The sequence below is a fragment of the Oncorhynchus clarkii genome, chromosome 4 (assembly GCF_045791955.1).
Source record: "Oncorhynchus clarkii lewisi isolate Uvic-CL-2024 chromosome 4, UVic_Ocla_1.0, whole genome shotgun sequence".
NCBI lineage: Eukaryota > Metazoa > Chordata > Actinopteri > Salmoniformes > Salmonidae > Oncorhynchus > Oncorhynchus clarkii.
In genome coordinates this window covers 28,408,155-28,480,243 of record NC_092150.1, presented here as the reverse complement: position 1 = coordinate 28,480,243, position 72,089 = coordinate 28,408,155, and the positions used below count along the sequence as shown (strand labels likewise).

At 41.2% G+C, this 72,089-nt stretch overlaps 3 protein-coding genes and 2 pseudogenes across 6 annotated transcripts; 2 read left to right on the top strand and 3 right to left on the bottom strand.

The window, feature by feature from the left end:
* Positions 1 to 7,788, bottom strand: part of LOC139407966 (serine/threonine-protein kinase Nek1-like) — a 14,563-nt pseudogene extending 6,775 nt beyond the window's left edge.
* Positions 7,789 to 17,544: 9,756 nt separating this feature from the next.
* LOC139406682 (E3 ubiquitin/ISG15 ligase TRIM25-like) lies at positions 17,545 to 20,553 on the top strand. Of its 4 annotated transcripts, none has more exons than XM_071149559.1 (7): positions 17,545 to 18,226; positions 18,480 to 18,575; positions 18,730 to 18,963; positions 19,121 to 19,280; positions 19,494 to 19,530; positions 19,649 to 19,717; positions 19,806 to 20,553. In XM_071149559.1, exons 1-6 carry the CDS (start codon positions 17,639 to 17,641, stop codon positions 19,683 to 19,685), a joined length of 1,152 nt encoding a protein of 383 aa, XP_071005660.1. In that variant the 5' UTR covers positions 17,545 to 17,638; the 3' UTR covers positions 19,686 to 19,717; positions 19,806 to 20,553. The 4 variants fall into 4 exon arrangements, 3 of the variants coding, with proteins under 3 accessions (XP_071005660.1, XP_071005659.1, XP_071005658.1); XM_071149558.1 differs by having other exon boundaries at positions 17,576 to 18,226; positions 19,489 to 19,530; XM_071149557.1 differs by having other exon boundaries at positions 17,600 to 18,226; positions 19,465 to 19,530; positions 19,806 to 20,536.
* Positions 20,554 to 22,770: 2,217 nt separating this feature from the next.
* LOC139406681 (F-box/LRR-repeat protein 5-like) lies at positions 22,771 to 38,692 on the top strand. Its single transcript, XM_071149556.1, has 11 exons — positions 22,771 to 22,950; positions 24,160 to 24,375; positions 26,156 to 26,251; positions 27,119 to 27,311; positions 27,760 to 27,942; positions 28,106 to 28,231; positions 30,619 to 30,767; positions 32,636 to 32,718; positions 32,835 to 33,524; positions 33,682 to 33,830; positions 36,956 to 38,692. Exons 1-11 carry the CDS (start codon positions 22,867 to 22,869, stop codon positions 37,030 to 37,032), a joined length of 2,046 nt encoding a protein of 681 aa, XP_071005657.1. The 5' UTR covers positions 22,771 to 22,866; the 3' UTR covers positions 37,033 to 38,692.
* Positions 38,693 to 41,801: 3,109 nt separating this feature from the next.
* LOC139407965 (protein BTG3-like) lies at positions 41,802 to 42,706 on the bottom strand (annotated as a pseudogene).
* A 2,752-nt stretch (positions 42,707 to 45,458) lies between these two features.
* Positions 45,459 to 54,403, bottom strand: LOC139407651 (complement C1q tumor necrosis factor-related protein 7-like). Its single transcript, XM_071151491.1, has 2 exons — positions 54,172 to 54,403; positions 45,459 to 46,087 (listed from the first exon to the last, which is right to left on the bottom strand). The coding sequence occupies exons 1-2, from the start codon at positions 54,401 to 54,403 to the stop codon at positions 45,459 to 45,461; spliced, it is 861 nt and encodes a 286-aa protein (XP_071007592.1).
* Positions 54,404 to 72,089: the final 17,686 nt, after the last annotated feature.

Sequence of the window (72,089 nt, the reverse complement as noted above, 5' to 3'; positions counted from 1 at the left end):
ATTATGAGCAATAAAATCTGCTCTTTTAGTCTACAAACAGTGTCAGTGGAGGAAGTGTTAAACCTATTGAAGTCATTACCTGATGGTAAATCTACAGGTTAAGGTCTTATGGAAAAAAATTTGCTTCACTGTGCTGCTCCCCAGATTGCAGTTCCACTGAGAAACATATTTAACTGGTCACTGGAAAAGGGAATGTTCGCAAATGTATGGAAGCATGCGAAACTGTGTCCTATTCCGAAAGACTGCAAATGACCCATTACTCCTGCCAATAGTCGACCAATTAGTCTACTCCCTACACTCAGTAAAATATTGGAGGGTATTGTGAGTAGACAAATGTGGGAGTACATGGAAAAGAATGATCTGATTACAGCCAATCAGCATGCTTATCGCAAAAACCATTCCACTCCCACTGCATTGGTTGACATGACTGACCAGTGGCTCAATGCTATGAATAATGGCAGGTTTGTAGGTGTACTATTTTTAGATTTCAGTGCAGCATTTGATTTATTAGATCATGAAATAATTTTGACAAAATGAATGCATTATGGTTTTAAGGAGGTAGCATTTAATTGGGTACAGTCATATCTAACTGACAGAAAACAGTCCACCTATATCAATGGTTCATTTTCTTCCCCTAATGTGTTAAACTGTGGAATACCGCAGGGCAGCTGCCTTGCGCCACTTCTTTACTTAATATATACCAACAACCTTCCCTATGCCTTGGTTGAAACTCAAGCTACTATATTTGCAGATGATACTACAATTTATTCAGCAAGACAATCGGTTCAACAGGTACAGCAGGCTTTACAAGGAGATTTGGACAATATCAGGAAGTGGGTTTGCCAAAACAAACTTGTTTTAAACACCAAGAAAACCAAAGTTTTGTTGGTCTGTTCAACTAGGAAAAGGCCAAAACAGCATGGGATACAATTAAGTATGGGAGGAGTACAAATTGAAGAAGTGGCAGAAACCAAACTATTGGAAGTGCAGCTAGACAACTGCTTATCATGGTCGTCTCAAACAACTAATCTATGTAAAAGAAAATATTAAAACAGCATGCATAATCAGAAGGATAGCTAAATATTTACCAGGGAAAATCCTTCAGCAAATAACACAGGCATTGGTTGAGAGTCAGGTGAACTACTGTTCGGTGGTCTGGGGAAATGCATCATCAAGTGAAGTTAGGAGGCTGCAGAATGCACAGAATAAAGCAGCAAGGATTGTTTTAAGGTGGAGATATGGTTCTTCTGTTGCAGTCATGCGCAGTGTTGTTGGTTGGTCATCAAACAACAAGATAATTGAAAAAAACATGCTTATTTTATTATATACATCGTTTAAAACGGCCAAGTTCACAACGGTATTCAGTTGGTAAGAGACAGACATTCCGTAAATACTAGGAATAGATTGTCCACCATCTATGCGTTATCCAGACAGAAAGGAGAAATAGGCTAAATAACATTTCGATTTAAAGCAATAAAGAAATGGAATAAATTAACTGAGCAAACTAGAAACCTTTCAATATATACATTTAAACATTATTTTAAAACCAAACCTCTACGGTCTGCTGAGCTATGGAGAGAATGGGTGGAGGTCCAGCCTCCCATTTCTTCCTGTCCCCACCAGAGGACAATCTCTCTTCTGGAGACCGAGCCTGGGGAAAGGGGAGAGGAAGAGAGATGGAGCTTCAAGGGATAGCGTCAAAGAGTTGAGAATACAGTGCACAGAGTAAGGATCCACTGCTGTCATTAATCTACCAACTCCAATAGGTGTTAGACTTTTCTGTAGCGGATGAGGGTATATTTAAGAGTCAGAGGCAGATGGTGTAACTCACCAGTCGTTCTGATACAGGTCTATTCTGGTGTCTGCTGGGCTGCAGAGAGAATCGACGTAGCTCCAGCCTCCCACTTCTTCCTGTTCCCACCAAAGGACGGTCTCTCCTCTGTGATAGGCTGGCTCTGCTGGGGGGCGGGGCACTGTCCTTCTGGGGCTGTGGCTGACACCTCCTCCTCAGGGCTCTGGGCCTTCAGGTTCTCATTCAGTCTACAGGAAATCTCCTTCTCACTCTGAAATCACCATTAAAACCAAACAACCAAACTGTTTTAGGCGAGTCCTCTTTCAACGGAAAGCTCTGCCAGGTTCTGGCAGGGAGACAAATGGGAGAAGAAAAACAACTTTGTGTAAGATTTTTTTTTTTTGCATAATGAAGGTATTCTCTCAATAATAGCTGGGAAAAGCTTAGGGTGACCGTACCCATGTCCTTCAGAGCAGTAGTCATGGAGATGGCAGGGGTGGAGGTTGTGGATGCAGTCTGGGCTTTAGCTGCCGGGTCCTGTACAGGGAGGGAGGGGCCAGGCTGAAGGGGAGGCTCTAGAGGAGGAGCTACTGCTATTGCTACACCTCCTGCTACCATGGCAACCTTCACGCCTCGAGCTGCAAGCTGACAAAAACACACAAAAATGAAGCTAAGTGATTTTGGTCCTACATATGGGTTAGCTTAGGAGTAGGTAAGTGTGAGAAAACAGATGGCGACCCACATGATCCTCCCAGGCTCTCTTTTCTCTCTCATACGCCTATTTTCGCTTATTCGCTGGCTGCTCCACGGGCCTGTGCTTGGGCCTGGCAGAACAAACAAATTCCTCAGTCACATGTTGGTCAACACTTATGTACAGTGCCTTGCGAAAGTATTCGGCCCCCTTGAACTTTGCGACCTTTTGCCACATTTCAGGCTTCAAACATAAAGATATAAAACTGTATTTTTTTTGTGAAGAATCAACAACAAGTGGGACACAATCATGAAGTGGAAAGACATTTATTGGATATTTCAAACTTTTTTAACAAATCAAAAACTGAAAAATTGGGCGTGCAAAATTATTCAGCCCCCTTAAGTTAATACTTTGTAGCGCCACCTTTTGCTGCGATTACAGCTGTAAGTCGCTTAGGGTATGTCTCTATCAGTTTTGCACATCGAGAGACTGAACATTTTTCCCATTCCTCCTTGCAAAACAGCTCGAGCTCAGTGAGGTTGGATGGAGAGCATTTGTGAACAGCAGTTTTCAGTTCTTTCCACAAATTCTCGATTGGATTCAGGTCTGGACTTTGACTTGGCCATTCTAACACCTGGATATGTTTATTTTTGAACCATTCCATTGTAGATTTTGCTTTATGTTTTGGATCATTGTCTTGTTGGAAGACAAATCTCCGTCCCAGTCTCAGGTCTTTTGCAGACTCCATCAGGTTTTCTTCCAGAATGGTCCTGTATTTGGCTCCATCCATCTTCCCATCAATTTTAACCATCTTCCCTGTCCCTGCTGAAGAAAAGCAGGCCCAAACCATGAGGCTGCCACCACCATGTTTGACAGTGGGGATGTTGTGTTCAGGGTGATGAGCTGTGTTGCTTTTACGCCAAACATAACGTTTTGCATTGTTGCCAAAAAGTTCAATTTTGGTTTCATCTGACCAGAGCACCTTCTTCCAAATGTTTGGTGTGTCTCCCAGGTGGCTTGTGGCAAACTTTAAACGACACTTTTTATGGATATCTTTAAGAAATGGCTTTCTTCTTGCCACTCTTCCATAAAGGCCAGATTTGTGCAATATACGACTGATTGTTGTCCTATGGACAGAGTCTCCCACCTCAGCTGTAGATCTCTGCAGTTCATCCAGAGTGATCATGGGCCTCTTGGCTGCATCTCTGATCAGTCTTCTCCTTGTATGAGCTGAAAGTTTAGAGGGACGGCCAGGTCTTGGTAGATTTGCAGTGGTCTGATACTCCTTCCATTTCAATATTATCGCTTGCACAGTGCTCCTTGGGATGTTTAAAGCTTGGGAAATATTTTTGTATCCAAATCCGGCTTTAAACTTCTTCACAACAGTATCTCGGACCTGCCTGGTGTGTTCCTTGTTCTTCATGATGCTCTCTGCGCTTTTAACGGACCTCTGAGACTATCACAGTGCAGGTGCATTTATACGGAGACTTGATTACACACAGGTGGATTGTATTTATCATCATTAGTCATTTAGGTCAACATTGGATCATTCAGAGATCCTCACTGAACTTCTGGAGAGAGTTTGCTGCACTGAAAGTAAAGGGGCTGAATAATTTTGCACGCCCAATTTTTCAGTTTTTGATTTGTTAAAAAAGTTTGAAATATCCAATAAATGTAGTTCCACTTCATGATTGTGTCCCACTTGTTGTTGATTCTTCACAAAAAAATACAGTTTTATATCTTTATGTTTGAAGCCTGAAATGTGGCAAAAGGTCGCAAAGTTCAAGGGGGCCGAATACTTTCGCAAGGCACTGTATTTCCTGGTTACTAGCTGTGACTTGAGGAGACTGACCGATGGAGCGGCACTCACCTTCAAGGCCTCAATCTTCTTTCTCCTAGGCTCCGCCTCATCACAGGACACCTGGCTGTCTGAGCCATCACTGTCGTACTGGAAGGGACACCAGAACGACCCAGAGAGGATGTCATAAACCTCTCATACAAATTATCCAACAAATACAGCGTCATAATCTGATCTCTGGTGGAGGAGGGATACCTTCTCTCCTATGAGGCGTGCTTTGATCTGCTGGCGCTCGTTGAAGTTCTGTAGCCTGAACTGGCTCAGCCGGGATAGGTACTCCTGAGAACAGACACACAGACGTTACACACACACACAGAGGTAACTAAGAAGTTACACAGTGCTCATGGAGACTACAGCGCAGATCACCTTAGCAGGTAACACATATCACAGACACACACACACACACACACACACACTCACATTTTCACCTAATACAACATACACACACACCAACTGAGGTTTTAAAAACACAAAATAATTCACTAACATCATAACCATTTCCACAAGGAGAACATTGACTGAATTAGCCATCAACACATTTGACACGACAAAAAAAAGACAATACATTCACTTCAGTACATTCAGTTACACGTAAACACCTAAAAATGACACACTGGTGTTATTTGAGATGAGTTTCTTTTAGTCAAAAACAAAACAAAAACCCATGACAAAATATAATGTGCACAAAATTGTGTGGAAAGGGTAAAAAAAAAAGAAGCTGTTACTGGTGCACCAAATGAATGAACGGCAGCTCTGACACAGACTTGTGCATTGACATAACGTTACACACACCTGTCCACACAGAAACATGCAGTACAGGGAGTGAGACATTGGGAGGTGCTGCTGGGTCACTTTTTGACTGCAGCGTTAAGGGGATGTGTCTGAGGGTAGCACCATGCAGACACAACAGAAGACTGGGAAGCCAAACCCAGCATGTCATTATGCGTGAGGGATCGGATGGAGTGAGGCTGCCTGGACATCCAGAGCTGAAAGCTGGGCTCCTACCTCCTTCTCTTTGTTGGGTTTGACTCTCCTGTAGCTGGACTGACCATAGAGGGCTGCCAGGTTTTGCCGGGCACCCTGTTCACTGTTCAATTCAACCACATTTCAGATGTATAAAATGTGCTGCATTTAGTCCAAAACACCAGTAAGCATTAAATTCAACCTTGATTCCAGATCGACACTATGGATATTAACCATGAACATAGGGGGGAACGACCACGTCCCAACTGTTCCTCAGCGCGCACCTTGTTCAGCATGGCGTCTCTTTTACGCTGCAGAAACTCCTGAACCTGATTGACCCGTTCAGCTGCCGCATGACCCCGTTGCCTGGAAACAGTTTAATTGACTTAGTACTGAAATAACATTGTACATCATGACTAAGAACTATTACCATAAAATCCAGCAAAGCTTTACTGCCAGTTAGAGACAGAACAGTGTGTTCTAGAATAGTTTGTGACCAGCCACGGACCTGCTAACATGGGCTTGCTCTAGCCTCCGTAGCTCTCTCTTCACCGCATCAGGGTCTGGGAGACACGCATGTACATGAAGCATATTTAAATAGGTTAAAATCATTACAGGCTTCCTTCTCTGGACGTGCACCAGCCAGTAAGTCGACTCACTAAAGGCTATACACATACACCACATATACATTTCTTCATCGTGGTGCCTCAATGCACCTCAATGACCTTGCATTATCCTGTGTGTGTGACAAATTTACTCAGAATTTGTACAATCATGGTGATTCAACTCTACACCTCATTAATGAGTGTTTACAAACTGACATTCACACAAAGACTAAATCCTCAAAGTAAGTTCACGGCCCAATGTGAGGCAATGACCCCTCAGCCAGGCAGACATGGTTACCTTTTGTTGTTGTACGTTTTGTTTTCACAAATCTCAGGTGACAGGTAGTACGGCATCCCGATACATGTCCTGGCCAGCTCCACAGCACTGAGAAAGAAGATTGTGGAGTTACTGAAATGGAGATTACCTTTGCAAAGAAGTTGCCCCCTTTTTCACTAAAACACAGGTTAGCTTCTTTAGTATGTTCTCTTGCTCACCTATTCAGAGCCCTGGCAATCCCAAAGTCTCCTAGCATTATGGTACCATCTTCGATCAGAAATATGTTCTAAAAGTTCAAAACCATATTAGTGCGATGGATAACGTATACTACTACATGCTCAATATTCAGGGGAAAGTTGGGTCTCTTCGCACTTCCTGTTTACTTGCAATTTGATGTCTCTGTGGAGGATCTTACGGCCACGTACATGCTTCAGGGCGAGGCAATATCTGCACTAACCAATCCTGGATCTATCAAGACACAGAGTCAAACAAAGAGCATGTTCATACTCCTGCCCTCCTTCCATGACAAAAATCAGTCTGTAGCTACGCAAACGTAAGTCTTTTTTTGAGCTTTATTCATCTGAACCATGGCTCTCAGGTGAGTTTCACCTGCTTAATCTGCTCCTCAGAGAACTGCACTCCTTTCTGAGAGTTGATCGTCTTGAATAGGTTTCCCCCCTCACAGTAATCCATCACGATGTACAGACATCCACACTCTAGAAAACACAAAGACACACACACAGATTGGTTTAACCCCTGTCTGTGTATTACACTGCTACAGGACACACAAGCACCGTTATTCGATCTCCTTGGCCAGACAGATGTTAAACAGACTGCAGGATTGAATCAGGAGGGAGAGGACAGTGTGAGGTCATCCATCCTCCATCTACTGTAATTAATGAGCCAGATGGATTCTCTACTTCCCCTCTGGAGGCTTCTGCCAAGTCTCACACACCCACTGAGATTGGTTCATCAGCACTCACACCACAGGTGACGGGCCCTGTAGCTCAGTTGGTAGAGCATGCTGCTTGTAACGCCAGGGTAGAGGGTTTGCTTCCTGGGACCACCAATATGTAAAATGTATGTGCACAGGACTAAGTTGCTTAGGATAAAAGTGTATGCTAAATGACATGATTTATTTCACAACCCTAAAGTTTCAAGGAAATGGATATAGGCCCAGACGTATTCTGGCCATCACGGCTGACTGTTGACCTCTGAACTGGGGACCCTGGACTGAGTAGTGCGCAGGTTGTTGTTTACCTTCAAAGGACTCTTTGTACTGGAGGATGTTGGGGTGGCTCATGTTGGCCAGAACAGCCACGTCTTTCCGGGACTCCTGTCTCTCTTTACTGGACATCTGCCATCGAAAGTGAGAGAGGGGGAGGGAAAAGACAAAGAGATAGCTAGAGAAATATAGAATATTTTGGGTGGAATAAGACTTCCAAAACATGTCAAGTGTGACATGTCATGTGTGTTCTCTCTTACCCGGGAGATGCCGATCTCCTTGATGACATACTGTTTTCCATCGTCCCTGGATTTGACGAGGATTGCTTTCCCGAAAGAGCCTTCCCCTATCTTCCTCACCTTTTCATAGTTATCCATGTCTCTGAAACAGATGACTCCTCATGTTGGGGCTGTTCAAAGACAAACACAAATAATTGTAATTCAGTTTAGGCTAAGACTTATGTGTGCCTAGGGTTGCAAAGGGAGGGTATATTACTGGAAACTTCAGAAGTTTACTAGAATTTTGGTAGCTTTCAAGTTATTTTATAAGACGACATCTAGCCGCCTTTTTAGGTTCTTCAGATTATCACAGGTAGCTAATTCTCTGCCCCTCTGTGTGGCCTTATCGCATGTAAAATATATAAAATAATCAAATCAGATGATTTAAAAACACGGAGAGGAAACTTCTCAGGGATTTAACCATGAGGCCAATGGTCAATTTAAAACAGTTAAAGAGTTTAATGGAGAGAAGTGAGGATGGATTAACAACATTGTGGTTACTCTACAATACTAACCTAAATTGTCACGTTCTGACCTCTATTTCCGTTGTTTTGTATTTATTTAGTATGGTCAGGGCGTGAGTTGGGTGGGCAGTCTATGTTTGTTTTTCTATGTTTTGGGGCATTTCTATGTTTTCGGCCTAGTATGGTTCTCAATCAGAGGCAGGTGTCATTAGTTGTCTCTGATTGAGAATCATACTTAGGTAGCCTGGGTTTCACTGTGTGTTTGTGGGTGATTGTTCCTGTCACTGTGTTTGTTGTCACAGGATAGGCTGTATAGGTTTTCACGTTCCGTTTGTTGTTTTGTAGATTTGAGTTATTTCATGTATTGTTCAGTTTTCCATTAAAGAACATGAATAACCACCACGCTGCTTTTTGGTCCGCATCTCCTCCTACAGACGAACGTCGTTACATAAATGACAGAGTGAAAAGAAGGAAGCCTGTACAGAATAAAAAATATTCCAAAACAATGCAACAAGGCACTAAAGTAATACTGCAAAAACATTTGGCAAAGCAATACTTTTTTTTGTCCTGAATATAAGGCGTTATGTTCGAGGCAAATCCAATACGACACATTACTGAGTACCACTCTCCATATTTTCAAGCATAGTGGTCAACCTGGTCTCAGAGCATTTCATATTATTCTGTAAGTAAATCCGAGACACTCCATTTAATATGTTATGTTACGTTACGTATCGTATGTATTAATTTGTGGATGTCCATCCCCCATGTTATATGTTACGAGTTACAATTCTTATTAAAATGTTAAAAATTTCCAAAATGGAAAATATATGTTAATTTGCTAAATGTACAAAATGTTAAACATTTTCTGAACATATGATAAGTTACGATTTTTCTAAATGTATGATATGCCACGAATTCTAGCTAGCTCACTAACGTTAGCTGGAGTTGCTTACCAAGAAGACAGTGAATGTTCCTGAGTGGCCGAGTTACAGTTTTGACTTAAATCTGCTTGAAAATCTATGACAAGACCTGAAAATGGTTGTCTAGCAATGATCAACAACCAATTTGACAGACACTGAAGAACTTTAAAAATAAATAAATGGGCAAATGTTGCACAAGCGAGGTGTGGAAAGCTCTTAAGACACTTATTACCCAGAAAGACTCACAGCAGTAATTGCTGCCAAAGGTGCATCTAAAAAGTATTGAGATGTTACTGTATTCCATTTTCTATCAATGCGTAACAATGTGTAACAACCTGTTTGTAAAAACATTTTGAATTCAGTAGGGCTGACCCCAATTAGTCGACTAGTTGATTGTTTGGTTCTACATTGTAGAATAACAGTGAAAACATCAAAACTTTTATGAAATAACACATATGGAATCATGTAGTGACCAAAAAAAGTGTTAAACAAACCAAAATATATTTTCTGTTTGAGATTCATCAAAGTATTCACCATCAAAAAAAGGAGATGGGATGAGTTGGACCGCAGAGTGAAGGAAAAGCAGCCAACAAATGCTCAGCATATGTGGGAATTCCTTCAAGAATGTTGGAAAATAATTCCAGGTGACTACCTCTTGAAGCTGGTTGAGAGAATGCCAAGAGTGTGAAAAACTGTCATCAAGGCAAAGGGTGGCTACTTTGAAGAATCTCAGATATAAACTCTATTGACTACTAAATTATTCCCTGTGTGTTATTTCATAGTTTTGATGTCTTCATAAATTATTGTACAATGTAGAGTAAGATTTTTTCAAATAAGAAAAACCCTGGAATGAGTAAGTGTGTCCAAACTTTTGACTGGTACTGTATATACGTTAGAGCCTTATTCTAAAATGGATTAACCCCCCCCCCCTCATTAATCTACACACAAGACCCCATTAAGACCAAGCAAAAACAGGTTTTTAGAAATGTTTGCAAATGTATAAAAAAATAAAACTGGAAATATCACATTTACATAAGTACTCAAACCCTCCACTTAGTACTTTGTTGAAGCACCTTTTGCAGAGTCTTCTTGGGTATGACACTACAAGCTTGGCACACTTGTATTTGGGGAGTTTCTCCCATTCTTCTCTGCAGATCCTCTCAAGCTCCGTCAGATTGGATGGGGAGCGTTGCTGCACAGCTATTTTCAGGTCTCTTTAAAGATGTTTGCGTCGGGTTCAAGTCCGGGCTTTGGCTGGGCCACTCAAGGCCATTCAGAGACTTGTCCTAAAGCCACTCCTGTGTTGTCTTGGCTGTGTGCTAAGGGTTGTTGTTGGAAGGTGAACCTTCACCCCAGTCTGAGGTCCTGAGTGCTCTGGAGCAGGTTTTCATCAAGGATCTCTCTGTACTTTGTTCTGTTCATCTTTCCCTCGATCCTGACTAGTCTCCCAGTCCCTGCCGCTGAAAAACATCCCCACAGCATGATGCTGCCACCACCATGCTTCACTGTAGTGATGATGCCAGGTTTTTTCCAGACGTGATGCTTGGCATTCAGGCCAAAGAGTTCTCAATCTTGGTTTCATCAGACCAGAGAATCTTGTTTCTCATGGTCGGAGAGTCTTTGCTTTTTGGCAAACTCCAAGTAGGCTGTCATGTTCCTTTTACTGAAGAGTGGTTCTCCCATCTCCACAGAGGAACTCTAGAGCTCTTTCAGAGTCACCATGGGGTTCTTGGTCACCTCCATGACCAAGGCCCTTCTCCCCCGATTGCTCAGTTTGGACGGGCGGCCAGCTCTAGGAAGAGTCTTGGTGGTTCCGAACTTCTTCCATTTAAGAATGATGAAGGCCACTGTGTTCTTGGGGGACCTTCAGTGTTGCATAAATATTTTCGTAGACTTCCCCTGATCTGTGCCTCGACACAATCCTGTCTCAGAGCTCTACGGGCAATTCCTTCAACCTTGTGGCTTGGTTTTTGCTCTGACAATCACTCTCAACTGTGGGACCTTATATAGACAGGTGTGTGCCATTCCAAATCATGTCCAATCAATTGAATTTACCACATGTGAACTCCAATCAAGTTGTACAAACATCTCAAGGATGATCAATGGAAACAGGATGCACCTGAGCTCAACTTCGAGTCTCATAGCAAAGGGTCTGAATACTTATGTAAGGTATTTTTGTTTTCTTATTTTTAATACATTTGCAAAAATGTCTAACAACCTGATTTCGATTTGTCATTACGCGGTATTGTGTGTAGATTTATGAGGATTTATTTGTATTTAATCACTTTTAGAATAAGGCTGTAATGTAACAAAATGTGGAAAAAGTTAAGGGGTCTGAATACTTTCCGAAGGCACTTTATATCCATGGATTTGTCATTAAATCCTCCACCCACCATGCAGTCTTTAAATAGCCTACTCCGTATCAGTGAAGGGCTGTTTAGTTAAAACCAAAACTCCAATTGAGGGGGTATCCCATAGGCCTACCTTTTATTAAAGAAAATGTCGAAAAGCACAGGCCTACCCATTGTTAATTCAGAAATTTTAATTCCAAACTACAACATTTTCAGACAAGATAGAACTGCCAAAGGGGGCGGTGTTGCAATCTACTGCAAAGATAGCCTGCAGAGTTCTGTCCTACTATCCAGGTCTGTACCCAAGCAATTTGAACTTCTACTTTTAAAAATCCACCTCTCTAAAAACAAGTCTCTCACCGTTGCCGCCTGCTATAGACCACCCTCTGCCCCCAGCTGTGCCCTGGACACCATATGTGAATTGATTGCCCCCCATCTATCTTCAGAGCTCGTGCTGCTAGGCGACCTAAACTGGAACATGCTTAACACCCCAGCCATCCTACAATCTAAACTTGATGCCCTCAATCTCACACAAATTATCAATGAACCTACCAGGTACCTCCCCAAAGCCTTAAACACGGGCACCCTCATAGATATCATCCTAACCAACTTCCCCTCTAAATACACCTCTGCTGTCTTCAACCAAGATCTCAGCGATCACTGCCTCATTGCCTGCATCCGTAATGGGTCAACGGTCAAACGACCTCCACTCATCACTGTAAAACGCTCCCTGAAACACTTCAGCGAGCAGGCCTTTCTAATCGACCTGGCCGGGGTATCCTGGAAGGATATTGATCTCATCCCGTCAGTAGAGGATGCCTGGATATTTTTTTAAAATGCCTTCCTAACCATCTTAAATAAACATGCCCCATTCAAGAAATTTAGAACCAGGAACAGATATAGCCCTTGGTTCTCCCCAGACCTGACTGCCCTTAACCAACACAAAAACATCCTATGGCGTTCTGCACTAGCATCGAACAGCCCCCGTGATATGCAGCTGTTCAGGGAAGCTAGAAACCATTATACACAGGCAGTTAGAAAAGCCAAGGCTAGCTTTTTCAAGCAGAAATTTGCTTCCTGTAACACTAACTCAAAAAAGTTCTGGGACACTGTAAAGTCCAGAGAGAATAAGAACACCTCCTCCCAGCTGCCCACTGCACTGAAGATAGGAAACACTGTCACCACTGATAAATCCACCATAATTGAGAATTTCAATAAGCATTTTTCTACGGCTGGCCATGCTTTCCACCTGGCTACTCCTACCCCGGTCAACAGCACTGCACCCCCAACAGCAACTCACCCAAGCCTTCCCCATTTCTCCTTCTCCCAAATCCATTCAGCTGATGTTCTGAAAGAGCTGCAAAATCTTGACCCCTACAAATCAGCCGGGCTAGACAATCTGGACCCTTTCTTTCTAAAATGATCTGCCGAAATTGTTGCCACCCCTATTACTAGCCTGTTCAACCTCTCTTTCGTGTCGTCTGAGATTCCCAAAGATTGGAAAGCAGCTGCGGTCATCCCCCTCTTCAAAGGGGGGGACACTCTTGACCCAAACTGCTACAGACCTATATCTATCCTACCATGCCTTTCTAAGGTCTTCGAAAGCCAAGTCAACAAACAGATTACCGACCATTTCGAATCTCACCATACCTTCTCTGCTATGCAATCTGGTTTCAGAGCTGGTCATGGGTGCACCTCAGCCACGCTCAAGGTCCTAAACGATATCTTAACCGCCATCGATAAGAAACATTACTGTGCAGCCGTATTCATTGATCTGGCCAAGGCTTTCGACTCTGTCAATCACCACATCCTCATCGGCAGACTCGACCGCCTTGGTTTCTCAAATGATTGCCTCGCCTGGTTCACCAACTACTTCTCTGATAGAGTTCAGTGTGTCAAATCGGAGGGTCTGCTGTCCGGACCTCTGGCAGTCTCTATGGGGGTGCCACAGGGTTCAATTCTTGGACCGACTCTCTTCTCTGTATACATCAATGAGGTCGCTCTTGCTGCTGGTGAGTCTCTGATCCACCTCTACGCAGACGACACCATTCTGTATACTTCCGGCCCTTCTTTGGACACTGTGTTAACAACCCTCCAGGCAAGCTTCAATGTCATACAACTCTCCTTCCGTGGCCTCCAATTGCTCTTAAATACAAGTAAAACTAAATGCATGCTCTTCAACCGATCGCTACCTGCACCTACCCGCCTGTCCAACATCACTACTCTGGACGGCTCTGACTTACGTGAATACGTGGACAACTACAAATACTTAGGTGTCTGGTTAGACTGTAAACTCTCCTTCCAGACCCATATCAAACATCTCCAATCCAAAGTTAAATCTAGAATTGGCTTCCTATTTCGCAACAAAGCATCCTTCACTCATGCTGCCAAACATACCCTTGTAAAACTGACCATCCTACCAATCCTCGACTTTGGCGATGTCATTTACAAAATAGCCTCCAATACCCTACTCAACAAATTGGATGTAGTCTATCACAGTGCAATCCGTTTTGTCACCAAAGCCCCATATACTACCCACCATTGCGACCTGTACGCTCTCGTTGGCTGGCCCTCGCTTCATACTCGTCGCTAAACCCACTGGCTCCATGTCATCTACAAGACCCTGCTAGGTAAAGTCCCCCCTTATCTCAGCTCGCTGGTCACCATAGCATCTCCCACCTGTAGCACACGCTCCAGCAGGTATATCTCTCTAGTCACCCCCAAAATCAATTATTTATTTGGCCGCCTCTCCTTCCAGTTCTCTGCTGCCAATGACTGGAACGAACTACAAAAATCTCAGAAACTGGAAACACTTATCTCCCTCACTAGCTTTAAGCACCAACTGTCAGAGCAGCTCACAGATTACTGCACCTGTACATAGCCCACCTATAATTTAGCCCAAACAACTACCTCTTTCCCAACTGTATTTAATTTATTTAATTTATTTTGTTCCTTTGCACCCCATTATTTTTATTTCTACTATTTTTATTTCTACTTTGCACATTCTTCCATTGCAAAACTACCATTCCAGTGTTTTACTTGCTATATTGTATTTACTTTGCCACCATGGCCTTTTTTGCCTTTACCTCCCTTCTCACCTCATTTGCTCACATTGTATATAGACTTGTTTATACTGTATTATTGACTGTATGTTTGTTTTACTCCATGTGTAACTCTGTGTCGTTGTATCTGTCGAACTGCTTTGCTTTATCTTGGCCAGGTTGCAATTGTAAATGAGAACTTGTTCTCAACTTGCCTACCTGATTAAATAAAGGTAAAATAAATAAATAAAAAATAAGATTTTGAAGAAAATAAAACTGATCTGATTTACGCTAGAAACAAGCTGTAAAATACCTGGGAAAGACACGACTCCGATGTATATGGGGATATCATTGTTTCGTTTCTTTGACATTCAGAGGCTGACGGCTTGAGAAGTAATCTAATTCTGCCTATTCACTTTCTGTACAATAGAAGATGTTTAAACCCAGAAGCTTTTAGGGAAACACTTGACCTTCTCTCGTTGGGTTAAGCCATGGAAGAAGAGTGGCCAGCAATTTAAGCTTACATTTTTCTGCGTCTGTAGGCATTATCTGTCTGGAGTGGAAAGGTGGGCTTAACTTTTAAATGTACCATGCTCAGATACCTAATGACGTCTCAGATTTCATTATTCTCAAACAGGGACAGTTTCGTTGCAAACAAGACATGGATTTGGCATTGGAGAAATATGATAAGGTGAACACATAGACATACAGTGCCTTGCGAAAGTATTCGGCCCCCTTGAACTTTGCGACCTTTTGCCACATTTCAGGCTTCAAACATAAAGATATAAAACTGTATTTTTTTGTGAAGAATCAACAACAAGTGGGACACAATCATGAAGTGGAACAACATTTATTGGATATTTCAAACTTTTTTAACAAATCAAAAACTGAAAAATTGGGCGTGCAAAATTATTCAGCCCCCTTAAGTTAATACTTTGTAGCGCCACCTTTTGCTGCGATTACAGCTGTAAGTCGCTTGGGGTATGTCTCTATCAGTTTTGCACATCGAGAGACTGAAATTTTTTCCCATTCCTCCTTGCAAAACAGCTCGAGCTCAGTGAGGTTGGATGGAGAGCATTTGTGAACAGCAGTTTTCAGTTCTTTCCACAGATTCTCGATTGGATTCAGGTCTGGACATTGACTTGGCCATTCTAACACCTGGATATGTTTATTATTGAACCATTCCATTGTAGATTTTGCTTTATGTTTTGGATCATTGTCTTGTTGGAAGACAAATCTCCGTCCCAGTCTCAGGTCTTTTGCAGACTCCATCAGGTTTTCTTCCAGAATGGTCCTGTATTTGGCTCCATCCATCTTCCCATCAATTTTAACCATCTTCCCTGTCCCTGCTGAAGAAAAGCAGGCCCAAACCATGATGCTGCCACCACCATGTTTGACAGTGGGGATGGTGTGTTCAGCTGTGTTGCTTTTACGCCAAACATAACGTTTTGCATTGTTGCCAAAAAGTTCAATTTTGGTTTCATCTGACCAGAGCACCTTCTTCCACATGTTTGGTGTGTCTCCCAGGTGGCTTGTGGCAAACTTTAAACGACACTTTTTATGGATATCTTTAAGAAATGGCTTTCTTCTTGCCACTCTTCCATAAAGGCCAGATTTGTGCAATATACTACTGATTGTTGTCCTATGGACAGAGTCTCCCACCTCAGCTGTAGATCTCTGCAGTTCATCCAGAGTGATCATGGGCCTCTTGGCTGCATCTCTGATCAGTCTTCTCCTTGTATGAGCTGAAAGTTTAGAGGGACGGCCAGGTCTTGGTAGATTTGCAGTGGTCTGATACTCCTCCCATTTCAATATTATCGCTTGCACAGTGCTCCTTGGGATGTTTAAAGCTTGGGAAATATTTTTGTATCCAAATCCGGCTTTAAACTTCTTCACAACAGTATCTCGGACCTGCCTGGTGTGTTCCTTGTTCTTCATGATGCTCTCTGCGCTTTTAACGGACCTCTGAGACTATCACAGTGCAGGTGCATTTATACGGAGACTTGATTACACACAGGTGGATTGTATTTATCATCATTAGTCATTTAGGTCAACATTGGATCATTCAGAGATCCTCACTGAACTTCTGGAGAGAGTTTGCTGCACTGAAAGTAAAGGGGCTGAATAATTTTTCACGCCCAATTTTTCAGTTTTTGATTTGTTAAAAAAGTTTGAAATATCCAATAAATGTCGTTCCACTTCATGATTGTGTCCCACTTGTTGTTGATTCTTCACAAAAAAATACAGTTTTACATATTTATGTTTGAAGTCTGAAATGTGGCAAAAGGTCGCAAAGTTCAAGGGGGCTGAATACTTTCGCAAGGCACTGTATCTCTCTTTATAAAAGGCAAATTCGATGATAGATTCATGCAATGCTTTTACTACATAGGATATCTTTCCACCCCTATTCTTGGAACTTGGAAGTTGACCCTATTATTAAACAAACCAATTCAGAACAGCATTCTTGGTAGCTGTGAGCAGTCAGAGAGCAGTATATTTATTTTGTTGAATTATAGAGCTAAGAGAAAAACTATAACTTATCGTTGAGCATAGCCGACTAGTACACATTCAAGCCCCAGATGGAGAACTTGATAAAAATCGCTTCTTCTTTTATGGTATTAGTCCGCAAACAAAAGTACTCGATTGTAATACTTGAGTAAAATTCCTATTAAGCAAACCAGATGGTATGATTTTCTTTTTTTTCTGTAAAGACAGGGGCATGCTCCAACACTCAGACTTTAGTGAGTCTGCCAGATCAGAGGCAGTAGCGATGACAACGTGTTATATTAATAGGTGCATGAATTTAACCATATTTCTGTCCTGCCTGAGGATTCAAAATGCAACTAGTTCTTTTAGGTGTCAGGGAAAATGTAGAGGAGTAAAAGTACATATTTTCTTTAGGAATGTGGTGGAGTAAAAGTTGTCAAAAATATAAATAGTAAGGTACAGATACACCAAAAAACGACTTACTCGTACTTTAAAGTATTTTTACTTAAGTGCTTTACACCACTGGCTGCCACCTACTGTACTGGAGTGTGTACCACACCGCCCAGCTGTGCAAGCAAAACAGGAAATGTCATTTTTCAGAACGAATAGAAATTCAGATTGTTGCACTATACCGGAACCAGCCCTGACACACAAGATAAACATTCGTCTCGGCCACAATCTCTAAAATGGCTTGTTCATTATTTGGTGAAGAACAATTCACTTGTTCAATTTGTCTGGATCTACTGAAGGAGCCTGTGACCATTCCTTGTGGACACAGTTACTGCATGGGCTGTATAAAGGACTACTGGAGTCTAAATGACCAGACAGGTGTCTACAGCTGTCCTCAGTGTAGACAGATATTCACCACAAGGCCTGCTCTGAACAAAAATACCATGTTTACAGAGGTAGTGGAAAGACTGAAGAAGACTGAAGAACTCCAAGCTGACCCTTCTATTCCTAGTTATGCTGAACCAGGGGATATTGTGTGTGATGTCTGTACTGGGAGAAAGCAGAAAGCCATCAAGTCTTGTCTTCTGTGCCTGGCCTCGTACTGTGAAACACACCTCAAGCTTCATGACAAGCTAAACCCAGGAAAACGACACAGGCTTGAGGAAGCCTCCATACAGCTACAGGAGAAGATCTGCTCCCAACATGACAAACTGCTGGAGGTTTACTGCCGCACCGATCAACGTTGTATCTGCTATGAGTGTTTGATGGGTGTACACAAAGGCCATGAAACCGTTTCAGCTGTAGCTGAAAGCACAGAAAAACAGGTACGCTCTCTGAGACTGCTTCTACATGTTTTGTATGACTTAAAATAAAATACAAAAAAGTGCTGAATTAAACACTTGAAACTGTAGCCTATGCTTCAGTATCCACACTGGTAAAAGAGATAAGACTTAGTCTGAAGTCCACATAGCAATTAAACAATAGCTAGAGAGTAAACAAAACACTGCCCTAAGGTTTACAGCACCATTCCAATGAAATCCCATATAATTTTCACTCATAAGAGTTTTGGATCTACAGAAAGAACTGAAGGAGGCACACAAGAAATCCAAGCAAGTAATCAAGAGGAAAGAGAAGGAGCTATTGCGGTTGAAGCAGGCCATGGAGTCTCTCACAGTGAGTATTGATGAGAGAACTTCAACTTCTGACAACTGAAGCTCTTCTCCAACCAATCATCTGATAAGTTCAGTGTTCAGAGCTGTATGAGAGGTCTGTATGAGAAGACTGCTGCTCTCTCTCCCGCTCTCTTTTTGTGTGTGCCTCCCTACAGTACTCAGCACAGGTAGCTGTGGAAGACAGTCACAAGGTCTTTGATGAAATGATCCGCTCTGTTGAGAAGTGGCACTCTGATGTGAAAAGACTGATCAGATCACAGGAGAATGCTGCTGTGGGCCAGGCTGAAGAGCAGGTTGACCAGTTGCAAAAGGAGATTGCAGAGTTGAGGAGGAGAGATGCTGAGCTTGGGCAGTTGTCAAAAACAAAAGATTCTATTATTTTCCTCCAGGTAATATTGGCACTATCAAGACTCCTGGATAAAATGACTCTTCATTAAAATATATATTTTTTTGCCAAATTCACACACAATTCCTCTGGTACTTTGTTTCACTTTGAATTTGTCAGGATCCAACTTGTATATTAAGATTGCCTGTCTGTGTCTATAGAGCTGTCAATCAATCCTAGCCCTCCCTGGATGTGGAGACTCATGCAGCATCAATGTCAGCCAACAAGTGTCTTTTGAAGGCGTGAAGAAATCTGTGGCTGAACTGAAACAGCGATTGGAGGACATCTGCAAAGGGACCTTCGTAAAAATCTCTAAAAAAGGTGTGCAACAAACAAACCAAACTTGTCAAATCCCTTGTTACACTCAAACCATCTCCACTGACCAATCAATAGCTTTCCTTCATTTAATTGAGTAAACCTAATTAAAAAACAACAAATTAACAGACTTCTGTATACATACCTGAATCTGTATAGAATGGCTAAATTACATTGTTATACTCACTAGGACTATATATCCCCGTTTCCACAGTACAGGATGTTCATATTCTGCAGGCATCAAATCCCAGTCCACGTGAGCCAATTTTCACCACACATTTGCACTAAAATTACATCAGCACAATCACAGTTTATCTTGAGACTAATGCAACATAATTTACTGTCTTTAGTTCATTATTTCTGTATTCCTCTAGCTCTACCCCAAGTAAAAGAAAAGTTTGTGGAGAGTAAAGTACCAACAACAAGGGAGGAGTTTTTGAAATGTAAGTATGGAAGACAAACAACAGACAGACAGGCAGACAGATCAATACTTGTTGTATGGGTTCATCATATCTGATTTCTTACCATCAGATGCCTGTCAGCTCACATTGGACCTAAACACCGCACATAAAAACCTCCTTCTCTCCAAAGACAACAAAGAGGCTGTATGGAAGGATGTGGCACTGCCTTATCCTGACCACCCAGAGAGATTTGTAAACAATGCTGTAGTAGTGTGTAGAGAGGCTCTGTCAGGCCGCTGTTACTGGGAAGTTGAATGGAGTGGAGTACAGGTTGTTATGGGTGTTGCATATAAGGGGATAAACAGAAAGAAGTGTCCTAGTCATGATCATTTTGATTGGATTTTAAACTTCCATGAACAGACCTGGAGTTTGGATGTGTTTGGTCGCTGTGTTTGGGAGAATACTAAACAGACTAAACAACTACCTTTTTGGCCTTCTAAGAAAATAGGGCTCTACTTGGATCACAAGGCTGGATCGCTAACGTTCTATAACATTACTGACACAATGACCCTCCTCTATAGAGTACAAACTACATTCACTCAACCACTCTATCCTGTTTTCTGGATAAAAGTACAGTCCGGGATGAAATTGTGCCGCATGAAATAAATGAAAATGATTATTATAAAAATATGATGCTTTTTGAAATCCTCTTTTTACAATTGAAAAAAAGTATGGGGGTTTGTCTGTTTGGGATTATAAATGGCACCCACTTCTAGCGGCAATCATTTACACCAAATTATACAAATTATATGCTGTATGAGTAAGAAGGAAGTATACCAATTGCATACAAGAATGAATAAAAAATAAATGAATGGTAATATCTGTGTCAATGTTCTTTAATGCTCAAAAAGAAAAGCTTATATTTGAGAATTTAGGCCTCAGGCTATACAACATTGGTTCTAAATCTTCTTACTTATTTATTTTGTATTTATTTATTATAAAACAGATATACTGTACCTTCCAATGTGATACAGAGTTGCTGAGAATTAATAACTTAAGATGCCTCATCAAACTAGACTAGTAGTACATGATGATACAGTAAAATGAAAATGCCCATCACCTCACCTGCACAAATAGCTGGGGAGGTCCGTCACCTACTGGCCAACATTAGAAACTACATGTTTTTATTTTAACCTTAATTTAACTAGGCAAGTCAGTTAAGAACAATTTATTTTTTACAGTGAAGGCCTAGGAACAGTGGGTTAACTGCTTTGTTCTGGGGCAGAACAACAGATTTTTACCTTGTCAGCTCAGGGATTCAATCTAGCAAGCTTTCGGTTACTGGCCCAACGCTAGGCTACCTGCCGCACCAAATGTAAGTCAGTCCAGCACACTCTTTGCCAATAAAAAGCACAAACTTAGAAACTAAGATTATTGAAATAAATGCCAATGTCCGATGCGGTGTAGTTCATTTCTAAAATCCATAAGATCTGAGGAATTATCTACAACAGAAAAATATTTACATCAAAGTAACACAAGAGTTTTCAGAAACGCCATAGAGATCCTATTAAATTATTAGCTACACGGAACAATAATATAAATGCAACATGCAACATTTTCAAAGATTTTAGTGAGTTGGAGTTCATATATGGAAATCAGTAAATTGAAATACATTTATTATGTCCTAATCTATGGATTTCACATGACTGGGAATACAGATATGCATCTGCTAATCACAGATACTTAAAAAAAAGGTAGGGGCTTGGATCAGAAAACCAGTCAGTATCTGGTGTGACCACCATTTGCCTCATGCAGCGCGACACATCTCCTTTGCATAGAATTGATCAGGCTGTTGATTGTGGCCTGTGGAATGTGGTCCCATTCATCTTCAATGGCTGTGCAAAGTTGCTGGATATTGGCGGGAACTCGAACACGCTGTCGTACAAGTCGATCCAGAGCATCCTAAACGTGCTCAATTGATGACATGTCGGGTGAGTATGCAGACCATGGAAGAACTGGGACATTTTCAGCTTCCAGGAACTGTGTACAGATCCTTACGACATGGGGCTGTGCATTATCATGGACTATCATGAAAGATGAGGTGATGGTGGCGGATGAATGGCATGACAATGGGCCTCAGGATCTCGTCACAGTAGCTCTGTGCATTCAAATTGCAATCGATAAAATGCAATTGTGTTTGTTGTCAATAGCTTGTGCCTGCACATACCATAACCCATCACCACCATGGGGCACTCTGTTTACAACGTTGACATCAGCAAACCACTCGCCCACAAGATGCCATCTGTCCGGTACAGTTCAAATCGGGATTCATCAATGAAGAGCACACTTCTCCAACATGCCATTGAAGGTGAGCATTTACCCACTGAAGTTGGTTATGACGCTGAACTGCAGTCAGGTCAAGACCCTGGTAAGAGCAATGAGCATGCAGATGAGCTTTCCTTAGATGGTTTCTGACAGTGGGTACAGAACTTCTTTGGTTGTGCAAATTCAGTTTAATCTGCTGTCAGGGTGACTTGTCTCAGATTATCCCGCCGGTGAAGAAGCCAGATGTGGAAGTCTTGGTCTGGCGTGGTTACACATGGTCTGTGGTTGTGAGGCCTGTTAGATGTACTGTGAAATTCTCTAAAACAACGTTGGAGGCGGCTTATGGTGGAGAAATTAACATTCTGTTATCTTGCAACAGCTCTGGTTAACATTCCTGCAGTCAGCATGCCAATTGCATGCTCTCTCAAAACTTGAGACATCTGTGGCATTGTGTTGTGTGACAAAACTGCACATTTTAGAGTGGCCTTTTCCTGTCTACAGCACATTGTGCACCTGTGCAATGATCATGCTGTGTAATACATTTCTTGAAATGCCACACATGTCAAGTGGATGGATTATTTTGGCAAAGGAGAAATGCTCAATGACAAATGTGCACAACATTTGATATAACATTTATGTGCGTATGGAACATTTCTGGGATCTTTTATTTCAGCTCATGAAACATGGAACAAACACCTTTACATGTTGCGTTTAGATTTTTGTTCAGTGTAGTATTCTAATTCCTAATTCCACCGAATATGTCACATGACAGTGGAGTGCGCATGCCCATTCTGACTTCACCAATGCTAAGCTAACCAGTTAGCTAGCGTGCAACGTCAGTGCTGACTAGTTTTTATGGAGTGAAGATGGCACCTTTTCCCGACGAGGTGGATGTTTTTACTGGTCCACATTGGCGAATGAAACAGTTGGTAGGACTTTACTGCGAGAAGGTGTGTATGGAGGAATATGAATTGAGAATTTGCTCAAAAAGCTAGCTATTGTCTGCTGCTAACGCAGTGGTTTAGCTAGCCAACGTTAGCTGGTCAGAGAAATGGGTGTGTTTTTGGCATAGTAGTTAGCTACAGTATGTCAGTCGCTGGCTAGTTGGGAAAGGTCTCAACCAGTTTCTTAGCAAGCTGACCTAGCTAGGTAATGACAGGATAGCTAGTGTAGCTAACTTGGCTATTTAGTAGGTAACAAACAATTTAGTTCTAGCTAGTTACGTGGCTGCCGAAGACGAGTCTGAAGTTTGCTAACCCTTTTGTTATGCAACACGATATCTTAGTTAGCTAGCTAAATCATTACAGTGCGGCTAGTTAGTTAATATTGTTTTCCCGTTACCTAACGTCATAACATGGCATGAGCAAAACACAATACAATTCATGCATGACTTAGGTAGCAAGCTACTTTGTGTCTGTCCAAGCAATGAACAGCGGAATGAACGGTTCTGCGGGTATTAATCAATCAAATGTATTTATAAAGCCCTTTACACCATCAGATCTCACAAAGTGCTTATACAGAAACCCAGCCTAAACCCCCAAAGAGTAAGCAAGCAAGCAATGCAAATGTAGAAGCACGCTGGCTTGGGAAAAACTCCCTAGAAAGGCAGGAACCTAGGAAGAGAACTAGAGGAACTAGAGGAACCAGGATCTAAGGGGTGACCAGTCCTCTTCTGGCTGTGCTGTGTGGAGGTTATAAGTGTACAGATCCAGATCGTTCTTTAAGACGTCAAATAATAATCAGTGGTTATAGAGGGTGCAACATGTCAGCAAATCAGGAGTAAATGTCAGTTGGCTTTTCATAGCCAAGCATTTAGAGGTCGAGACCGCAAATGCGGTGGAGAGGGAAAGAGCAGCAAGTCCGGTACAAGTTAGCACATCCAGTGAACATGTTAGGGTTCCATTGCCGCAGGCAGAACAGCAGAAACTGGATCAGAGTATGACCATGCGGACTGGGGACAGCCAGGAGACACGTGGTCCTAGGGCTCAGGTCCGCCGAGAGAAATGGAAGAATTAGAGGGAGCATACCTAAGGTCACGTTAATGAGGCTTAGTTCCACTCATACAGGCATGTCCACAGTTCTGTTGCTATGGTTGTGTGCAGGTCTGCTATTACTATCTGAGAAACTTTGACATGTTCTTTATTTCCTTTATACCACAGCTGTCACAGACCAACTTCTCCAACAACAATGACTTCCGCTCATTTCTTCAGTCACTGTGTGCCACCTTCAAGGAGTTCAAGATGCACGAACAGATTGAAAACGAGTATATCATCGGCCTGTTGCAACAGCGCAGCTGCACTGTGTATAATGTGCACTCCGATAACAAGCTCTCAGAGATGTTGTCCCTGTTTGAGAAAGGCCTGAAAAGCGTTAAGGTGACTCCACTAATGATATCAGCAAAAGTACTGCCAACAACATTTATGAAAAGACTCACAAATAATCCCTCTTGCTCCTTGGGCTTTGTGTTGTGTATCACTGAGTCATGTCTGCACTGAAATGATAGCCTATCCCTGTAGTGATTCAGCCTTCAGACATGTCATTTTAACAACACGTTGTTAGATAAGGAAGGTCTTGGTTTCCTGTAACTGAGAAACGCTCAACACTGTTCTTTTATATCGGGGCAGAGTTTTTAATTTTGATAACTGGTTGCGGGATTTACTAGCAACAATATTGAGTCTTGTAAAAATGTCAATTCTGAAAACACTTACCTGTACCTTTGTTTGTCCTGTACAGCTACAGTCCTTCCGTTTAGCGAATACAACCACGACCTTTTCCTTGTTGCTTGCACGACGTAAGCTGAGATGCAATTTGGTCCTTACTAGCCGGGATCCTTGGAATGTCCCAACCCTAAACTCTAACTTTAACCCCTAACCTTAACCATTTAAAACTTAAATGGGGTAGGGATGTCCCAAGGATTCCGGATAGCACAGACCCAATTGCATCTCAGCTTACGTAGTACGAGCAACAAGGAAATAGTCGGTGGTTGTAGTCGCTAAAGTTGAATTAAATGTATGAATTTCAGCACCCCGCGGAAGGACTGCAGTTGTACTGGACAAACATAGGTACAGGTAAGTGTTTTCAGAATTTACATTTTTACAAGAATCGACTGATGGTGGCTCAAATATGTTGCTAGCAAATCCCGTGAACAGTTATCCAAACTCATCTCCTCCTCGATATAAGACAACGGAGTTGAGCGTTCCTCAGCTAGATTTCGTGTTACCTTTTTTTAGTGAAACCGGTGTTTTTAAACACAACACATTATTGAACAATAATAATTATGCCTCAATTCCTTAAAAGGGAATCTGTTAAATTCTTGGCATTATGTTAGAAATGCCTATATGGACTTTCCTGACCTGCAAAATGACAGTTTTAGATTTTGGTTAGTCGTTTTACTGGTCAGGAATGACCTTCTAGCCTCTCCTCGTTATGCTTATTGTATACAGTAGCCTATATTGGTGTTAGGAGGAGCTGTATTTTGTAACTTGTAGGGAAGCACCAAGCAGGACACGAATTACATGGGCCTGTGAACATTACAGGGACACTCCGTTTATAGACCCCACAAGCTGTTTTGAGAGAGCGAGACTGCTGGCCTATTTTGGTTCCAGGCAGAATTGTTTCTGTGACCTGTTTCCGGAGCTTTTGCAGACAAATGTTGTAGCCATATACAAACAAGAAATGACCTGTCCTGAATGGCGCAATGGTGTACATTTTAACATCTGTTCTGAGTCTGTCCCAATCATAATCTGCTCTTACTAAACGGTGGAATTTCCTTTGTAAGAGCAGAATTTGGTAATCTGTACTTGGTCTTCAACCAGGACAGGAAATGTTTTAATTTCAGCTCAGATAAACAAGACTTTGTTTAATTGTTTGTAAATGCAATTCTAAGCATTTTTGGTTAAGTCCTTGCAGATTCATCAATGGAATATTGGATGAAAAAAGTTACGGATGGTATTTTTCAGTTTCGCCTGTTAATAATTTTCTTATCCTACAAGTGGAAGTATTTGTTAGAGTATTTTATTGGTCTGTTCACTCTTGAGTGTTTGACTGTTACGATTGTGTGGTTGGATCTGACCGAAGCTGAGGATTGATGGCATTTATTTAAATGGGGTGAATGACAGTGTCGTGTATGATGTCATGATTACGATATAATTGCAGAGCGAGTATGAGCAGCTGAACTATGCCCGGCAACTGAAAGAGCGACTGGAGGCATTCACACTGGACTTCTTACCCCACATGAAGGAGGAGGAAGAGGTATGATTAAATAATGTAATTTGTAATAATTAAGTTGAGGTATTCGGATGTAGGACTCACTGTGTAAATGATTAGGTCACACTTTATTTGGATAGTCCATTTGTTGATCCTCTACATATGGTCATACTATCAAAAAATGATCTGTTGATAAGCAACTGCTTGCTAAGGTTAGGGTTAGAATAAGGACTAAGTTTAAGATAAAGGTTAAGGTTACTAGATGGACTATCCAAATAAAGTGTTACCAATTATTAATACATGTTTGTTATATAGTGTTCTGTCCATGAATGGGTACTGTCACAAAACGCATAACTAGCCTATGGATATTGTTGCACTCACTTTTAGTGGTCCTAGGCCTAGTTACATGGTCTGTAACCTGAATTAATGTGTGCATTTGTGAGAAACAAGAGTATGTGCCCAGCTCTGTCTTGACTCCTTTGGGTCGGCGAGCACAAGCGGTGTATTAGTTGTTCAGATAGTAACGGAAATAACGTACAAAACAGAAACCTACAAACAGGCATGCCCAAACTAGACTCAAAATCAAATGAAAAGCCTCATGGCTGCCAAACAAATCCAGCAGCCTCAAGGCTTGTAAACTGGGACAATGACTGGCGATCACCCTAATTGTCAGCACATGATGTGCAAATCAACCAGACTCAGCATCTGGACAAGGTTGCTGCTGCCTCCTGGGGGAATGGAGTGTGTGGAAGTATAATCTGGATAGACAAAACGCATGTGTCCTAACAGTAACCTTCCCTCCATATCATAACAGTACCAGCAAAAAATATATTCTGTTCAACTCTTGGTCTTTCTGTCTAGCTCATAATAATTGATTGCTTTATATGTGTTATGTAATGGGGTCTATTCCAGGTGTTCCAGCCCATGCTGATGCAGTACTTCACCTATGAGGAGCTGAAAGACCTCAAGAAGCAGGTGATGGCACAGCACTGTAGCCAGCAGCGATGGGACTGTGCAGCAGAAGTGCTGAAGGGGCTCAGTCTGTGGAGCCAGGCAGAGGAGCTGCACAAGGCCTTCAAGTATGCTGACCACGAGAAGACTGACGGTGAGTAACAGACCCCTTTATTGCCTTCTCTAGAGAGCACACCTACATCTTGGTGACGGCTATGATTCACCTTTATTCTCCCCAGCATACACAGCCTCCTCCATATGACATCTATCACCATGCAATCCCTTTACCTAATATCTCCTTCAGCAACACACTTCTCAACTTGAACGTAGTCATGTGAGGATGTGGTCAGTACATTAGGAAATTAGTTGGCCAAATTTCCCAGAACCAAATGTTTGTCGAGGTGTGGCTTTAATGCTTACCAATAACATTACTACAGACGGCTGAATCACACTTCTGTTGCTGTGTTATTGCTGTGGTCTAGCAATTATTCTTAGGTCTTTTTACCCCGAACTGTAGAGAAGCATTACTTAAGTAACCTTTCATTAGCACTTGAGTTCAGCATGTGTTGTACACTACACTGACTATGGTTATCAATCCTCAGAACTAGAGAAAGAGCTGTGCTCCACCCACATCTCCCAGCTACCTACAGAGATCCTGCTGCATCTGTTCCGCTACCTGGGTCCTGAGGACCTGTGTCACTGTGGCCAGGTGTCCTCAGCCTGGTCCGACCTGGCCAAGACCGGCTCTCTGTGGAGGCACCTCTACCCTGTACGCTGGGCCAGAGGTACGGAGATATCAGTGTTGACCTTTTATACTTTTTTCCTCGCTGATGGTGAAGCAGGTAACACTGTAAAAGCTGGCAATAAAATATTTTGACACTTGTTTTTCCCCTTAAAGAAATAAGACACTGATAAGAAATAAGACAGTGCCATCTGTCTGTTTCCCAGGGGATCACTATCGTGGCCCCCCAGCTGATCTGAATCAGGAACCGGATGAGGAGTGGGTGAAGAGTCTGCAGGATGAGGGCAAGGCCTACCAGGAGTGGGATGAGGATGCAGATGTGGATGAGTCTGGTGAGCTCTTTCAGCCTCGTAACTAGAGGTCGACCGAATAATCGGAATGGCCGATTAATTAGGGCCGATTTCATAACAATCGGTATTTTTGGACACAGTGTGGCCGATTAAAAAAATAAAAAAAAATAATAATAATAAAATAAAAAAATATATAAAAAAAAAAATAATAATAATATAATAATAAAAAAAATAATTAAAAAAACATATATATATATATTTTTTATACAAATAAATAATATTTTTTTTATACAAATAAATAATAAAAATTTTTTTTATACAAATAAATAATAAAAAATGTTTTTATACAAATAAATAAAAAAAATGTTTTAATACAAATTAATAATAAAAAAAATAAAAAGAATATATTTTTTTTAAAGAATTAAAAAAAAATACATAAATAAATGACATTTTTATATATAATACATTTTTACACCTTTATTTAACTAGACAAGTCAGTTAAGAACACATTCTTATTTTCAAAGATGGCCTAGGAACGGTGGGTTAACTGCCTTGTTCAGGGACAGAACGATTTTTACCCTGTCAGCTCGGGGATTTGTTTTTGCAACCTTCCGGTTACTAGTCCAATGCTCTAACCACCTGCCTTACATTGCACTCCCCGAGGAGCCTGCATGGCAGGCTGACTAGCTGTTACACGAGGGCAGCAAGAAGCCAAGGTAAGTTGCTAGTTGGCATTAAACTTATCTCATAAAAAAAACTATCAATCTTAACATAATCAGTAGTTAACCTCACATGGTTGATGAAATTGCTAGTTTATCTAGCGTTGCATATAATCGATGTGGTGCCTGTTAGTTTCTCATCGAATCACAGCCTACTTCGCCAAACGGGTGATGATTTAACAAGCGCATTTGCTAAAAAAGCACTGTCGTTGCACCAATGTGTACCTAACCATAAACATCAATGCCTTTCTTTAAAATCAATACACAAGTATGTATTTTTAAACTTGCATATTTTGTTAATATTGCTTGCTAACATTAATTTCTTATATCTATGGAAATTGTGTCGCTTCTCTTACTTTCCGTGCAAGCAGTCAGGGTATATGCAGCAGTTTGGGCCACCTGGCTCGTTGCGAACTGTGTGAAATCCATTTATTCCTAACAAAGACCACAATTAATTTGCCAGAATTGTACATAATTATGACATAACATTGAAGGTTGTACAATGTAACAGCAATATTTAGACTTAGGGATGCCATCCGTTAGATAAAATATGGAACGGTTCCGTATTTCACTGAAATAATAAATGTTTTGTTTTCGAAATTATAGTTTCTGGACCATATTAATGACCTGAGGCTCGTATTTCTGTGTGTTATGTTATAATTAAGTCTATGATTTGATATTTGACAGAGCAGTCTGACTGAGCGACGGTAGGCAGCAGCAGGCTCTTAAGCATTCATTCAAACAGCACTTTCGTGCGTTTGCCAGCAGCTCTTCGCTGTGCTTCAAGCATTGAGCTATTTATGATTTCAAGCTTATCAACTCCCGAGATTAGGCTGGTGTAACTGATGTGAAATGGCTAGCTAGTTAGTGGGGTACGCGCTAATAGCGTTTCAATCGGTGACATCACTCACTCTGAGACCTTGAAGTAGTTGTTCCCCTTTCTCTGCAAGGGCCGTGGCTTTTGTGGAGCGATGGGTAACGGTGCTTCTAGGGTGGCTGTTGTCGATGTGTTCCTGGTTCGAGCCCAGGTAGGGGCGAGGAGAGGGGCGGAAGCTATACTGTTACATTGGCAATACTAAAGTGCCTATAAGAACATCCAATAGTCAAAGGTATGTGAAATACAAATGGTATAGAGAGAAATAGTCCTATAATTCCTATATTAACCTCAACCTAAAACTTCTTACCTGGGAATATTGAAGACTCATGTTAAAACTCATGTTCTGAGCAAGGAACTTAAAAGTTAGCTTGTTTACATGGCACATATTGCACTTTTACTTTCTTCTCCAACACTTTGTTTTTGCATTATTTAAACCAAATTGAACATGTTTCATTATTTATTTGAGGCCAAATTGATTTTATTGATGTATTATAATAAGTTAAAGTAAGTGTTCATTCAGTATTGTTGTAATTGTCATTATTACAAATATATTTAAAAAAATGTGATTAATCGGTATCAGCTTTTTTTGGTCGTCCAATAATCTGTATCGGCATTGAAAAATCATAATCGGTCGACCTCTACTCCTAACGGTGTCAACCCGTCAGTCAGTCTGTGTTTGTCAGGAGTACATCTAAAGGATTGATCTAGGGAAAATGCAATAGCTTGATTGAAGTGACAGTGTTTACAGATTTGGATGAACTGTTAGGGTGGATTTTCTGGATGTCTTGTCCTATTACCTCATCTCTGGTGTACCCATTTTCTCCCTTGTTTAGATGAGACTTGTGAAGACTCATTGGCTATAAGCTCAGCTCAGAGGGAGAAGAAGCTACTGAATGAAATTATCCAGAACCTTCTGCCAGCTGTGGGTTCCTCTGTCAGGTCCATCGTTCTGGCCTACAGCTCTACGGTCTCCAGTAAGATGGTATGAATATTCATGATCATATGTCTAGAACATCAATGAAGCAGTGCTACTAATACAAAGCTTCCTATTCTCTAAGTAATGAGAGAAGCTGGCGTGTAAATGAAGGATGTTTCAGACCGACTAGGCCCTACATGGCAGAGTGTAGGTTAATGATCTGTATATGTATACAGTACCAGTCAAACATTTGGACACCTACTCATTCCAGGATTTTTCTTTATTTTTTGACTATTTTCTACATTGTAGAATAATAGTGAAGACATCAAAACTATGAAATAAGACACATGGAATCACGTAGTAACCAAAAAAGTGTTACACAAATGTTTTATATTTGCGATTTGCCTTGATTCTTGGCATTCTCTCAACCAGCTTCATGTGGTAGTCACCTGGAATGCATTTCAATTAATAAGTCTGCCTTAAGTTAATTTGTGGAATTTCTTTCATAATGCATTTGACCAAATCAGTTGTTGTGACAAGGTAGGCGTGGTATGCAGAAGATAGCCCTATTTGGTAAAAGACCAGGCTCATATAATGGCAAGAACAGCTTAAATAAGCAAAGAATAAAAGAATAAGCAAAAAAAAAACATCAAGCATTATGAAACTGGCTCTCATGAGGACCGCCACAAGAAAGGAAGACCCAGAGTTACCTCTGCTGCAGAGGATAAGTTCATTACAGATACCACCTCAAAAATCGGCAATTCACTGCACCTCAGATTGCAGCCCAAATAAATGCTTCAGAGAGTTAAGGTAACAGACACATCTCAACATCAACTGTTCAGAGAACTGCGTCAAATTACTACAAAGAAACCACTACTAAAGGACACTAATAATAATAAGAGGCTTGCTTGGGCCAAGAACCATGAGCAATGGACATTAGACCGGTGGAAATCTGTCCTTTGGTCTGATGAGTCCAAATGTGAGATTTTTGGTTCCAACCGTTGTCTTTGTGAGATGCAGAGTAGGTGAACGGATGATCTCCGTATGTGTGGTTCCCACCATGAAGCATGGAGGAGGTGGTGTGAGGGTGCTTTGCTGTTGACACTGTCTGATTTATTTAGAATTCAATGCACACTTAACCAGCATGGCTACCACAGTATTCTGCAGCAATATGCCATCCCGTCTGGTTTGTGCTTAGTGGGAGCATCATTTGTTTTTCAACAGGACAATTACCTTAAACACACTTCCAGGTTGTATAAGGGCTATTTGACCAAGAAGGAGAGTGATGGAGTGCTTCATCAGATTCATGGTGGGGAGGCAGGTAGCCTAGTGGTTAGAACGTTGGGCCATTAACCAAAAGGTTGCTGGATCGAATCCCTGAACTGACAAGGTAAGAAATCTGTCGTTCTGCCCCTGAACAAGGCAGTTAACCCACTGTTCCCCGGTAAGCTGTCATTGTAAATATTAATTTATTCTTATCTGACTTACCTAGTTAAATAAAGGTTCCATTTTTTATTTTTTTTATCATTTGACCTGGTCTCCACAATCTTCTGACCTCAACCCAATTGAGATGGTTTGGGATGCAGAGTGAAGGCAAAGCATCCAACAAGTTCTTTGCATATGTGGGTACTCCTTCAAGACAGTTGTAAAAGCATTCCAGGTGACTACCTCATGAAGCTGGTTGAGAGAATGCCAAGAGTGTGCAAAGCTGTCAAGGCAAAGGGTGGCTACTTTGAAGAATCTCAAATATAAAATATGTTTTGATTTGTATAACTCTTTTTGTTTACTACATGATTCCATATGTGTCATTTCATAGTTTTGATGTCTTCACTATTATTCTACAATGTAGAAAATAGTACAAAAATAAACAAACTCTTGAATAAGTAGGTGTGTCCAAACTTTAACTGGTGCTTTATGTGTGTCTGCTGCCACAGGTGCGTCAGATCCTTAGTCTCTGTCCTAATCTCACCCACCTGGACCTCACTCAGACTGATGTCACAGACTCCGCCTTTGACAGGTATGCCATTCATAGCCAGACCAATTATGCTGAAGACTACAGGGTATGATTAACTATTGAACTTGTCTCTCTTCTCCCCTAATTGTTTTGATTTCTTTTCACTTATTTTCTGTCAGTTGGTCATCTCTGGGGGCATGTCCATCTCTTGAGCACCTGGACCTATCCGGCTGTGAGAAGATCACTGACCACACCCTGAAGAAGCTGTCCATTTCTCAGAAACGATCTGACCGGCAAGCCAAGCTTCTGAAGAGCCCGCCTCCGATTAGTCTGCTGGATGAGCGGATCCTCCATTTGATGGGGGGAAGCAGGCAGGCCCTGATCTTCAAGCAGCGTATGGGGACACGGTGCAGCAGCCCCTCCAGGGTCTGGGTCCTGGACCCTTCGGAGCTGGCCGACATAGAGGATGCAGCAGAGTGGAACCGCCGCGGGGGAGTGTCTACCCCTGAGGGGCGAGGCTTTGTGGCGACGAAGCCAGGAGGTTTGTGTTGCTGCAGGAGGAGTAGGAGGCGGGGCCTCAGGACAAGCTATAGCACCTCCTACTGGCAGCAGCAGTATGGGCTTGGGGAGGCCTGCTGTGGCCATTCAACCTGCTGCACTGGTGAGATGGCCCTGAGGACTTGTGGAGGGCTGCAGTGTTTGTCTTACACCACCAGGGGCAGTGCATGGGCAGAGTTTTGGACTAAATGCTCCTCTGGGGGCCAGCGGTGCCTGGAGCTTTACAACAGAACTGATCAGTCAGACGCTCGACGCTCGCTGAGATTCCTCAGCCTCTCTGGATGCTATCGGGTTACAGACCTGGGTTTGAGGTAAAACTGCTTGGGATGCTGTTCTTCAAAGAAACGACAAACATACATGTATTATACCTGTGGATAAATTGTGTAAATCTTTTTTTGTGTTATTGATATTGACTGTGAGTAGGTACAAATGATTGTGTATTATATACTCTAAGTGTGTGTGTTTCAGGGCGCTGTCTCAGCGTGGTGGTCTTCCTTTCCTGGAGCATCTGAACCTGTCTGGATGTCTCCTCATCACTGAGGTTGGGCTACAGGAGCTGGTGTCAGCCTGTCCTGCCCTCAATGATGAACACTTCTACTACTGCGACAACATCAACGGTAACGCACACACACAAAACGCACAACGCTAGGGAAAACTGTGGGTAAACACCCTCTTATCAGGCAACGTATTCATACAAGGATATGAGTGATGCACAAGTTGATACATTTTTTACATGTAATTTATTTTACAATACAAACACAAAACGACCACATGTGGACACAATGCATTTAAAATGATTGGGAATGACACAACAACGTTTAACAACGTACTTCCACTGTGGTCTTCTTATTGACGATTATGTAGAGTAAGCCTTTTTTTATATATATATTTTTTTTATATCTGTCTAAAATGACATCTAACTGACTGTAGCTCAGGACCTGAAGCAAGGATATGCATATTCCTGATACCATTTGAAAGGAAACACTTTGAAGTTTGTGGAAATGTGAAATTAACGTAGGAGAATTTAACACCTCAGGATGACAAATCAGAGCAAGATTACTGAATATTAGACAGTTCAGTTAGATTAACAGGAATTTAAGCTTTCTGCCCATATAAGACATGTCTATGTCCTGGAAAGTTTGCTGTTACTTATGTCATTCTAGCCACATTAGCAACAACTGTCCCGGTATAGGGACAACGATCCAACATTTTAAGAAATTGATTGTAAGTTCTGAAAGATTATTGGAAATTACGCTGAAAATGTTTTTCCTCAAGATATTGTATTTAAACAAATCTATAAAAATGCTATGCACAAAAAATGAAATTCCACAACCCACCTGGACCCCTGCTGCGACCCACAAGTGGGTCCCGGTCATTTAATTTTGGCTGTGGATTGTATTAAAGGTGCAATATGCAGAAATGACTCGGCCATTTCCTGGTTGCTCAGATTCTAATAGTTTGTCTAATTTCAGTTTGTGACAAAACAAACAATGTATAGTGTAGAGAATCATTTTACCATCTAAACCGCTGTGAAATATATTTTCAATAACAGAAAATATTGTATTTTCAGCTGTTTTGAAGCTGGTGTACCAGTATGTATACACCTGTTCTGAAAGGCCCAGAGTGTGCAACACCACTAAGCAAGGGGTACCATCAAGCAAGTGGCATCATGAAGACCAAGGAGCATTCCAAACAGGTCAGGGACAAAGTTGTGGAGAAGTACAGATCAGGGTTAGGTTAAAAGAAATATCAGAAACTTTGAACATCCCACGAAGCACCATTTTAAATCCATTATTAAAAAATGGATATGGCACTACAACAAACCTGCCAAGAGAGGGCCGCCCACCAAAACTCAAGGACCAAGCAAGGAGGGCATTAATCAGAGAGGCAACAAAGAGACCAAAGATAACCCTGAAGGAGCTGCAAAGCTCCACAGCGGAGATTGGAGTATCTGTCCATAGGACCATTTTAAGCCATACACTCCACAGAGCTGGGCTTTATGAAAGAGTGGCCAGAAAAAAGCCATTGCTTAAAGAAAAAAATAAGCGAACATGTTTGGCCAAAAGCTTGTGGGAAACGCTATGTCTGGCGCAAACCCAACACCCCTCATCACCCAGAGAACACCATGGTGGTGGCAGTATCATGCTGTGGGGATGTTTTTCATCGGCAGGGACTGGGAAACTGGTCAGAATTGAAGGAATGATGGATGCCGCTAAATACAGGGAAACTCTTGAGGAAAACCTGTTTCAGTCTTTCAGAGATTTTGAGACTGGGACGGAGGTTCACATTCCAGCAGGACAATGACCCTAATCATACTGCTAAAGCAACATTTGAGTGGTGGGCCTAGTCAAAGCCCAGACCTCATTCCAATTGAGAATCTGTGGTATGACTTAAAGATTGCTGTACACCAACGGAACCCATCCAGCTTGAAGGAGCTGGAGCAGTTTTGCCTTGAAGAATGGGCAAAAATCCGGGGTGACTCCGGGATGCTGGCCTTCTAGGCGGAATTGATAAAAAGCCATATCAGACTGGACAATAAAAAGAAAAGATTAAGATGGGCAAAATAATACACTAGACAGTGAAACTCTGCCTAGAAGGCCAGCATCCCGGAGTTGCCTCTTCACTGTTGACGTTGAGACTAGTGTTTTGAGGGTACTATTTAATGAAGCTGCCAGTTGAGGACTTGTGAGGCATCTCAAACTAGACACTCTAATGTACTCGTCCTCTTGCTCAGTTGTGCACCGGGGCCTCCCACTCTTTCTATTCTGGTTAGAGCCAGTTTGCGCTTTTCTGTGAAGGGAGTAGTACAGAGTTGTACGAGATCTACAGTTTCTTGGCAATATCTCACATGGAATAGCCTTCATTTCTCAGAACAAGAATAGACTGACAAGTTTCAGAAGAAAGTTATTTTGTTTCTGGCCATTTTGAGCCTGTTATCAAACCCATAAATGATGATACTCAACTAGTCTAAAGAAGGCCAGTTTTATTGCTTCTTCAGTTTTCAGCTGTGCTAATATAATTACAAAAGGGTTTTCTAATGATCAATTATCCTTTTTAAAATGATACTTAGATTTAGCTAACACAACGTGCCATTACAACATTAACCATGTCTACACTGATCATAAATACAATTTGATGTTATTTTAAAAAATTAGATTTTCTTTCCAAAACGAGGACATTTCTAAGTGACCCCAAACTTTTGAACGGTAGTGTATATAACTCATTTCTATATGAATTTGGTCGCAGGATTAAAGAATCTCTCTATGGGGCTTATCCGGCAAGACTAATAATGAATGTGATTCGATAACCCTCTGTTATAACAATCATACCTAACCTCACCTGGCTGTCCAGCACATTTCCCAGTGTAAGTTCCTTATGTAACAGTCCTGCTGATCTTGTGAGGTGCAAGGTAAGTGGGCCTTCTTTAGGTAGCTAGTCGACGAAATACATTTACTGTTGAGTGTCATAACTTAATGTTTAACTCCATTGTGTAAACAGTACCTTTTGAGATCGTTTCTAAACCAGTCGGAAGAGTGGGCAGTAGCCCTACTTGTGAGGAGTTAAATGTTCTGTTAATAGGTGCATTGGTTTTAACTTGACCAGGCCACTGGAATTTGAAAGCATTCCATTGTCCCTGAAGTGCAAACTCCGCCCAGCTGGTGCACCGGCAAGGTAAAACGAATGGGCACAGCAGTACTATGAGTGAGTGATTGACTGTTCTGACTGTGGCCTCCCTCTGCAGGTCCCCATGCTGATACGGCCAGCGGCTGCCAGAACCTGCAGTGTGGCTTCAGGGCCTGCTGCCGCTCTGGAGAGTGACCTTTGACCTAAGCTTACTTTCTATGAAACCCCCCCTCCCCCCATCTGCACTTTAATCCTCACCTGGGAACATGCCATTTGTTGTATTTTGTCACTTCAGATAGTTTCTACATGAAATGTTAAGTAAAAAGTAGATTCCTGACATTTCTTGGAAACACTAATTTAGAAAATAAAATATATGGGTGTTGGATGAAGTATCTGCAAATGTATATTCTGGTTCCTAATTTTTGTGGTTTTGAGAAGGTGATTTGTTTTACACTTGGTATACGTGAGCACCTAGTACTTGTTTCTGTACAACCGGTATCCTGTCGTTTCTGACTAATTCCACCTCCTCTGCTCCTACTTGCTTGTTTTAGATCACCAATTTGCGATTACTGTAGTCTTACTTGGTTTATTGAAAATAGAGTAGTCAGAAACATCAGATTATTCACTGTTGTGAGGTCCCTTCATAGGAAAATAAGCACCCACGAAATGATTTATTACACACAGCTGACATTTTAAAATATTCATTTTTGTTGTAAATAGTGGTGATTCATGCGGTGGAAGATGCTGTTGCAGCGTAATGGGGTTTGTCAGTGATGGTTAAGAATCTGAGGGTGCTGCACATTTCACTACCAGAGACCACACACACACACACACACACACACTCAACAAAGTTTAAAGTGGTAAATTGGTTGTGGTCCTCTTAACAATTTATGTATATTAATAAAACAAATGTATGATAACGCTATTGAAGAGTTCCTTCATGTAGTGTGCCGCTCATGGTGAAGACTGGTTCTTATGCTGGCAAGTGGCAACCCATGTAAGTTAGATCAGGGGTTCCAACACCTTTTTTTTGTGTTGCTTTGAGACCCAGGTGTCTTGAGGCGCGACCCACCATTGAGCGGTGTAAAAACATACACTGGCCAAAGAATGAGTGAAACATTATTTTGGCAGGAAGGTTTAAAGGTAATATCTTGCAATTGTATACATTTTGGGATGGCGCTGAAACAACATTTTGCAGTTACGATAATTTCCTGCAATTCTAAGCATTTTGACATGGCTAATTGTGTTCTTATGCTCTAACATAACAAAATCAATGGGAGCCTGATTGTCTAGGTTTTATTTTGTTGATTGTAAGTTTTTAAAAGATAGTGGGCTATTAAAAAATATATAGGTCACCCTGGTGGTCAGTTCACTGGTAGAATTGTCAGATGGGTACAGGCATTTCAGGAATAAAGAGTTATTGTGGTTTCTGGCTGCAGGTAATAAATACCCTTATGCAATATCTCTATCAACCTTTTAAATGTAATTCACAATGCTCCTTATCTTTTTCCTTTGTGGCTGGAAACATTTGATTGTTCTGATTTAATATTTACTTAAGTATTTTCCCTTTGTCACTGATCTTCACTGAATCAATGGTAAGGACTGTGAAATTCACCCACATTCACATAAGCACTCCCAGGGCAGAGGGTTACAAAACAATCTGAGATCTAGAATGACCAAATGGAGCCAATTTGAAAAGTAGTCCTACTCTGTGAAACCCACTGTGATTGCTATACATAGCACATTCATTGTCAGGAGACATGGCCTGTTCGAACAATCTGCATGAGAAGTCGTATTGGTTATGTACAATTTCAAAAGCAGAACAATAAAATTAACTTGGGTTTAAAAAAGTGTTTCTGTATGTGTTAGAGGATTCAAACAATGGTAGTATTTCATATAATTAAGCAATAAGGCAGGGAGGTGTGGTAAATTGCCAATATACCACGGCTAAGGGCTGTCTATCACGATGCAACGCGGCGTGCCTGTGTTCAGCTCTTAGCCGTAGTATATTAGCCATATCCAACAGACCTCCGAGGTGCCTTATTGCTATTATAAACTGGTTACCAACATAATTAGAGCAGTAAAAATACCCGTTGTATACGGTCTGATATACCACAGCTATCAGCCAATCAGCATTCAGGACTAGAACAACCCAGTTTATAAAGTACATTATAAACTGGGTGGTTTGAGCCCTGAATGCTGATTGGCTAAAAGCCATGGTCTTTTAACACCTCAAATTACATTGGTAACACGTTTCTAATAGCAATAAGGCACCTCGGGTTTGTGGTATATGACCCGTATACATACAGTGGGAAAGTATTCAGACCCATTGACTTTTTCCACATTTTGTTATGTTAATGCCTTTTTCTAAAATGGATTAAAATGTTTCCCCAAACCTCAGTCTACAAACACTACCCCATAATGACAAAGCAAAACTTTTTTTGGTGCAAATTTATTACAAATAAAAAACGGAAACATATTTACATAAGTATTCAGACCCTTTACTCAGTACTTTGTTGAAGCACCTTTGGCAGCGATTACTGTCTTGAGTCTTCTTGGGTATGACACTACAAGCTTGGCACACCTATATTTGTGGAGATTCTCTGCAGATCCTCTCAAGCTCTGGCAGGTGGGATAGGGAGCGTCGCTGCACAGCTATTTTCAGGTCTCTCCAGAGAAGTTTGATCGGTTTCAAGTCCGGGCTCTAGATGGGGCCACTCAAGGACATTCAGAGACTTGTCCCGAAGCCACTCCTGCGCTGTCTACGCTGTGTGCTTAAGGTCGTTGTCCTGTTGAAGGTGAACCTTCACCCCAGTCTGAGATCCTGAGTGCTATGGAGCAGGTTTTCATCAAGAATCTCTGTACTTTGCTCTGTTCATCTTTCCCTCGATCCTAACTAGTCTCCTAGTTTCTGCCCCTGAAAAACATCCCCACAGCGTAATACTGCCACCACCATGCTTCACTGTAGGGATGGTGCCAGGTTTCCTCCATACTTGACACTTGGCATTCAGGCCAAAAGGTTTAATCTTGATTTTATCAGACCAGAGAATTGTGTTTTTCATGGTCTGAGAGTCCTTTAGGTGCCTTTTTGCAAACAGGCTGTCATGTTCCTTTTACTGAAGAGTTTCTTCTGTCTGGCCACTACCATAAAGTCCTGATTTGTGGAGTGCTGCAGAGATGGTTGTCCTTCTGGAATGTTCTCCCATCTCCACAGAGGAACTCTTGACAGAGCTCCAGAGTAACCATCTGGTTCTCTCTCACCTCCCTGACCATCGCCCTTCTCCCCTGATTGCTCAGTTTGGCCAGGCAGCCAGCTCTAGTTAGAGTCTTGGTGGTTCCAAACTTCTTCCATTTAAGAATGGAGGCCACTGTGTTCTTGGGGACCTTCAATGCGGCAGATATTTTTGGGTACCCTTCCCCAGATCTGTGCCTTGATACAATCCTGTCTCGGAGCTCTACGGACAATTCCTTCAACCTCATGGCTCGGTTTTTGCTCTGACATGCACTGTCAACTGTGAGACCTTATATTGACAGGTGTGAATATATTTAGTATAGTTTTATATAAAAAGGATAACTTTTTAAATGCTTCACTATTAAACATTTTCTGAAATTCACTGAGGAGGATTGTCCTTCTCTTTCTCCCCTAATGAGCCTCCACTGGCCTAATGTTCCCCCTGTACCTTTAGATCTAGCCAGAATGAACAGTGGGCGGATGGTGAATAGTCTATTTCAGTTGGTGTATCAGATATGACAATACAGTGGTATTATAATGCAATCTTTTTCACATTTATTATGACATTTTATCATAATGTATTTTGTGAATCTTCAAGCATTTCCCAGCTATCAATAAAGTGCAGAAGATGTCCAAACTGATACGTAAAGGCACATAGCTTCTGTAAGCATGAGCGAGGCCACTGTCCAATAATTATGTACAGTAAGAAGGACTCTTTAGGCTACTTCTAGACACTTAAGACATAGTATTTGCTTAACATGCGTGATCCTTTGCACTTTTTTATCGACTGTCATTTTTATCCATGCCTTTCCCTAATTTGACCACGTGTCTTGCTATCGGTTATCATATTAGAGGTTCCGTTAGTGAATTATTGCTGATCAAAGATTTGGAGGAAACTAAACCACGGTCGTTCTCTCAGCATGTTAATTTTTCAAAACTTTTGTATTGTTTAGACTTATACTAAAGGTTATTTACAATACAATATTACAATTACATAAAAACAACATCAATAAAACATCCATGCGTAAAGATCAACCTTGTCCAGACCTGTTTGGATAAATGCATGGAGCCATTCAAAGACGCAGTATTACCTTTTTTTTCCCACTAATTGGTCTTTTGACCTATCTGATCAGCTCTGAAAAAGATCTGATGTGATTGGTCAAAATACCAATTAGTGGAAAAAACATAAATTGGGCTGCCTGTGTAAACACAGCCTTTGGGGTCTTACTTAATGTTTCTGTTTTTACTGTGTGCATTAGGGCCTAAGTGTCATTTTTATTTATACTATGCATTACTTGTATTTACATTTTAGTCATTTAGCAGACGCTCATATCCAGAGCCATTAGGGTTAATGCCTTGCACATTGATAGATTTTTCAACTAGTTGGCTAAAACCTTTCGGTTACTGGCCCAACGCTCTTAACAGCTAGGCAACCTACCGCCCATGAATTATTGCTTGTTCTAGTGGTTACCGTCAACAGCTCAGGGAACCTGTGCACCTGGAACAAGTTAATACTAAGGTCAACACTTGCTACAGTGGTCCCTTTTTATTTTTTTTATAACCTTTATTTAACTAGGCAAGTCAGTTAAGAACAAATTCTTATTTTCAATGACAGCCTAGGAACAGTGGGTTAACTGCCTGTTCAGTGGCAGAATGACCTTATCAGCTCGGGGATTTGAACTTGCAACCTTTTGGTTACTATTCCAATGCTCTAACCACTACCCTGCCGCCCCTAACAGTAAGCCTGGCCTGGAGTGCCACCCCAGTATCCGTGCCCCCCTCTCTGGCCAGGCAGAGCCCAGCCGTTGTGTCTGAAGGGCTGGGTCGTTCTGCCTTGGGGTCTGAAGCCATAGTGAGGAGGACATGGAAGGCCGTTATGTGCTTTACCAGGCCCCATCTTCTCCTGCTTGGGCACTGGAGGACTCCACAAAGAAGCAGCTGGGTAGATTACCTGCTATGTGTGGCAATTTTGGGGGAAGGTAGGGGGAAGACAGGTTTCGCTGAGACTACCATCCTCATCTGAGGATGAACCTTCTTAGTCACATTCTCTTCACATTCTCTTCACTAAAATAACTGGCCACTGTGAAAGCATGGTTCTTTCTTCTCTCCACAAAGTGAGTTTTCTGGGCAGATCAAGGTCCTTGTACTGAACACCACTCTCATGGCAGGCCCGCAACAGCTCTGGATCCTCCCTCTGCAACCTGTTCAGACGAATACGACTGAAGTCCTTTGCTGGGGTTGTCAGCAAAGGACACTAAAATTACCCCTAAATATCTCCTTCAGTGTTTTGTACACACATCCAGATACTCAGCTTGTTTGTGGGGTGACTTTTTTAGTGACGGGAGAGATTCTCTGAATATTTAGGGCAATGGGTTCTATAACTGACTAGTTTTTTGTGTGCTCTTGGGCAATGCTGTCTAGATGGAATTTGTATTTGTATTTATTTTTGTCTTACTGAGATTTACTGTCAGGTCCCAGGTCTGACAGAATCTGCGCAGAAGATCTAGATGCTGCTACAGGCCCTCCTTAGTTGGGGATAGAAGCACCAGATCATCAGCAAACAGTAGACATTACAAAAAAATGACCAACAACATCCACCTTGAAGTTCATAACAGCTGCAGCAGCCACTGTCGCCATTGTCACACTACAACAACAAAAGCTAGCTAGCTTTAGCGTGGGAAAACTACTGCTTGCGCCACTGATTATTTTCTCTTGCGCATTCAGTAGAAGGCCTAGACACGTCACTTTCTTTTTTAAATGGTCCCACCCATTGCAAGTCAAAATGTGACTGGTTGCTTCCACAACACTCCAAAATTCTGCTCTAATACAGTTGAATGGCAAAGGCCTTCTGCCCAGCTTCTGAATGCCTAGCTAATGAATGGCTGAGCTAGCTAGCTAGATTTTTCTACCCAGAGAATAACAAAACGATTACCAAAAGAAAAAAATTAAATAATTTATCTTTCATCTCTCTTTGTTTAACCATTTTCTTTTAGTTCACAAGAGGTAAATGTATCTGAGTGAGCGAAACAGCATCCCTCTGACTCAGTATGTGTAGGCCATCTATCTGATGCTGTCTGTTGTATGACATTGTTGCCAACCGTAGCATTGAATGCAAGGGAAGCCATTTGGCTTCTCTTGATAAAAAATAAACAATAATAATAATAGACAAACTGAGTGAGTTCAACTTATGAATTGTCCTGGTCCCCCCCCCCACACATCCCTCATGTCTGTACAGGTTTATTTCCATTTTTATGAGCTAACAGCTCCTCCATAATCACCTGCATACTTTTTATGTGATGAGAGAAGCAATATTCTCTGATGGTAAACAAGATAACAGGAACATAAATTCTTCAAAAATTCTTGAAATCACGCCAAAAAACACATGGGGAAGATTTCAACACATACTGCTCTCAATCAGCTGGACCAGACCACAATGATAATCTATGGGTAGTAGAATTAGATGACTTGATTACTTGGCTGCTGAGTCCGACTATCTGCCATATCTCTAGTGTTTTGCTGGGATATTATAGAGAGAGTAAAGGGTAATGATTGTGCTGATAGGGACGAACTGGTTTATTACAGTCAGTTTCCAATGATAACTTTAACATGTGTTACATTACACTCTCGGTAAACTATAGTTTTGGCATGTCAATTAAGACATCTACTTTGTGCATGACACAAGTCATTTTCCAACAATTGTTTACAGACAGATTATTTCCCTTATAATTCACTGTATCACAACTCCAGTGGATCAGAAGTTTACATACACAATTTGACTGTGCCTTTAAACAGTTTGGAAAATTCCAGAAAATGATGTCATGGCTTTAGAAGCTTCTGATAGGCTAATTAACATAATTTGTGTCAATTGGAGGTGTACCTGTGGATGTATTTCAAGGCCTACCTTCAAACGCAGTGCCTCTTTGCTTGACATCATGGGAAAATCAAAAGAAATCAGCCAAGACCTCAGAAAAAAAATTGTAGACCTCCACAAGTATGGTTCATCCTTGGGAGCAATTTTCAAATGCCTGAAGGTACCACGTTCATCTGTACAAACAATAGTACGCAAGTATAAATACCATGGGAGCACGCAGCCATCATACTGCTCAGGAAGGAGACACGTTCTGGTCACCCCCAAAGCCAATTCCTTTCCTTCCAGTTCTCTACTGCCAATTACTGGAACGAATTGCAAGAATCACTGAAGCTGGAGACTTATATCTCCCTCACGAACTTTAAGCATCAGCTGTCAGAGCAGCTCACAGATCATTGCACCTGTACATAGCCCATCTGAAAATAGCCCGTCCAACTACCACATCCCCGTATTGTTATTTTCTTTTTCTCCTTTGCACCCCAGTATCTCTACTTGCACTTTCATCTTCTGCACATCTATCACTCCAGTGTTGAATTGCTAAATTGTAATTACTTCGCCACTACGGCCTATTTATTGCCTTACCTCCCTTATCTTACCTCATTTGCACACACTGTATATAGATTTTTTTATATTGTGTTATTGACTGTACATTTGTTTATTCCATGTGTAACTCTGTGTTGTTGTTTGTGTCACACTGCTTTGCTTTATCTTGGCCAGGTCGCAGTTGTAAATGAGAACTTGTTCTCAACTGGCATACCTGGTTAAATAAAGGTAGAATAGTTTAAATAAAAAATAAATAAAAACCTGTAACCTCAGTTACACCAGCTCTGTCAGGAGGAATGGACCAAAATCACCCAACTTATTGTGGGCAACTTGTGGAAGGCTACCTGAAACGTTTGACCCAAATTAAACAATTTATAGGCAACACTACCAAGTGGGAATGTGATGAAAGAAATAAAAGCTGAAATAAATAATTCTCTCTGCTATTATTCTGACATGTCACATTCTTAAAATAAAGTGGTGATCCTAACTGACCTAAGACAGATAATTTTTACTTGGATTAAATGTCAGGAATTGTGAAAAACTGAGTTTATATGTATTTGGCTAAGGTGTATGCAAACTTCCGACTTCAACTGTATATCATATCTCCGCACTGGCTGTATAGTACTTGTGCCTTCAACACTAATATTTTTCAACTCTAATACTATTCAATACTTTGAAAAGAGAGTACAGGGTAGATTCATTACTGACTGAGTGCATGTCATTACTTTTATTAATGAAACATATCACTTTGAGATACTTAGACATTTTTCTCCAAACAAACATTGTAAACAAACATTTAAAAAATGTATCTTTCTCACGCCACAATACATAAGCTCATACACACACGCTTGCATACATGTACACCCACATAGTTATATAGTATATAAATAATACATGCTGAAATATAGATACTGTAAATATGTCAAGGGGAGGCTACAAACTCAGCCCTCTCAGTCCTTTATTGAGCGTTATAAGTCACTATGCGTAGTCCTCTGCTAGTGAGTCCAGGTAGTTTGTGTCTGCATAGAGCAGGAATCCAGAGAACAGGCTGTCAGACCACCCTGCTTCTGCAAACAGGCCATTCTGGTCCTTGAAGAAGATCTCCAGCCACACCTCGTCTTCTGGGTTCAGGAACATCACAAGTGACCCAGAGGCCACATCATGGTTTCCTGTGTTGGCATCAAATGTCTTGATGCGGTACTGCCCGTTCTGCACCAGCCCGATGGCCAGATGTTTGTTAGCCAGGGTGATATCATAGGAGAAGTAGTAGATGCCCGGGTAGGCGCAGATGAACTTACCCGTCTCTGGGTTGTAGTGGCCTCCCTCATTGAAGAGGACCTTGTTGAACTTGATAGGTTCCTTCTCAGCAGGGTAACTGCTGGTGATTCCCACAGAGAAGGCTGCTTTAGGCACCAGGCTGCCACACCTGCAGATGCCTGCCGTACCCAGTGGTCCTCGCTGGCCCTTGTCCCCTTTCTTCCCAAGGGGCCCTGGTGGCCCTGGTCGGCCCCCGTCCCCGCATTCTCCATCAGGACCTCTCTTCCCCCCTGGACCCCGGACACCCCGCTCGCCACGTTTACCCATTGGGCCGAGTTTCCCCTTTACCCCTGAAACAGAGAGATACAGTTGGCGATCAGACTGACTGTAATTCTAGCTGTGTATTGCCTTTGACACATTCTATAACAGTAATGGGTGTCACTTTAGACCAGCATTGATGATCTATTTGTAATATGAGTAAGATGATTCTCTGTGCATGTTCAACAATACTATTAGTGAATAGGCTCAGTGCCTCACATTCATCCTCGGTTATTATGTCACCCTTGGAATCCAGCCACAATCTACAGACACTGCTGCACTGACTGGTGTACAGTGTGGTGAGATCTGTGACTGTATCAAACCAAACCATCACACAATACATTTTCTTGGAGCTAGGAAAGAATGGACAGGATGCATGTGTGTGCATGTACTGAATGTCTGCAAAAATGAGTGCTATTCTGATGTGTGTCTGAGAATGCGTCTGTGTGGATTTGCGTGCCTCGGTTCCTTTTAATCTGTAAATCTGTAAAAGAATATCATGCAGAACGCAGGTACTTTGAGCCTGACATTTACGGCTCATTGATATAGTATGTTTTGCATCTGATACTAATGCAGGATTTATCTTAAAGCCAGAATGCTAATTATACCTGGGGTCTCTATTTTTTTCAAAGTACTTCCTGTTTGTGCATGTGCTTTATTTTTTATGGGCCTAATAGTAAAGACATTTATTTTCAGGGTAAACGTGTTTTACCTTTTAATATGACATAAACACAACCAGTCATGATGTTTTCATCTGATTGTCAATTCACTTCAAAAAGTAGGATACCTGCGCGTCCAAACAGTGCACTGTGCACCTGCCATTTGATGAAGGGAAAGAAACAGTTTAGTAATTCAGCTGATGCTCTTATCCAGTGGTGTAAAGTACTTAAGTAAAAATACTTTAAAGTACTACTTAAGTCGTGTTTTGTGGTATCTGTACATTTGGCAACTTTTACTTTTACTTCACTACATTCCTAAAGAAAATAATGTACTTTTTACTCCATACATTTTCCCTGACACCCAAAAGTGCTCGTTACATTTTGAAAGGAAAATGGTCCAATTCACATGCATATCAAGAGAACATCCCTGGTCATCCCTACTGCCTCTGACCTGGTGGACTCACTAAACACCAATGTTTCATTTGGAAATGATGTCTGAATGTTGGAGTGTGCCCCTGGCTATCAGTCAATAAAAAACCAAGAACATTGTGCCATCTGGTTTGCTTCATATAAGAATTTTGAAACAATTGATACTTTTACTTTTGATACTTTTTTGGGTAAATTTTTATCAATTCCATTTACTTTTGATACATACGTACAGATGAAGTCGGACATTTACATACACCTTAGCCAAATACATTTAAAATCAGTTTTTCACAAGTTTTTCTTAGGTCAGTTAGGATCAGCACTTTATTTTAAGAATGTGAAATGTCAGAATAATAGTGGAGAGAATTATTTATTTCAGCTTTTATTTCTTTCATCACATTCCCAGTGGGTCAAAAGTTGACATAAACTCAATTAGTATTTGGTAGCATTGCCTTTAAATTGTTTAACTTGGGTCAAACATTTCAGGTAGCCTTCCACAAGCTTCCCACAATAGGTTGGGTGAATTTTGGTCCATTCCTCCTGACAGAACTGGTGTAACTGAATCAGGTTTATAGGCCTCCTTGCTTGCACACACTTTTTCAGTTCTGCCCACAAATTTTCTATAGAATCGAGGCCAGGACTTTGTGATGGCCACTCCAATGCCTTGATATTGTTGTACATAAGCCATTTTGCCACAACTTTGGAAGTATGTTTGGGGTCATTGTCCATTTGGAAGATCCATTTGCGACCAAGCTTTAACTTCCTGACTGATGTCTTGAGATGATGCGCCAATATATCAACGTAATTTTCCTACCTCATGATGCCATCTATTTTGTGAAGTGCACCAGTCCCTCCTGCAGCAAAGCACCCCACAACATGATGCTGCCACCCCCGTGCTTCACGTTGGGATGGTGTTTTTCGGCTTGTAAGCCTCCCCTTTTTTCCTCCATACATAACGATGGTCATTATGGCCAAAAAGTACGATCTTTTGTCCCCATGTGCAGTTGCAAACCGTAGTCTGGCTTTTTAATGGTGGGTTTGGAGCAGTGACTTTTTCCTTGAAGAGCAGCCGTTCAGGTTATGTTGATATAGGACTCGTTTTACTGTGGATGTAGATACTTTTGTACCTGTTTCCTCCAGCATCTTCACAAGATCCTTTGCTGTTGTTATGGGATTGATTTGCACTTTTCGCACCAAAGTACGTTGATCTCAAGGATACAGAACACGTCTCCTTTCTGAGCGGAATGATGGCTGTGTGGTCCCATGGTGTTTATACTATTGTTTGTACAGGTGAACGTGTACCACGTGGGACCACTTCAGGCGTTTGGAAATTGCTCCCAAGGATGAACCAGACTTGTGGAGGTCTACAATTTTTTTTCTGAGGTCTTGGCTGATTTCTTTTGATTTTCCCATGATGTCAAGCAAAGAGGTACTGCGTTTGAAGGTTGGCCTTGAAAAACATCCACAGGTACTCCTCCGATTGACTCAAATGATGTCAATTAGCCTATCAGAAGCTACTAAAGCCATTACATAATTTTCTGGAATTTTCCAAGCTGTTTAAAGGCACAGTCAACTTTGTGCACGTAAACTTCTGACCCGCTGGAATACAGTGAATTATAAGTGAAATAATCTGTCTGATAACAATTGTTGGAAAATTACTTGTGTCATGCACAAAGTAGATGTCCTAACCGACTTGCCAAAACTATAGTTTGTTAACAAGAAATTTGTGGAGTGGTTGAAAAACGAGTGTAATGACTCCAACCTAAGTGTATGTAAACTTCCGACTTCAACTGTATATTTAAAACCAAATACTTTTAGACTTTTACTCAAGTAGTATTTTACTGGGTGACTTTTACTTTAGTAATTTTCTATAAAGTTATCTTTACTTTTACACAAGTATAACAGAGTACTTTTTCCACCTGTTACGTTCTGACCTTTATTTCCTTTGTTTTGTCGTTATTTAGTATGGTCAGGGCGTGAGTTGGGGTGGGCAGTCTATGTTTGTTTTTCTCTGATTTGGGGATTTCTATGTTTCGGCCTAGTATGGTTCTCAATCAGAGGCAGGTGTCATTAGTTGTCTCTGATTGAGAATCATACTTAGGTAGCCTGGGTTTCACTGTTTGTTTGTGGGTGTTTGTTTCCGTGTCTGTGTCTGTTCACCACATCGTACTGTTTTCGGTTTCGGTTATTCACATTACGTTTATTGTTTTTGTATTTTAGTGTTCAGTTTGTCTTTAAAATAAACATCATGAACACTTACCACGCCGCATCTTGGTCCTCCGATCCTTCTCGCTTCTCCTCCTCAGACGAAGAGGAGGAGGAAAACCGTTACAGAAACACCCACCAACCAAGGACCAAGCGGCGTGGTAACAGACAGCGGCAGCATCAGCAGCAGCAGCGGCCAGCATCACATGACTCCTGGACATGGGAGGAGATTTTGAACAGAGGAGGACCCTGGGCACAGGCTGGGGAATATCGCCACCCCAAAGCAGAGCTGGAGGCAGCGAAAGCTGAGCGGCGGCGATATGAGGAGGCAGCACGGCAGCGCGACAGGTACGAGAGGCTGCCCCAAAACATTTTGGGGGGAGGCACACGAGGAGTGGGGCTAAGCCAGGTAGCAGATCTGAGCTCACTCCTCGTGCTTATTATAAGCAGCGCGTTACTGGTCAGGCACCGTGTTATGCGGTTAAGCGCACTGTGTCGCCAGTACGTGTCCATAGCCCGGTGCGCTCAGGGCAGCCCCCCGAAAGTGTCATGCGAGTGTGGGCATCCAGCCAGGGCGTATGGTGCCTGCTCAGTGTGTCTGGTCGCCGGTACGCCGTTTCGGTCCAGGGTATCCTGCGCCAGCTCTGCGTGCTGTGTCTCCGGGGCGCTGGGAGGGTGCAGTTTGTCCTATGCCTGCGCTCCACTCGTGCCGGGCAAATGTGGGAGTGAAGCCTAAGGGAGAGGTGCGCGTAGTAGGCACTAGATCTCCCGTGCTTACCCACAGCCCGGTTCAACCCGTGCCTGCACTCTGGAGGGTCCGGGCTAGAGTAGTTATCCAGCCTGGGGGAGTGGTGCCAAGGCTGCGCACCAGAGCTCCAGTGCTCCCCCACAGCCTGGTCCTTCAGGTGCCTCCTCCTAACACCAAGCCTCCTGTGGCAGCCCCCTCCATTCGGGACCCATTTCTAGGGTCCCTAGTCCGAGGTCGGCAGCGAGGGTCGCCGTGTTTAGGAGGCCACGGAGGCGGACAATTTGGCGGAGAAAGACTGTGGTGAAGTGGGGTCGACGTCCCGCGCCAGAGCCGCCACCGCGGACAGACGCCCACCCAGACCCTCCCCTATAGGTTCAGGTTTTGCAGCCGGAGTCCGCACCTTTGGGGGGGTGCTGTCACGTTCTGACCTTTATTTCCTTTGTTTTGTCGTTATTTAGTATGGTCAGGGCGTGAGTTGGGGTGGGCAGTCTATGTTTGTTTTTCTATGATTTTGAGATTTCTATGTTTCGGCCTAGTATGGTTCTCAATCAGAGGCAGGTGTCATTAGTTGTCTCTGATTGTTTGTGGGTGTTTGTTTCCGTGTCTGTGTCTGTTCACCACACGGTACTGTTTTCGGTTTCGGTTGTTCACGTTACGTTTATTGTTTTTGTATTTTAGTGTTCAGTTTGTCTTTAAAATAAACATCATGAACACTTACCACGCCGCATCTTGGTCCTCCGATCCTTCTCGCTTCTCCTCCTCAGACGAAGAGGAGGAGGAAAACCGTTACACCACCACTGCTCTTATCCAGAGCGACTTACTGTTAATGTATTAATCTTAAGATTGCTAGGTGGGACAACCACGTATCGCAGGCATAGCAAGTAAACTTTTACTCAAAGTACAGTAGCGATCAGCAAATTCAGCTATCAGCAAAAAGTGTAATGACATTCCGCAATTGTCATTAGGCATAAACTCTTGTAGCCTGAATGAATTGATGCTTCTTGCTGACAAATGAACCATTTTGTATAAAGAAATTGTCTGTCCTGAGCTCATTGGCGTGGGAAACTGTGAGGGCCAGGTTGAAACAATGTTGCAAGGTCGCTAGAGGGCTGGACCCAGCCCAGCTAGCACTTTTGTTTCCTTGGAAGTTGTAGGAAAGTATGCTTTTGGTTTCCCATTGGTTCTGGGAACGAAGCCATAAGTTTCCTGACTGGTCAAATTAAAAGTTTTGTAAATGTTCTGAGAACTGAAGTGAACATTTTTCCTGTTCTGGGAATGTTTATTTTTAGGTTGCAGGGAGGTTCTGAGAACATTTTACTATGGTTCCCTGAAAGTTTTTGGAATAATGTTCTGAGAGCATGTTTCAATAACACTGCTAGCTTAGTTTGGGTTAACTTTTATGAACTCCAAGCACAGATAGGAAACATAAAATTGTATTTGCTTAGGCATTAATTAATCAATCAAACACATGTATTTTTTATTGTGGCATAGAGTCAGTGAGATTCAAACCTATGATCTTCTGTTCGCTATCAAAGTCCACTGTGCCACCAAGACGGAGCTAGCATGCCATGGTTTTTAACTCATACATAGCTATTCATTTTAGTCTATTCAAAAAGACCCAATTTCAAAGGAAACAAGGACTCATTAAGATCAGGTGTGGCCAATTAGTGGGTGCGGCCAACACACCTGAACACACATAAGAAGAGACTTTTGTTGATGCTGAGAACGGAATGTATATGGTTTTAAATAATATTATTAGAAAGTTCTCTGAACGTTACTAAAGTGTTCCTTTGCTTTTTGTGAATAGTTTTCTTAACGTTCTCTGAACAATTTGAGAACATGACTTTAAAATAGAACTATGAGGAAACCTATAGGAAACGTTATGCTGAAGTACTGAAATTCCCACAGAAGAACGTTGTTTCTTAACGTTCTCGGAAGAGCTCAGCAACTATACTGCACCATTCCCAGAGAGTTGTGGTAAGGTTGTATAAAAAATAACCATAGGACAACCACGCTCTCACCAAGCTCTAGGAAACATATGGTTTTCAGAACGTCAGGTTATAGCTGGGAGTTGATAATGTTGCAAGTTGCTAGCGGGCTGGACCTAGTCAATACAATGTTGACAGTTTGCTAGAAAACTCAAGACAGACAGAGAGAGAAACAGAGAGATGAATGCGATTGAAATAACCTGAACCAACTGTAACTGGTTTTAAGGATGACACGGAAGGTGGGGGTGTTTGTTTAATTTAGAAAAAGCTTTTATTTTCATTTTTACCACTGTAGCAGTCCAAAATTGGATTTGAAACAAATATGAGAATGGTTAGAGACCCCATCAAATTTGACTTTTGTTGCATTTAGGGGAGCTCATGTCTCAAGTACTTGACTTAAAGCCATGAAGTACTTGGACGACACTAACAGAGGCAGTGACTTAACTTTGTTTCAGCTTCTATGGCAGCGCTGACCCGTATAAAGTCTTAGACTGAATCACTCCAAAGCAGGAGAACCAGGCATCTAAACAGTGGGGAAAATATAAACACACCCCAAAAAAGGGAAACTGCCTGGGAAGTACAGACACATAGAAATCTTGGATTTAAACCACACCTCACACACAAATTTTGATTTAAACCACACATAACTTTATCTGTCTGGCTCATGGTCTGCCTGGTAAAATATGGCTGTGTAAGACATACAGTGCATTCGGAAAATATTCAGACCCCTTCCATTTTTTCCCCCTCATCAATATACACACAATACCCCATAATGAAAAAAACATGCATTTTTGCAAATGTATAAAAAATAAAAAACTTAAATATCACATTTGTATTCAGACCCTTTACTCAGTATTTTGTAGAAGCACCTTTGGCAGTGATTACAGCCTTGAGTATCGGCACACCTGTATTTTTTGAGTTTCTCACATTCTTCTCTGCATATCCTCTCAAGCTCTGTCAGTTTAGTTGGGGAGCGTTGCTGCACAGCTATTTTCAGGTCTCTCCAGAGATGTTCGATCGGGTTCAAGTCCGGGCTCTGGTTGGGCCACTCAAGGACATTCAGAGACTTGTACCCAAGCCACACCTGCATTGTCTTGGCTGTGTACTTAGGGTCGTTGTCCTGCTGGAAAGTGAACCTTCGCCCCAGTCTGAGGTCCTGAGCGCTCTGGAGCAGGTTTTCATCAAGGATCTCCCTGTACTTTGCTCCGCTCTGTACTAGTCTCCCAGTCCCTGCCGCTGAAAAACATCCCAACATGCCATCAACATGCTTCACGGTAGGGATGGTTTCCTCCAGACGTAACGCTTGGCATTCAGGCCAAAGAGTTCAATCTTGGTATCATCAGACCAGAGAACATGTTTATCATGTTCTGAGAGTCTTTAGATGCCTTTTGGCAAACTCCAAGCGGGCTGTCATGATCCTTTTACTGAGGAGTGGCTTCCGTCTGGCCACTCTACCATAAAGGCCTGATTGGTGGAGTGCTGCAGAGATGGTTGTCCTTCTAGAAGGTTCTCCCATCTCCACAGAGGAACTCTGGAGCTCTATCAGAGTGACCATTGGGTTCTTGGTCACCTGCCTGACCAAGGCCCTTCTCCTCCGAATGCTCAGTTTGGATTCTTGGTCACCTCCGTCCCCCAATTGCTCAGTTTGGCCAGGCGGCCAGTTCTAGGAAGAGTCTTGGTAGTTCCAAACTTCTTCCATTTAAGAATGATGGAGGCCACTGTGTTCTTGGGGACCTTCAATGCTGCAGAAATGTTTTGGTACCCTTCCCCCGATCTGTGCCTCGACACAATCCTGTCTCGGAGCTCTACAGACAATTCCTTCAACCCCATGGCTTGGTTTTTGCTCTGACATGCATTGTCAACTGTGGGACCTCATGTAGACAGGTGTGTGCCTTTCCAAATCATGTCCAATCAATTGAATTCATCACAGGTGGACTCCAATCAATGTTGTGGTGATACTGCCAAATCTGGCCATGTATTGTATTACATGTTGATAGAGCTAATGTAGACCATACGTAAATATACAGTATGAGTCAATATGTGAACTGTGTGGATATGTGTTATGGAGTTATACAAGGTCAGTACTGTACCTGCTTCACCCTTCTCTCCTTTCTCTCCCTTCCTGCCATCTCTTCCGTCTCTTCCTGGGATTCCCATATTCCCATTTTCCCCTGGAGGCCCGTTTGGGCCAGGTTTACCTGGTCTCCCTGGTAACCCCAGAGCACTGCAGATCAGACGAGGCGGAGCTCCTTTCACCTTGGCCTCCAGCTGCTGACCAATCACACACTGGCAAAGAAAAGCCACGGCCACAAACAGCCACATCCTCACCTCTGTAGAGGGAGGGAGGCAGAGAGAGAGAGAGAAGGTATGTAATACACAACCTCAAACATCCACATTCACAAACAGATGACATGCTCTGATAATGGTAGTGTGCATATAAATCTAACAAATCTGAGAACTTTCTTCTAAGTTCTAAATTGAGAAACAGCCCAGTTTAGATTGCAGTTATTAGGTACAAACAGATATGAAGACAAAACAGTCTCCTGGCGGGAGAGGAGCTAGTTCTAGTGTCAGCTAGCCAGAGCAGACAGACTCAGATACAATTGTAGGGACTAGACATTAGACGAGATAGGCATTAGTCACAGCACTATAAAACACAGCAGATTCCCCTGTAAAACAACACATGCCTTAAACAGAGCGACAAACACTGAAAGATTAATCAAGATTACACACCTCAACACTTCTGCTGAACTACAGCCACAGGGCCAGATGTGGGTCCTAATGAACAGCGCTGAGTGTTGGACTCTTTCTCTCTCTTTCTCTGTTTTCAGCCCGCCAGTCACAGGTCATGTTTTAGCGGATGCAGTAAGAGAAGCCTTGCTTGGTGCCAAGCCAATACTTTAGTTATGACAACAGCCAAAACAACTTTGTCAGAGCAACCCAATCGGGAAATAACCTTCTAGACACACACAGAAACACAGCCATGTTATCTGCTCTTGGATCCACTAAACACTGACAGTGTGCAATAGCAATAATGTTATTAAAAGAGGTGGATTATTGCGCTATGCAGCAATGAGATCAGTGATGATTTAGAGACAGAAAGAGATGGAACTTAGTTCTGTAAGGACTGGGGTGCACTGGGCTGTATGGAAGGGACATAAGAGAGCACATCATGAACGCCTCTTTCCCTCTGGCACCCACACTGTATCTGGATACTATTTGGTCAAATGTAATAAGTCATAAGGCCTAAATCATACAAATTAAGTTTGACTTAGTTACACACCAAAGGCAAGCACAATTCACTAGGGTTGTTAGATATGCTTAATAACATTAATTATATTCCATGATAATAATACTGTAAATAATGTGCAAAAAACACGTATTGCGGTAATTGTAAGCAGCTGTGGGAAAACTTATTTTGAGTTTACTCCAGCTTCAGCACTTATAATATAGTTAATATATCAGTAATGTAACAGAAACCTGAACCGTAGATTCAGACAGGTACAGATGTTTTTGAGATCTGGAAAATGCTCACGCCTGTAATTCTGCTGTTGTTGTTTTGTGTTTGTGTCTGCTGTTTGTGTATGTGTGGGCTTCTGGGCGTGAGCATATTGGGTCTGTGTCTCTGTCTGTGTTTGTACATCTGCTCCACGTCAGTGTGTCTCTGACAATAGTGCGTTTTTGGGGGGGGGGGTATGTGGATGCTAATGTGTGTTTTGGTCGTAAATATGGTTTACTTCCCATTACACATTGGGTTTCCATGGCTTCTAGTAAAGAAGATGTCAGCTAAGTTTGTTGTCAGATATTAGAGATACAGGATGAACACCATATAATTAGGACTTAGAATACAAGAATGGACATGAACTTTCTTATGATGGTACAATAGGTCAACCATTTTGGAAACAGAGTTGGTAAACCAGTGGTCAGCTAGTGCTGTGATAAGTTATTGTGTAAAACATAATCTGCACAGTATGTTTGTTAGCTAGCTAGCCAGCCAGTCAGGGTTGGGTAGGTTCCTTTCTAATTGTAATCCCTTAAAGTTACTAGTTACCTGTCCAATATTGTCATCAGTAAATTTTGGATAACGTAATCGAATTACTTTCAATTACTTTTGGATTACTTTCCACGTAAGAGGCATTAGAAGAAGACAAAAAGGATCCATCAAATGCATTTGGTGTGTCATCATTAGTGGTCTCTGACTTGTGGTTAGATTCGCTCAGTTGGAAGAAACTTAAACTTGCACCTTTTTTCAATGATGAATTGAATGTCATTGAGTAAACAGAAAGGTGTCATCATGTATTTTTTCTCTTGCAAACATCCTTTCTGAATTTAGAAATAATCCAAGAAGTAATCATTTCATTTTTTCAAAAGTATCTGTAGCCTAATCTGATTACAATATTTTTGCTATTTTTGAAGGTCCCCAAGAACACAGTAGCCTCCATCATATTTAAATGGAAGAAACCACCAAGACTCTTCCTAAATCTGGCCGCCCGGCCAAACTGAGCAATCAGCAATCAACTGACCAAGAACCCGATGGTCACTCTGACAGAGCTCCAGAGTTCCTCTGTGAAGATGGGAGAACATTCCAGAAGGACAACTATCTCTGCAGCACTCCACCAATCAGGCCTTTTTGGTAGAGTGGCCAGACGGAAGCCACTTCTCAGTAAAAGGCACATAACAGCCCGTTTGGAATTTGCCAAAAGGCACATAAAGGACTCTGACTATGAAAAAACAAGATTCTCTGATCTGATGAAACCCAGATTGAACTCTTTGGCCTAAATGCCAAGTGTCACGTCTGAAGGAAACCCGGCACCATCCCTACTGTGAAGCATAATGGTGGCAGCATCATGCTGTGGGGATGGTTTTCAGCGGCAGGGACTGGGAGACTTGAAAAGATTGAGAGAGATATGAACGGAGCAAAGTACAGAGAGATCCTTGATGAAAACCTGCTCCAGATCTCAGACTGGGGCGAAGGTTCACCTTCCAACAGGACAACGACCTAAGCACACAGCCAAGACAATGCAGGAGTGGTTTCGGACAAGTCTCTGAATGTCCTTGAGTGGCTCAGCCAGAGCCCGGACTTGAACCCGATCGAACATCCCTGTGCAGCGACGCTCCCCAGCCAACCTGACAGAGCTTGAGAGGATCTGCAGAGAAGAATGAGAGAAACTCCCCAAATACAGGTGTGCCAAGCTTGTAGCATCATACCCAAGAAGAAGCCACAAGGCTGTAATCGCTGCCAAAGGTGCTTCAACAAAGTACTGAATAAAGGGTCTGAATACTTATGTAAATGTCATATTTCTGTTTTTAATACACTTTTAAATACATTCTCCAAAAAATATAAAACTTGTTTTTGCTTTTGTCATTATGGGGTATTGTGTAAAGATTGATGAGAGGGGAAAAACAATTGTAATTTTTTTAGAATAAGGCTGTAACGTAACGAAATGTGGAAAAAGTCAAGGGGTCTGAATATTTTGCAAATGCACTGTACATGTAAGCCTAATTAGTTAGGCTACTCTCCAAACCTGCACCCAGTTTAAGTGGGATGATCCAATATCTTTTCAAATTTACTGCCAATATGCCAGCATTCCATAAAAATAATGCAGTCAACACAGCCAGACACATGCTGAAATCAGTTCATGATAGGCCAGACAAGTTCTAAATTCAAAAAGTACTGATATTGTATCATATTTTAACACAGTTTTCCAAGAAAACAAACATTGAGACATTTATTATCTGTTTGCATATTTTTTTTGTCACACCTTGATCTGTTTCACCTTTATTTGTGCTTGTCTCCACCCCCCACCTGGTGTCTCCCATCTCCTCTCATTATCCCCTGTGTATTTATGCCTGCGTTTTCTGTTTGTCTGTTGCTAGGTCGTCTTGTCCCGTCAAGTTCTACCAGCGTGTTCCCGTGTTTCCTGTGCTCTAGTTTTTGTTTTTCCTGGTCTTCCCAGTTCTGACCTTTCTGCCTGTCCTGACCCTGATCCTGCCCGCCGACCTGTACCTGCCTGACTCTGATGTGGATTACGACCCTTTGCCTGCCTTAACTTACCTTTTACCTGCCCCTTGAACTATAAAAAACTCTGAACTACAATGAACTTTGAGACTTGTACTATCTGCCTCCTGTGTCTGCATCTGGGTCTTAGCCTGAGCCTTGATCATTTTAGAGGCTGTTATACAGACAATTGGTATAAAACCTGTGTAAACCCTATTTATAATTGTATGATAATATTTTAGGATGACAATAGTTAGGCTATAGTACACAATTTCTGATATATCACATGCCTTACTTTCCTGCATAAGTAAATGCAGGAAATGCATCACCTATGCATCTACTGCCATTCATTCCAATTAGACTGGAATGGATTTCTCCCTGACCACAATGGCTGCCATTTCCATACCATTCTGGAACTTTGAGGGTTAATGACATAGCTGCTCTAGTAATTTAATAGGATCTCTATAATGAACACTCTGTCATGTAGATGGAAGACTTAGAACTTCATGATCAGGGGAATCATAACCCATAGAACATAATATAAATCATCTGTGTAAAACAGTCATACTTTATTCTCACACATGCCAATGCTTTATGGTTGAACACACGCACATACGCGCATGCGCACGCACGCACGCACACACACACACACACACACACACACACAGTGATGTGCATCCTGGGGGTCGTCCTGGGGGTCGTGGGGCCTCATTTATCAATATTACAGAGAAAATATTCTAAAATACTTTGTACAAACGGAATATAGAACGTTCATACGCATAGAAAAAGTGTGATTTATCAAACAATCCTTCGAGCGTCATACGCACACGGTAGGAGATCACCAATGATAAATACCAATTGTTCTCAACCTCAGTGCTCGTACATGGCCTTGGCTAGGGAAGGTTTAGCTAAAAGGGATAAGGTTTTGGTTAGGGGAAGGGTTAGCTAACATGCTAAGTAGTTGCACAGTAGCTAAAAAGTAGTAAGTAGTTAAAAAGTTGCTAATTAGCTAAAATGCTAAAGTTGTCCGTGATGAGATTCAAACTCGCAATATTTGGGTAACCATCAGTCTTATGTAACCATGCCAAACATAACATATCATACTAATTTGAATGTCCAGGATTTACATTTACTATGTTACGTCTAGTCTATGAGACCAGGCTGGAAATGCATCACGTCTCAAATCTTCCAACAGAGGAAGACAGACATCGCTGATTCAATTTCCCATTATCTCAGTCTTTTATAGTGTTTCAACAATGGTTTCACTTTCACACGTACCTCTCATTTAACAAATGACTGTACTTTATATGGATTATTATTGTAACAAATGTACTGATGTGGTCTAATTATATGATATAGCCTGTCATGTTGCACGAATTGACAATGGAAATCGAAAATTTGAACTCTCACATTCACACATTTTCCAACATACAATATACATTATTTTCCCCATTCTCTATTCTACCCTTGACAAACAGTTCCCTTATTCCAGCACTGGGCAATGTGCGTACGCATGGTCATGGCTGTGCGTACATTTATGCACACTCTCAAGCAAACGTTCATATTGATAAATCTCACACTTTGCGTGGAAATGATCCCATGCACGGTTTACACACAGATTTGTGCTGTTTATATATTCGTTTTTCATACAGGTAGACCTACCTCTATTGTACTGATGTGGACTACTACTATTATAAATGTTTCTAGCCTATTCCATTTTCAATCAAATCAAATGTTATTGGTCACATACACATGGATTAGCAGATGTTAATGCGAGTGTAGCGAAATGCTTGTGCTTCTAGTTCCGACCGTGCAGTAATATCTAACAAGTAATCTAACAATTTCACAACAACTACCTAATACACACAAGTGCAAAGGAATGAAGGTGAGTAAGTATGGAGGTTTACTATGAACGTGAGTAAATATGGAGGTTTACTATGAAGGTGAGTAAATATGGAGGTTTACTATGAAGGTGAGTAAATATGGAGGTTTACTATGAACGTGAGTAAATATGGAGGTTTACTATGAACGTGAGTAAATATGGAGGTTTACTATGAACGTGAGTAAATATGGAGGTTTACTATGAACGTGAGTAAATATGGAGGTTTACTATGAAGGTGAGTAAATATGGAGGTTTACTATGAAGGTGAGTAAATATGGAGGTTTACTATGAAGGTGAGTAAATATGGAGGTTTACTATGAACGTGAGTAAATATGGAGGTTTACTATGAAGGTGAGTAAATATGGAGGTTTACTATGAAGGTGAGTAAATATGGAGGTTTACTATGAAGGTGAGTAAATATGGAGGTTTACTATGAAGGTGAGTAAATATGGAGGTTTACTATGAAGGTGAGTAAATATGGAGGTTTACTATGAACGTGAGTAAATATGGAGGTTTACTATGAACGTGAGTAAATATGGAGGTTTACTATGAACGTGAGTAAATATGGAGGTTTACTATGAACGTGAGTAAATATGGAGGTTTACTATGAACGTGAGTAAATATGGAGGTTTACTATGAACGTGAGTAAATATGTTTTTAAGTGTAAAAAAAAGAAGATATATACCAATTATTCCAGGCACTTTGTATGGTGTTTACGTGTGTGGATCCAGCAGTCATGCAAGTGTAGCAGATAACATTGATTGTCTAGGCCTACAGTAGGACTCGCCGTAACACGCAAGTGTCAAGGATGTGTAGGCTACGCTCGCCAAATAGGCTACACGGCAATTGCTAAATGCTTTTAGGAACTTCGGCAGAACATTTTTAACGTAGACCCAGCGAGGTAAAAAAAGACAACGTCGGAGTTTAATTCAATAACAGAGAAGCTGCGAAAAGGAGAGTTGAAAATAAATATAACGGAGGTCCAAAACAGTAGCCTAATGTTTGGGAAAGATTTGGTGAAGTGGTAAAAGAGGATGATAGCAGTGCCGGCGATGTTATGTGTGATGATTGTAAGGCGCTATACACATTTGACACACGATTGGGACTTCAAAATGGCCAGCCAAGGAAAATGCAGGCTACTGGTTCAGATGGGTTAAATAGAATACAAGCCTGGAATCTGGACACTGACTGTAGGTCTATAACTTCTCACATAGCATAATTTAATATGAACTCATGGACAATTAAGGATTTCTTAGAGTAAAACATCATATGTACATTTTGACTTGGGAACAGGAGGGGAGAAATTGATTTCTTTCTTTTAGTGCACGGTTAGGGACTATCTCTAAAGGTGCTATCTTTATCAAATCTAATCTAATTGTATTGGTCACACACATATTTAGCAGATGTTATTCCGGGTGTAGCGAAACACTTGTGTTCCTAGCTCCAACAGTGCAGTAGTATCTAACAATTCAAAACAATACACACAAATCTGAAAGTAAAAGAATGGAATTAAGAAATATATAAATATTAGGACGAGCAATGTTGGACTGGCATTGACTAAAATACAGTAGAATACAGAATATACATGTGAAATGAGTAAAACAGTATGTAAACATCATTGAAGTGACTAGTGTTTCGTAATTAAAATGACCTGAGATTCCATGTCTATGTACATATGGCAGCAGCCTCTAAATTGCAGTGTTGAGTAACCGGGTGGTAGCCAGCTAGTTCTAAAAGCTGAGTACCACAACCAGATAAAATATGCATCCAAGCTGAACTGAAATCTTATCAGAAATATGTTGGGTAGTTTTCACAGCTTTAAATTTCCTTCAAGCTGGTCAAACTGAAATTTAGGCTACCAATACCAGATCAATGTGCAGAGGTACTAGGCTTATCATCTTAGTGATCATAGCACTGACTTAACGTATGGAATGAAGGAACATGCAGATGTTTGATTTGCCAGTTGAATGCTCTTACCACAGGCTTGAGATCTGCTCCTCATGTTGACCACTTGAACGACTTCAAATTATGATATTTGTGTCAATCCTCAGGTCTCCTTCCTGGTCACAGTCCTGTCTCCTTGGTGATGAGAAATGAGGAGAATGTCCTTGGATAACATAGTGTCTCACTCAATCTCTCTGTCTCTCTCCTACCCTCCGCCTGTGTACTCAAACATCTGTGTAGGACTCCCTCTGTCTCTCTGCTCCCTTTCAGAGTCTTGTAAACCTTCCCCTCTCCGTTTCACTCCCACCGCTCCCTCTTTCTCCCTCATCCACTCCCTCTGTCTCCATACAAACTTTCCACAAAGCAAAACAACTATCAACGACTCAAGTTCAGAGTGCAGGCCTGAACACACACCTTTTTCCTCCATAAAGTCAACCATAAAGAGTCAACTCTTCACACCATACATCATTCTTGAGTGTGATTCTTGTAACTCCATGATCATTCAGGTAAAGTACAGTATTAGCTACTCTGAGAAGTTGTAGCAATAGCCACATTTAGCCTCTAGATGGAGCTATATATACAGTAAAAGAAGGACAGAGAGGAGGGGAAATAGGGCCTTTGGTAAAGGAGTGCTGTAGGATGGGATCCTGGCTGGTGTTTGGCTACTGACACACCATTTCTCAGTGGAAACACAGCTAGGTGTTCTGAGTGGGCAAATGACTGTCACGTTTACCCTGGTCATGGTCAAACCTGGCCATCTGTCAAAACTGATCTCAAAACCCAACTATCTTCCCTCGCTCCCACACTCTCTCAGGATGCTTGATGTGCTAAGCAGTATATCATATGGACTGCACAATGATCCTGCCCTTATATTTACTAGTCCCAGTGGAGCCCAGCCTCTGGCTCGGTCAATCTATAACGCAACATTTAATCACTTTTCAAGAAGACTAGATTACATACAAGTAACTGCCAAAATAAAGGAAACACCAACATAAAGTGTCTTAATAGGGTGTTGAGCCAGAACAGCTTCAATGCGCCTTGGCATAGTTTCTACAAGAGTCTGGAACTCTATAGGAAGGATGCGACAACATTCTTCCTCGAGAAATTACATAATTTGGAGATTTGTTGGTAGAAAATGCTCTCAGGTGCTGCAGCAGAATCTCCCGTAAGTGTTCAATGGGTTGAGATCTGGTGACACACACACACACACACACCCTCTTTAAACCCCCTATGCTCCTTAGAGACCCCTCTTTCAAAGTCACTGAGATCTCTTCTTCTAGCCATAAACAATGGGCAACTGGACATTTTTATACATGACCCTAAGAATGATGGAATGTTAATTGGTTAATTAACTCAGGAACCACACCTGTGTGGAAGCACCTACTTTCAATGTACTTTGTGTTAACTTATTTTGACAGTTACCTGTATGTTTCATATCACTCACTACACTCATATTCAGACATACAACTAAAATACTCCTTATGCAGTTAGGCTAGAAAGCAGAGGGTAATTTCTCCCTATATACTGTAGCTTAGTCAAGAATAGCTAAGCAATAGCGATGGCATCCTAAACCAGTGGTTCCCAATGGGGGTACTTGAGAAGACTCATGAGACCATAGGCTTACAGGTTAAATGCATGAGGAGGTACATCAGGAGTACTCCGGGCAAAGAAAAATTCAGTTGGTGGTTCAGTAATCAAAAAAGTTTGTGAACAACTGTCCTAAACATTAGGCAGAGCCATAGAGACAAACACAGAGAAAAACGGCAAGCATGTTGTGTCCGAACAGAATGGGTCTTTATTTATTCAGGAAATGAAAGAAAACAGATTGTAATCAACACACCATTTAAATACAAAACAAACAAACATTTTAATCAACATTATATCTATTTTGCATATCAAAGAACCATTGAGTAATAATTACAATCGGTACACCTCAAACCACTTTTGTGAATCCATACACCAACTCAAATTTAGAAATTAGTTACTTTAACAATATTACAAAGATTTTAGCTTAAAAAATTATTCAAATTAAAATAATATCTATGAAGCCTCTTAAAATTGTATATATTGCCACATACAAATACAAAATAATATCAATGACATACAATATGAAAAATGTTTCAAAGTATTCTACTATTAAATGAAATGTAAAAAATGAAAATGAAATGAAATAGAAATATGCATGAAAAATTATCTCTTTTTGTTAGCAAAACACTATTGAAAATAATTACAATCATTTACATCAGTACAAAGATATCTGGATTTAAAAATAGTTGCAATGAAAAGGGGTTTCTTTTCTGACAGTAAAAAATGACACTGTGGATCAGAAATATGCAAAATATGCAATGAAAAAAATAAATCTGCATTAAAAAGGTTTACACTGTAATTCTTACTTTTTATACAAACATTAGAAACAGTATTGCACGTCACAACACAGAATCGAGGTTAGTCAGCCTTTCAAAATGTGTTATATTCAAGTTTCAGAGCATCTATGAGGAGAGGCACCGCAGGCCTCGATGCAACAGGGGGAGAATCTCAAGTGTCTTCCATGAATATAATAGAACCCTCAATGTTTCTTTCCTTCAATTAAAAGGTGTAAAGCTGAACTTATATATCAACCATTTAGACATATTAAAACAGTTATATAGTAATACATCAATATATACATAATGACATGATTTTTGAAATAGTTTGTTTCTTTTTTTCTTTCAACAGAGCCCGGCTTAATAACATAATTAGAATATTAGGACAACTAAAATATGTATAATAATAACAAACCTATTGAAATAAAAAATACAATCAAAATCAAATAGTTATTTGTCTACTAAAAAGTGAAATAAATATGATTCTTTAAAAAACAAAGACACACACATTCAGTGCCTTCGGAAAGTATTCAGACCCCTTAGGCTTTTCCCACATTTTGTTATGTTACAACCTTACTCTAACATTTATTACATTGTTTTTCCCCCCTCATCAATCTACACACAATGCCCAATAATGACAAAGCAAAAACAGGTTTTTAGAAATATTTGCAAATGTATTAAGAACCTTTACTCAGTACTTGTTGAAGCACTTTTGGCAGTGATTACAGCATCGGATCTTCTTGGGTATGACACTACAAGCTTGGCACACCTGTATTTGGGGAGTTGCTCCCATTCTTCTCTGCAGATCTTCTCAAACTCTGTCAGGTTGGATGGGGAGTGTTGCTGCATAGCTATTTACAGGTCTCTCCAGAGATGTTCGGTCGGGTTCAAGTCTGGGCTCTGGCTGGGTCACTCAAGGCCATTCAGAGACTTGTCCCAAAGCCACTCCTGCGTTGTCTTGGCTGTGTGCTTAGGGTCGTTGTCCTGTTGGAAGATGAACCTTCGCCCCAGTCTGAGGTCTTGAGCACTCTGAAGCAGGTTTTTGGCAAACTCCAAGTGGACTGTCATGTGCCTTTTACTGAGGAGTGGCTTCCGTCTGGCTACTCTACCATAAAGGCCTGATTGGTGGAGTGCTGCAGAGATGGTTGTCCTTCTGGAAGGTTCTCCAATCTCCACAGAGGAATCTCTAGAGATCTGTCAGAGTGACCATTGGATTCTTGGTCACCTCCCTCCCCCAATTGCTCAGTTTGGCCGGGCGGCCAGCTCTATGAAGAGTCTTGGTGGTTCCAAACTTCTTCCATTTAAGAATGATGGAGGCCACTGTGTAATTGGGGACCTTCAATGCTGCAGAAATGTTTTGGTACCCTGTGCCTCGACACAATCCTATCTTGTAGCTCTACGGAAAATTCCTTCGACCTCTTGGCTTGGTTTTTGCTCTGACATGCATTGTGTGTGCCTTTCCAAATCATGTAAAATCAATTGAATTTACCGCAGGTGGACTCCAACAATCATGTTGTAGAAACATCTCAAGAATGATCAATGGAGACAGGATACACCTGAGCTCAATTTCGAATGTCATAGCAAAAGGGTCTGAATACTTATGCAAATAAAATGTCTAAAAACCTGTTTTTGCTTTGTCATTATGGGGTATTTTTTGTAGATTGCTGAGAATTTGTATTAATTTAATCCATTTTAGAATAAGGCTGTAACATAATAAAACGTGAAAAAAGTCAAGGGGTCTGAATACTTTCTGAAGGCACTGTACAAAGTAACAGTGTTCAACATATTACTAAAATTACTCAACAAACAGCACAAGGAGTCAAGTGTTACAGGGCAATGGTGACAATGTAAAAGCGAGCTCTGTTCTGTTCTGAGCAGAACACCAACCACACCACGAACGCCGTACAAGAACTCTCGAGTACAAGTAGGGTGGCTGGTGGCTAAAGGATCCCTCATTTGCTTTGAAGCTGTTGCTCATCATTTTTTGGCTACCATTTTGTAGAGCCAGTCATCATAGCTCAGCACCCTGTTAATTTACAGAGAGAAACACATTCCCTGTAACAACGGGACTCAGATTGAATATATTAGAACGTATTAGATAACTACTTCCTTCACATAGAAAAACCTAAGACCACCGCCTCCGCACACAATTATGAAAAAATTGTATTCAATAAATCATCTGGTAGAATTATAAATAGGTAGAAGTTTGTTAGAACAGAATTGTTCATGAGTAATGAAATGGAGCAAAATAGGTTGTTACCCAAACCACGTCCGCATTGTATCAGCTATCTAATTGCTAGGGTGAAAATGAGTCAAGAATCAAATCATCCAAGGGAAAAGAGAGGGAAATATAGAAAGGGAAGTGCATAATATATTATCAAAAGTGATTAGAGATGCTTGGGACAGGGAGGGGGTCACAAGGTCAAGACGTTAAACAAATGAATGTTCTAATAATACAGTATGTGAATAAACGAACATAAAATCGTATCCCCATAGGGTAGTAACAGCAACACTTGACACCTGACCTACGGATACCAAGGACTCCACACCAGGGCATGAAATACAGAAACACTATGACACAGGAATAACAGGGATATTACCCTGTAGAGATACAGACATGTACAGTACCATACAGCTGATATGCTAATGCACCAGCAGGTCATTACTCACAGAGAGAGGGATTGTCCCTGAAAAGTATTTAAGAGCGATGTCCTCACAGGGTCACAGTTAGAGAAAACAAAGAACACAGTTAATATGTATTCTGCAGACCCAAATGTTTTATTATTATCAGTGAAGGGGTGTGTCTTTGTCATCTTTCACTAGCAGGACATAGAACTTGGCCACTTTCTATAGGTCTGGAGTCTCATAACTAGTAATTACTGTACATCTGAAAGACAGATTTCTTATAGAACAGTTTCACCCAACTGCAAAATTCATAGCCTGATAACACGACCCAGGAACAAATATTGGACAGATGCTTCCTTACGAATCCTTCTCCATGACAACATTTGAACAGCGGTATGGATTAGCCAACTAGTGTAACACATGGCACACTACAACACACAAACACACATCTCCCAGTCCTATGCCTGTAGTTAGCTGATCCAGCCAGGCTACTGTGTGTGTTTTTGGTCTTTTAAGTGCTTTGCTACATTAGAGTAACCACAGTAACTATAAAAAGGTGGGGAGGAAAGGAGGGGTGAAGGCAAAATATTGTGATGTTCTCATTCTCGTATATCTACATTGTTACTAAACTAAAACCTCTGTCCACACACTAAACAAGACCCACACAGACAGCACAGAGACGACACTAGCCACTGACTAAACACCACTCAGCTTCTCAACAGCTTCTTCACTCCTCACAAACCACCACGTCACAAAATGGTGGCATCCACTAGTCTAGAACCAATATAGCATTTTTTTGTATAAGTATGTCGGATCAAACAACGTATCAACATCAATGCATGCAAGATGTTTAAGTAAGTAGTTTTAATGCATTTTTCTTGATCGCCATGGTATTTTGAACACCTGGCTTCTATTGTTTTTGTACATGCTACTCACAGTAGGATTTAGTGGTTTCTGTCATATGATATCTGTTTATGTATGATATCTGTTATATGATATCTGTTTATGTATGATATCTGCTATATGATATCTGTTTATGTATGATATCTGTTATATGATATCTGTTATATGATATCTGTTATATGATATCTGTTTATGTATGATATCTGTTTATGTATGATATCTGTTTATGTATGATATCTGCTATATGATATCTGTTTATGTATGATATCTGTTATATGATATCTGTTATGTATGATATCTGTTTATGTATGATATCTGTTATATGATATCTGTTTATGTATGATATCTGTTTATGTATGATATCTGTTTATGTATGATATCTGTTATATGATATCTGTTTATGTATGATATCTGTTATATGATATATGTTTATGTATGATATCTGTTATATGATATCTGTTTATGTATGATATCTGTTATATGATATCTGTTTATGTATGATATCTGTTATATGATATCTGTTTATGTATGATATCTGTTATATGATATCTGTTATATGATATCTGCTATATGATATCTGTTATATGATATCTGTTTATGTATGATATCTGTTATATGATATCTGTTTATGTATGATATCTGCTATATGATATCTGTTATATGATATCTGTTTATGTATGATATCTGTTATATGATATTTGTTATATGATATCTGTTATATGATATCTGTTATATGATATCTGTTATATGATATCTGTTATATGATATCTGTTTCCTGCATGTGTTGGTTAAGTCTATCCTGCATGTGTTGGTTAAGTCTATCCTGCATGTGTTGGTTAAGTCTATCCTGCATGTGTTGGTTAAGTCTATCCTGTATGTGTTGGTTAAGTCTATCCTGTATGTGTTAGTTAAGTCTATCCTGCATGTGTTGGTTAAGTCTATCCTGCATGTTGGTTAAGTCTATTCTGCATGCGTTGGTTAAGTCTATCCTGCATGCGTTGGTTAAGTCTATCCTGCATGTGTTGGTTAAGTCTATCCTGCATGCACTGGTTAAGTCTATCCTGCATGCACTGGTTAAGTCTATCCTGCATGCGTTGGTTAAGTCTATCCTGCATGCGCTGGTTAAGTCTATCCTGCATGCGTTGGCTAAGTCTATCCTGCATGTGTTGGTTAAGTCTATCCTGCATGCGCTGGTTAAGTCTATCCTGCATGCACTGGTTAAGTCTATCCTGCATGCACTGGTTAAGTCTATCCTGCATGCGCTGGTTAAGTCTATCCTGCATGTGTTGGTTAAGTCTATCCTGCATGTGTTGGTTAAGTCTATCCTGCATGTGTTGGTTAAGTCTATCCTGCATGTGTTGGTTAAGTCTATCCTGCATGTGTTGGTTAAGTCTATCCTGCATGTGTTGGTTAAGTCTATCCTGCATGTGTTGGTTAAGTCTATCCTGCATGTGTTGGTTAAGTCTATCCTGCATGTGTTGGTTAAGTCTATCCTGCATGTGTTGGTTAAGTCTATCCTGCATGCGCTGGTTAAGTCTATCCTGCATGTGTTGGTTAAGTCTATCCTGCATGTGTTGGTTAAGTCTTTCCTGCATGTGTTGGTTAAGTCTTTCCTGCATGTTGGTTAAGTCTATCCTGCATGTGTTGGTTAAGTCTATCCTGCATGTGTTGGTTAAGTCTATCCTGCATGTGTTGGTTAAGTCTATCCTGCATGTGTTGGTTAAGTCTTTCCTGCATGTTGGTTAAGTCTATCCTGCATGTGTTGGTTAAGTCTTTCCTGCATGTTGGTTAAGTCTATCCTGCATGCATGTTGGTTAAGTCTATCCTGCCTGCATGTGCATGTGTTGGTTAAGTCTTTCCTGCATGTGTTGGTTAAGGCATGTGTTGGTTAAGTCTATCCTGCATGTGTTGGTTAAGTCTATCCTGCATGCGCTGGTTAAGTCTATCCTGCATGTGTTGGTTAAGTCTATCCTGCATGTGTTGGTTAAGTCTATCCTGCATGTGTTGGTTAAGTCTATCCTGCATGTGTTGGTTAAGTCTATCCTGCATGTTGGTTAAGTCTATCCTGCATGCGTTGGTTAAGTCTTTCCTGCATGTTGGTTAAGTCTATCCTGCATGTGTTGGTTAAGTCTATCCTGCATGTGTTGGTTAAGTCTATCCTGCATGTGTTGGTTAAGTCTTTCCTGCATGTTGGTTAAGTCTATCCTGCATGTGTTGGTTAAGTCTATCCTGCATGTGTTGGTTAAGTCTTTCCTGCATGTTGGTTAAGTCTTTCCTGCATGTGTTGGTTAAGTCTTTCCTGCATGTTGGTTAAGTCTATCCTGCATGTGTTGGTTAAGTCTATCCTGCATGTGTTGGTTAAGTCTATCCTGCATGTGTTGGTTAAGTCTTTCCTGCATGTTGGTTAAGTCTATCCTGCATGTGTTGGTTAAGTCTTTCCTGCATGTTGGTTAAGTCTATCCTGCATGTGTTGGTTAAGTCTATCCTGCATGTGTTGGTTAAGTCTATCCTGCATGTGTTGGTTAAGTCTATCCTGCATGTGTTGGTTAAGTCTATCCTGCATGTGTTGGTTAAGTCTTTCCTGCATGTTGGTTAAGTCTATCCTGCATGCACTGGTTAAGTCTATCCTGTATGTGTTGGTTAAGTCTATCCTGCATGTGTTGGTTAAGTCTTTCCTGCATGTGTTGGTTAAGTCTTTCCTGCATGTTGGTTAAGTCTATCCTGCATGTGTTGGTTAAGTCTATCCTGCATGTGTTGGTTAAGTCTATCCTGCATGCGCTGGTTAAGTCTATCCTGCATGTGTTGGTTAAGTCTTTCCTGCATGTTGGTTAAGTCTATCCTGCATGTGTTGGTTAAGTCTTTCCTGCATGTTGGTTAAGTCTATCCTGCATGTGTTGGTTAAGTCTATCCTGCATGTGTTGGTTAAGTCTATCCTGCATGTTGGTTAAGTCTATCCTGCATGCGTTGGTTAAGTCTTTCCTGCATGTTGGTTAAGTCTATCCTGCATGTGTTGGTTAAGTCTATCCTGCATGTGTTGGTTAAGTCTATCCTGCATGTGTTGGTTAAGTCTTTCCTGCATGTTGGTTAAGTCTATCCTGCATGTGTTGGTTAAGTCTATCCTGCATGTGTTGGTTAAGTCTTTCCTGCATGTTGGTTAAGTCTTTCCTGCATGTGTTGGTTAAGTCTTTCCTGCATGTTGGTTAAGTCTATCCTGCATGTGTTGGTTAAGTCTATCCTGCATGTGTTGGTTAAGTCTATCCTGCATGTGTTGGTTAAGTCTATCCTGCATGTGTTGGTTAAGTCTATCCTGCATGTGTTGGTTAAGTCTTTCCTGCATGTTGGTTAAGTCTATCCTGCATGTGTTGGTTAAGTCTATCCTGCATGTGTTGGTTAAGTCTATCCTGCATGTGTTGGTTAAGTCTATCCTGCATGTGTTGGTTAAGTCTATCCTGCATGCACTGGTTAAGTCTATCCTGTATGTGTTGGTTAAGTCTATCCTGCATGTGTTGGTTAAGTCTTTCCTGCATGTTGGTTAAGTCTATCCTGCATGTGTTGGTTAAGTCTATCCTGCATGTGTTGGTTAAGTCTATCCTGCATGCACTGGTTAAGTCTATCCTGTATGTGTTGGTTAAGTCTTTCCTGCATGTTGGTTAAGTCTATCCTGCATGTGTTGGTTAAGTCTATCCTGCATGTTGGTTAAGTCTATCCTGCATGTGTTGGTTAAGTCTATCCTGCATGTGTTGGTTAAGTCTTTCCTGCATGTTGGTTAAGTCTATCCTGCATGTGTTGGTTAAGTCTATCCTGCATGTGTTGGTTAAGTCTATCCTGTATGTGTTGGTTAAGTCTTTCCTGTATGTGTTGGTTAAGTCTTTCCTGCATGTTGGTTAAGTCTATCCTGTATGTGTTGGTTAAGTCTTTCCTGCATGTTGGTTAAGTCTATCCTGCATGTTGGTTAAGTCTATCCTGCATGTTGGTTAAGTCTATCCTGTATGTGTTGGTTAAGTCTTTCCTGCATGTTGGTTAAGTCTATCCTGCATGTTGGTTAAGTCTATCCTGCATGCACAAACATGCATTTTAATTTTCACATTCTATTCTTCCATGGCAATGAGTGTTTGAGTGCAGACTGCATTTCATTTTCAAGATTACGGTTTACAGATGCTGTTAATATATAACACCTATACATCTATTCATATATTATGTATAGCAGCAAAGCTTCTAATATAGCTTGTGATTCAAAATGTTAAATAGAGTTAATACAAACCAGATTCATATTTATAGTTGTATTTTTTCAGG

Coding starts and splice junctions, on each gene's coding strand:
- LOC139407651 (XM_071151491.1), bottom strand. CDS start 54,403: ATGTGGCTGTTTGTGGCCGTGGCTTTTCTTTGCCAGTGTGTGATTGGT. Junction 46,088..54,171: donor AGGAGAGAAGGGTGAAGCAG/GTACAGTACTGA, acceptor TCTCTGTTTCAG/GGGTAAAGGGGAAACTCGGC.
- LOC139406682 (XM_071149557.1), top strand. CDS start 17,639: ATGGCTTGTTCATTATTTGGTGAAGAACAATTCACTTGTTCAATTTGT. Junction 18,964..19,120: donor ATTCTATTATTTTCCTCCAG/GTAATATTGGCA, acceptor CTGTGTCTATAG/AGCTGTCAATCAATCCTAGC. Junction 19,281..19,464: donor CGTAAAAATCTCTAAAAAAG/GTGTGCAACAAA, acceptor TATACTCACTAG/GACTATATATCCCCGTTTCC.
- LOC139406681 (XM_071149556.1), top strand. CDS start 22,867: ATGGCACCTTTTCCCGACGAGGTGGATGTTTTTACTGGTCCACATTGG. Junction 24,376..26,155: donor AAGGCCTGAAAAGCGTTAAG/GTGACTCCACTA, acceptor ATATAATTGCAG/AGCGAGTATGAGCAGCTGAA. Junction 26,252..27,118: donor ACATGAAGGAGGAGGAAGAG/GTATGATTAAAT, acceptor GGTCTATTCCAG/GTGTTCCAGCCCATGCTGAT.